This window comes from Schistocerca nitens, chromosome 11, assembly GCF_023898315.1.
Source record: "Schistocerca nitens isolate TAMUIC-IGC-003100 chromosome 11, iqSchNite1.1, whole genome shotgun sequence".
NCBI classification, from domain to species: Eukaryota; Metazoa; Arthropoda; class Insecta; order Orthoptera; family Acrididae; genus Schistocerca; species Schistocerca nitens.
The window spans coordinates 60,749,889-60,821,977 of NC_064624.1; the positions used below are offsets into that span (position 1 = coordinate 60,749,889).

General features: G+C 40.9%; 1 long non-coding RNA gene across 1 annotated transcript; it reads right to left on the reverse strand.

The window, feature by feature from the left end:
* Positions 1-14,126: 14,126 nt before the first annotated feature.
* On the reverse strand, positions 14,127-35,473 carry LOC126213316 (uncharacterized). The gene is made up of 3 exons (XR_007541138.1): positions 35,349-35,473; positions 33,329-33,415; positions 14,127-14,515 (listed from the first exon to the last, which is right to left on the reverse strand). It is a non-coding gene; the product is annotated as an uncharacterized LOC126213316 (long non-coding RNA).
* Positions 35,474-72,089: the final 36,616 nt, after the last annotated feature.

Below are 72,089 nucleotides of genomic sequence, written 5' to 3' on the forward strand. Positions count from 1 at the left end.
GAGTCCCTTCGGGAGAGGCGAAAGGAAGAACGCCACGGGCCTGGTGTCACCTTAATTGCACGAAGTTTATTAGACAGGGGAATAGCCTCCCAAGAACTGGCCCATGACTGTAGGAAGTGGGATTTGATGTGAAGCCGTAAATCTGCTGCAGTAGGGGTTACAGAAAACTGGGGGTACGTGACTGCTCTCCCAGCCAAATGATCAGCGAGCTCATTACCCAGGATACCCACATGGCCAGGGACCCAAAGGAAGTAAATGGAACAAGCAGCACGGTGAATATCAGCGTGAAGGTCATGGATGGCAGAGACCAAGGGATGGCGCGAAAAACACCGGTCAATAGCAAGAACGCCACTCATCGAGTCCATACATAACAAAACGCGGTTGTGTTGGGACTGTTTAATAAGGGTAAGGGCCTGGGAAATTGCAATCAATTCCGCAGTAAACACCCCACATGTAGGTGGCAGCAGATGATTTTCCGTTCCAACAGAGGATGTGAAGGCATACCCCATATGATCAGCAGATTTAGAGCCATCAGTGTAAAAACCAACAACATCCCGAAACTCCCATAAAATTTGGCGGAAAAAGGAACAGAACACCATGGAATCTTTCGGACCTCGGCGGAGATCGATCCGAATTCGAGGCCAAGGAACTAACCAGGGGGGGGGGGGTGAAGGGGAGGGAGCGAGGGAGACAGGACAAAGAAGTCAGCTGAAAATCATGGCAATGAGACTAGGCGGAACCCAACTGGTAAATCTGCCCGAGGATGGGAGTTGGGTGGGCGACATCCATGGTCTGGAAACAGGATAGAATAGGAAGGATGAGTGGGAAAGGAATGGATAGCGAGTGCATATGACACCAGAAGCTGGGACCGCCGAAAAGATGGGGGGGGGGGGGGGATCCCAGCTTCATCCAGGAGACTATCAACAGTGCTCGTAGGGAAGGCACCGGTGGCCAAATGGATACCACGATGGTGGACTGGATCCAGCACGTACAGTGTGGAAGGAGCAGCTGAACCATAAACTTGACAACCATAGTCCAAGCAAGACAAAACTAGAGCACAATAAAGATGGAGAAGGAGGGAACGGTCCACACCCCAAGAGGAGTGGGCAAGGAAGCGAAGGACATCGAGTTTACGGAAACACTACCTTCAGAAGGCTGATATGGGGCAGCCAAGTGAGCTTGTTGTCGAAAAGAAGACCCAGGAAACGAAACTGTGGGACCACAGGCAATCGTTGTGCATCGAGATAGAGCTCTGGGTCAGGGTGGATCGTAGTACGGCGACAGAAGTGGACTACCCGCGATTTTGAAGGAGAGAATTGAAACCCGTGTGAGAGGGTCCATGCAGAGGCACGCCGTATAGCTCCCTGGAGCTGCCGTTCTGTAGATTCCATCGAAGAGGAACCAACCCAAATGCAGAAATCATCCACATACAGGACAGGGGCAACCAAAGGACCGACAGAGGCCACAAGTCCATCGATAGCAATGAGGAAAAGGACACTAAAGGCAGAACCCTGTGGGATGCCCATCTCCTGGGTCCGTGGAGAACTAAAAACAGTACCAACTCGAACTCTGAATGACCAATGGAACAGGAACTGGCGCATAAAAATGGGGAGTGGGCCCCAAAGACCCCATTGATGAAGGGTAAGTAAGATGTGATGGCGCCAGGCCGTGTCATAGGCCTTGCAAAGGTCAAAAAACACTGCAACCAAATGGCGGCGCTGGGAAAAAGCCTGCCGAACTGCAGATTCCAAGCGAAGTAAATGAGCGATTGGAGACCGTCCCTCTCGAAAGCCACACTGGTAAGGCGACAATAGAGCCCGAGATTCGAGGACCCGACGGGCTACCATCCATTCAAGTAACTTACGACATTGGTCAAACTAATTGGCTGATAGCTGTCAACAGATAGGGGGTTCTTACCAGGCTTGAGGACAGGAACCACGATGCTATCCCTTCACTGAGAAGGGAAGTCACCCTGGAGCCAGATATGGTTAAACACCCGAAGATGATGTTGCTGTTTTAGAGCACTGAGATGTTGAAGCAGTTGGTTATGAATGGAATCTGGGCCAGGGGCTGTATCATGAGAAGAAGATAGAGCAGAAAGAAATTCTCATTCAGTAATAGGTTCGTTGTAAGATTCTAACTCACAAGGGGTAAAAACATGAGGTGGAAGCTACAGCCCGCTGTTTCTGGTGAAGGAAAACTGCTGGATAGGAGGCTGATGCTGATGCCACTGCAAAATGGGTCGCAAGATGTTCTGCAAGAACTAATGGGTCCGTACAAAGGCCACCTGCGAGGTGAAGGCCTGGGAGGGTGGAGTGCCGATGGCAACCTTGGAGAGAGGGAAGTGTAGCCCATAACCGTGACAGAGGGACAGTAGAACCAAAGGAAGAAACGAATCGTTCCCAACAAATCCGCTTGCTCTGTTTGTTTAAATAACGGGCTTTAGTGCAGAGGCGTTTAAAGGCAGCAAGGCTGGCTACGGATGGGTTCCTCTTAAAATGTTTCAAAGCTCGACAGCGATCACAGGTGGCAATGGCAACGGCCGTACTCCACCACGGGACTTGCCAGCGACGAAATGGTCCAGATGAGCTCGAGACAGCAAGGCTAGCGGCTCGAACAATCGCGTCAGACACGTCACGTAGGACGTCATCAATACAACCCGACAAAGAGGGAGAAAACACGACCTGTGCAGTGTATAGAGGCCAATCGGCGCGTTGGAAAGACCAACGAGGTAACCTGTCCATCGGGGAGCGGGAAGGGAGCGAGATAATCAACAGGAAATGGACACTATCACAAAGGTCGTTGTGTGGCAACCAGTGTAATGAAGGGAGGAGAGAGGGAGAAGAAAGAGAAAGATCAATGGCAGAAAAGGTACCATGACCGGCTCTGAAATGAGTAGGGGAGCCATCATTAAGAAGGCACAAGTCGTGGTCTGCAACAAACTAGCCTATGAGAAGACCTCGTCTAGATGGAAAGGCACTGCCCCATAAGGGATGATGAGCATTAAAACCCCAAGGAGGAGGAAGGGTGGAGGAAGTTGCTGAAGAAGGGCAGTTAAGGCAGCAGGTGTAAGAGTCCTGTCAGGAGGGAGATAAAGATTGCAAACCGTGACCTCAGAGTCTAGGTGGACTTTAACAACAACCGCTTCCAATGTAGTTTGAAGAGGAATATCGTGCTAGCAATGTCTGTACGGACCAACGTACAAACGCCACCAGAAGCCTGCAGGGGTCCGACCCGATTTCGACCTGGGGACCGACAGACCGCAGCTCTCGCGGTCGTCACGTGGCAGCAGACCTTTGGCCTGGAAGGTGCCGGGAAGGGGCATCCTGGGAGAGGCGCCCTTGACCGGCAGACGCCGAATAAGTGGGACACTTCTCCGGCTGGGGAGGGGAGCAGTGCCCAGAGGAGAAGGTGTGGGAGCCGCATGGGAGGGGGGGAGGTGAGGGGTCCGGAATGGGGGTAAGGAAGGGGGAGGAGAGGGGTGAAGATGTAACCAAAGCGTAACTAGATGTCATGGACACAGGGTGAAGACGTGTATACTTCTTATGGGCCTCTGTGTACGTAAAACGATCGAGGGACTTATATTCCCATATCTTCTTTTCCTTCTTATATACTGGGCAATCTGGTGAACGTGGAGAATGACTGCCATGACAATTTACACACACAGGAGGGGGAACACAGGGACTCTCCTCATGGAGTGGACGTCCACAGTCACCACAGAGAGGTGCCTGTGAACAGCAAGCACTTAAAACACCTCATAGGAGGTGGGATGTACAGATTCACATCACATCGTTAAACCATAATCTTAACTTTCTCAGGGAGGGTATCCCCTTCAAAGGCCAGGATAAAGGCCCCAGTATCAATGCAATTGTCTTTAGGACCCTTCTGAACACGCCGAACGAAGTGAACACCCCGCCATCCGAGACTGTCCCGAAGTTCCTCATCAGTTTGAAGGATGAGATCCCTGTGAAAAATCACACCTTCAACCATATTTAGAGACTGGTGGGGGTAATGGACACAGGAATTGTGCAAAGATGGGTACAGGCATTAAGGGCCACAGATTGGGCAGCTGAAGCAGTTTTGATCAGCAACGAACCCACCCGCATCTTGCTCAGGGAGTCCACTTCGCCAAACTTGTCTTCAATGTGTTCCACAAAGAATAAAAGTTTGGTATTGGTGAAAGTATCTCCATCAGTCCTGGTGCAAACTAGATAACGGGGGAAAGGTTTCGCCCCTAGCCGACGGGCCTGACCCTCTTCCGAGGGGGTAGCCATGGACGGGAAGGCCGAAGGGGCAAGAGAAGCAGCACTTTAATCAGTTCCATGCAGAGAGACAGCCGCAGAAGAATGGCCAGAGTTCTGGACCCGTATGCGTTTCATTTGCATAGCGTCCACCCTGATACCACCCACTCCGATCACGGGCTCTCCTCACGGGCACCACCCAGTCACAGCAAGGACCATCTGGCATGGCGGCCATTGCCGGGAGTTCCGATGCTCCAGGATGACAAGCAACCACTCCAAGGCATGAATGAGGTGGTCACAGCTCAGGTATTAGAAGTGTGATCCCTGCGTGATCAGGGGGCTCAACCAAAAGGGTACATAGCGACCCCACCACATGGGCTGGCTACCGTGCTGGCTATGCACCCTAGCATCAGACAAGGACGTGAAAGAAAAGGTGGAATTTACTAGGAGGGCACATGTCGGAGACACTAGGTAAGGTGCTCTTCCCCAAATGGCACACACTACGGAGGAGAAATTTTGTAATGGAGGTCAAACACCAGAGGGGGACCAGGGAATGCCAAAAGGAGGAGATGATTACACAACAAAGCCGAATTGTAAAACCAACAAAACCAGGAGGATAGCGGGGGCCAACATAAGCAAGGACACCAAGAGAGGGAGAGGAGAGGGTGAGGGGAAAGGAGTAAGAAGGGGAAAGGAGGGGAATGGGGAGGAAATGAAGGCCTGGAGAGAAAGAAGGCTGCAATAGCTCGGGGCCCTGTGCTAGCCATGCACATATCCACAAAGAAGTTGTGGACCCACTGGGGGGTTAGAAGCTGGGGTCCGTAACATTTCCCTGATGGATGCCTGAGAAGAGGATCACTTCTCAGGCGACAGAGGAGGAGGAGGAGGAGGGAGGAGGAGGAGGAGGAGGAAGGGTGGCCCCTGAGGCAGACGGGGCAGGGGCCACGAAGAAGGATTTGGAAGGGAGGGAGTTGGGAGGCGGAGGCATAGACCCTGGATGGGGTGAGGAGATGGAGTGGGGACAGGATAGGGGTGAGGATACTGCGGAAGGAGTGGACACGACCGAAGCAAACGATGTTGCCAACATCACGGGATGGAGGCGGTCATATTTCTTCCTTTCCTCAGAATAAGATAGATGGTCCCAGGTTTTCAATTCCTGTATCTTCTTCTCCTTCTAATAGACAGGGCAGTCAAAAGATCTAGGCGAGTGGAGGTCAGGACAAATGACGCACCGAGGTGATGGGGTGCATGTATGTCCCTCACAAAGATGACGTCCACAATCGCCACAAAGGGGTTCAGCTTCGCACCTTGACGACATATGCGCAAAGTGCAAACATCGAAAGCATTGCATAGGAGGTGGGATGTAAGGTCGCACATCGCACATGTAGCAAATCACCTTTACCTTCTCCGGGAGATCATCGCCCTCGAATGCGAGGATAAAGGCCCCAGTGTTGACGCTATGATCTTTGGGGCCGCGCTGGACTCGCCGGACAAAATGCATGCTACGGCGCACCAGGTTGGCCCTGAGCTCTTCAGATTGCAGCAGGAGGTACCAATGTAAAATAATCCCCTGCAACCTATTGAGCGCCAGATGTGGGACAATGGACACTGGGATGTCCCCTAGTCAGTCGCATGCCTGGAGCAACATCAACTGTGTAGCGGAGGTGGTCTTTATGAGAATGGACCCCGAACGCATTTTACTAAGAGCCTCGATTTCTCCTAAGATATCCTCGATATGCTGTACAAAGAACATGGGCTTGGAGGTGGCGAACGTCCCCCATTGGTCAGAGAACAGACTAAATAGTGGGGGAAGTATTTCGCCCCAAGCCGGCGGTCCTGTCCTTCCTCCCTGGGAGTGGTCAAAGGGGAAAGTCTCCGTCTTTGGTTCTGGTCCTTCTGGAGACAGAGACAGAACCTTTCTTCTTAGAAGGCGCAGCCGCAGAGCGACCTGATGCATGTTGACGCTTCATCTGCAAAACGTCCGCCCCGATACAACCCACTCTGACCAGGGGCTCTCCCCACAGGTGCAACCCAGCCTCAGCAAGGGCCACCTGGCAGGATGACCATTGCTGGGAGTCCTGATGCCCCAGGTACAGAGGCATCTACTCCTTGGCTTACGTGGAGAGGGTGCAGCTCAGGTATCGGCAGTACGATCCCTGTGTTGTCAGGGGGCTACAACCTAGAGGGTACATGACTACCCCACCACAAGGGGCTGGCTACCGTGCTGGATTTCGGGTGCCATGGAAAATCAATCATGATCGAAGGTGCAGATGGGGACACACTACGGACGTAACCTATGCCACCCATCAGGTGTTTAGGCCCAAATTGATTAACAGTGGGTGCAGTTAAAACACCGTTACGATGATGAGTGTCAAGGTCTCAGTGCACTGAGGACCGGTGATACACCACGTAAGGTGTCCTTCCCCAAAAGGCTCGTACTTCTGTAGAATTTTAAAAATGGAGGTCAAACCCCAATGAGGACCATCACATTGAAGGCCAAAACGGTTGAAACTCCTTTTAGTCGCCTCTTACGACAGGCAGGAATACCTCGGGCCTATTCTTACCGCGGACCCACAGGGGGATATTTGTTGGTGACAGCATGTGTTGGCTTAAGACTGAAAATAAGGGTTAAGAAAGCTGAATTTAATTCTTATACTGGTTAATGGCTGTAAAATTAATACAAAAAACAAATGATGCATAATGTCCCTAGTAAGTTGTTCCTTAAATTTATTGCAAATTAAACGCACCAGTGGCAAGCTGTACATATAACGTTCATGGTGCAACAAAAGTATCTTACTGATTTTCCTATCACGACATGCACTGAAGCTGCCATCCAGTGTGACAGTACAGGAAGTGTAGAGGAAAAGAGAAGGAAAATTCATTGTGTAGTAGGATCTAAACAACAAACCTCATCTGCTCTACGAAACGAGGAGTGATCTTTTAGAGAGATTTAAATTTGTCGATACATGTGGAACAAATGCCACCATGACAAATGGTTTTTGGGTGGGATACCCAGCACTTTAAATAACAGCAGCCTCATTCTGTTTTCCTATCCCCTTGTCAGACTGTCTGCTAGCTATGCAGTCCATTTCTCTTCAACATAAGCTGTTAACCTCTAGCAAAGTTGGTACTTTTTTGCATTGTTCATAAGCTCACAGAATTTCTGCCATACAACACATTCATCACATTTCCCAGGCATTTATATTTGCTGCTTTTCCACTGGCATAGATATTCCAATTCTACTCATCTCAGTATTACATACTTCTTGCTGCAACTTGCAAACAGAAAATTGGACATTTAATATTTGTTTTGTGTATTCTTTCATCCCTTGCCTCAGCAATGTCATTGCTTTCTCATCAACAAAAAAATTTAATTTTGTTAACAAGTTTCCACCAGCCCATAGCATTGAGCAGAACTTTAACTGGAACATGGCTGTGTCTAGTCATAAGAAATAGTTGATTCCTACTACTGCTTGGTATGTGTTTCACATTGCTGACTAATACATTATTTTTCAAGGTGGTAGTTGAAGTACTATGGCTACATGACACTGTAAGTAGACAGATATGTCATTCTGCCTGCAAAGGAGCTCATAGGTGGACTGCACACCTTGAGGAGAAGTTGAGGGGCAGAGAGAAAGGGCAATGACGAGACAGGCAGAGAAAGTGGGTGAGAAGATGGTAAAATGGTGGGTGAGTAGGAGACAGAAGAGTGACAGAGGGAGATGGAATGAATGTGGTAGGAGAAGATGGACTAACAGATTGGAATATATAACTACCCTGGCAATATCACAAACTCAGCTGGTTACTAATATACTGCTGATCCCTAGAAAATTCATGATCTATGATTATTTCAATTAGCCAGTGACTGTTCTCATTCTACATGCAATATTAGTGATGTGAATGCTGGAAATGTTATCCAGATCATCCCACGCCAAACTTAGTCTGGGATCCTCACTGATACAATCTCTGTGGCAAAATACTCCCAACAGACCTTCAAGAAAATAACGAAGAATATTCGAATTAATACAGCTTGTGCAAATCTGTCCATACAAAGACATAATTTGCTGATCAGCTTTTCTAACTCACATTCCCATGATTCCACCATGTGGTACATTTCACTGTGCTCTTTGCAGACACACTGACACCTCTCTCCTACACTGTATACTTCACAGCACAGCACTTACTGACCCTGACCATCATCTGGCGACCTAGAAATTTGCCTCGAGTTGCAATGTTGTGCTTCTCCCATCCACACACCATTTATCACTCGTCTTCAGCCTTCACCTGCCTATTGTTGCCCGCATTTATCCACTTATCTTGTTCTCACACTCACAGCTTTAGCTCAAATGAGTTTAGGCATTTGACACCCGTTACTGGACAATGTATTCTTTTGACTTCTCCTCCTCTCCGATCATCAACAGTGTCTTCCACTGGACCAAAGATAATGTCCAAGATTTTCAGCCTGCAAAATTTGTTTTGCATTGCCTGCCTGTGTCACAATCAAGGACCTGGTTCTAGAAAGCAACAGGGTAATTTAATTAAACTCTATACAGAATTACTTTAGGACTGGCAGCTAGATATGAAATAATGTGGACACATTCAAAGACTGCAGATCATACATTCAGTCTATCCCAAGGGATACACCTTCACCACACTGCCAATATACTATGCAAGTGTAGTACAGTTCAGTTTTAGGCAGCTTGCTGTCCTATGGAATCGCTCACTGCACTATGAGTTTCTGTTTGTGTTCATTTTGTACACTTATAGGATTGAAATTTTACCTGTCATTACTGTTATCAGTTCTGGAGTGTGCAGTGCTTAAGAATGTTAAAAGCAACTTCAGCAAATGTTATTCAGTGGATATATCGATATCACTCTTGTTCTAGGCAATGCTATATAAAACCAAAAGCAGTTGAGATAAATGGTTTGTGCATAATCTGCCTACATCCACATCTGTTGTTGATAGTGCTCCCAAATGTTCTGTTGTTGATGAGAACCTTATGCTAAAATAAAAGGAGGAAATTATTGGCTTTAGCATCTGTAAGAGGAAGTAAGTGAAACATTTAAAAATATGGAGCATATAAATCCAATACCTCTCCATAAACCACAGTTGCCCACATACAAAAACTGACAGGTTGACAAAAACATACAGGCATAAAATAATTAGGCTGACAAGTTCTCACTGGCACGTCAACCCAACAGAATTGATATGGACCTAAATTGACAATTATGTTGCAAAAAATTGACGAAACAAGTAAAAAAGGTACACTGTCCACAGTTGGGGAACTCAGTAATGAAGCTGTTAGGAAAATTACCAGGGAATGTGTGGTGTATTTACATGCAGAGCAGATTGTATTTTCATAAATTTTAATTGTTACTAAGAATGCTGTTACTGGAAACTACAGTCAAATGAAGTGCACCTCAGGAATTCAGCACTAATGACACTAACAAAATCTTCATTGTTTCCATCATAATAGTTGCAATTGGAAGGTAGTAATGATGTTATCACTAGCCTTCTTACTTTCATACTTAAATTTCCATACCTCTACCAAAATGGGTACCTTTCTTGCTACAAAGATTTATAATGTTTGATCAGAAAATGTAATGTCATGTTAACCGTAAATGTTGTGCTGTGTTTCTCTCAACAAAACACATGACTGATACCTTATCACTTGAGCAGAGCATCACACACAATGTTTAATTTAAATTAATCGTATGTTAGACATCTCTGACAGAGTTTAGAGCTGTTGAAAATAAGATTTATTCTAAATATTTTGTTAACACAATTTGGACATTTACACTTAGTAACAAAGTTTCCCTGTAAGTCAAATTTCCAGGAACATTGAACAATGCCTTTTCGAAAATATTCTGCATATAAAATTAAAAATTTATTGCCACAAACACATCTCAAATGAGAATGTAGTGAAACTCATCCAGAATCTATTGATCCCACTTCCACCTTTGTACACTGATTAGTATGCAAATTTGAGTGTGTTCAATGAAATGTCAGATCATGCGAACAGTCAGGGAAGAATGAAGCAACTTCATTTTGCATCTCCATGTGTTCCTGCTCTAGTGTCAATCCCAAAGTAATTGTGAGGAGATTATACATCACATGCCTCAGTTTTAATTTTACTGGAGATTGTGATTTTACACAATCATTTTCACAATTTCGAAGTTACTGATGTACTAATGCTATAGTGCTTTACATTCAGCTGTCGCTTGTACCCATGTATCAACAGTTCTCAATGGTGGCAAACATGAAATTCAGTATGAAGTGGCACACATTGCATTACTCCGAAAGGAAGAACCACCACATCTGTTTCCTTGGATAATGCCCTACAGACTAACTTTCATACATGCTACAGACAACCTTCTTAGCTCTGGAATTTGCCGTGACTGTGCCAAGCACAGATTCTCCCATTCAATATATCACAGTTATTTCTCAAGTATTATGTTGAATGCACTTGGACAACGAAAACGATGTTTTTCAACACACTCCCAGTGCTGTGCAATCATTGTCTGTGAGTACTGTGATCTTTAAGAAATTGATTCCTTATTCTCTCATAATCTCTCCCAAATGTGTCTCACAATAAATGTGTGATTATAGTCCATATCCCTGCCTATTAATATCTGATTCTTTGTACACCTACATCTACACTAGACTAGTGACCTAATGGTGCATGCCAGAGGGTACTTCTGATACCACTACATCCATTACTTCACCATTTCCTATTCTATTTGAAGGTGGTGTTTGGGGAGAACAATTGCCAGGAAGCATCTATATTAGCTCTAATGCCTCCTATTTTGTTAGCACAATTATTTTGCAAGATATACCCATCAAAAAAGCACTTCTTTATCTACTAGTTTAGAGTTGCCAATGCTCGATGATGTTCCACAATTGACTACATAACAAGATTAACTACACTCCATTTAAAGTTCCTATATGATATGTGTAATAGTAGCATTTTTCCCCAAGTGAGAAGGAAACACATCTGACTAGTTCACTACCTCATGTCTTAACACATATCCTATCACCCTGTCCCTTCTTTTCGTCAGCATTTTCCGTACATTTCTTTCCTCGACCGTTCTGCTGAGGACTACATATTCCCTGTAAGTTCACTTAATTTTCAGCAGCATTCTCTAATCCCACATCTGAAATGTGAGACTTCTGTTCTTTTTCATTTTCCAATCACGTCTACCCAGTAAAAATTCTAATACTCACCACAACTGATCTTAGTCCACAGAGCTGGATACCATTACAAAACATAGATTTCTATTAAGTATTACAAATTTTTATAAATAGCATTAAATTTAACTGTAGGCCTTCCCAGCATAAACTGTTGATGAAGGTATCTCGGGTCTCCAGTCGGGTGGTAGCATTGATATCTTGCAATGTTTTAGACAAAAAAGGAGATGAATGACACCAGAGCCATGGTCAATTTGACTGGAAAAGAACTGGCTGCTGCCACGATCGCAGTCCTCAAGTAAGGACTGAATTTTGCCCCCATCCCCAGAACAAACTCGAAATGAGACATTATCAGTGGCGTGGAAGAAGCAGTACAAAGGCTACCCACGGAGGAAGCAGAGGAAGTCACATGGGAAACTTCCAGAATTATCGACAGATTTCAATTGCCTAAAAATAACATCTGCAGAACAACGAGCAGCTCTTTGGTCCATTAGAGATGACCGTGAAATAACGATCCTACCAGCAGACAAAGGGAATGCTACAGTGCTATTAAGCACTGCCGAATACCAGCAGAAAACCTGCTGCAACAAGATGAGGCCTACAAGAGGCTGAAGACGGATCCAACCCCGACGATAAGTAGAAAGACGATAGCTCTGCTTAAGAAATCTTACTTACCTGAGCCAATGAAGAAACACCTGTACCCCGGAGCACCAGCAATACCAAGCCTCTATGGACTCCCTAAGACCCATAAGGAAGGGGTACCTCTGGACCAATTGTAGACTCCAACTCTCACTGTTACGGACTTGCTAAACTCCTAGAAACACTGCTCAAACCCCTTGTGGGGGACTGCAGCCACCATGTGAGAAACTCAGCCAAATTCGTAAAAATACTCAGGGACATGTGACTACAAATGGAGGACCTAGTCGTGAGCTTCAACGTGACGTCGCTTTTCACAAAAAAGCCCCTTCAACACTCCTTGGCAGTTTTAGCCCAGCACTTTGACCCACAAACAGTCAGGCTCTTCAAACAACTACCTACTTTCAGTGCCATGGGGAATTCTTCGAACAGATCGATGGTGTGGCCATGGGCTCCCCACAGGCTCCTGTGATTGCAAACCTCTATATGAAACATGTCGAGGTGGTGGCCCTTCAAACTGCCAGACAGAAACCAAAGCACTTCTTCAGCTATGTCGATGACACTTCTGTCATATGCGGACATGGCAAACGAGTGCTAGCATCCGAACACCAAATTTACAATGGAAATGGAGGATAATGGCTGGCTCCCCATCCTTGATATTTTAATTAAGAGGAAGGCAGATGGTTCACTAGGCCATGCAGTACATAGGAAGAAGACACACAGACCTATCTATACCTTCGTGCAACAAGCTGCCACCATCCAGCACAAAGACAAACAGTACCGACCATCTTGGTACATAGGGTGCATGCCATCTGTGACAAAGAGAGCCTACCATCCGAGCATTAACACCTGAGGGAAGTCTTTCGCCAAAATGGCTACAGTCAAACACAGATCAACAGAGCACTTCAAAGGAAGAAGGAAGCAGTGAGAACCCCAGAAAAAGATGATGAAGAAGAATGAGACCGTCTCGCATTCCTTCCGTACACGGTTCCGCTCCCGGTCAAAATAGCATGACATTTGGGCAAATACAATATCAAAAGCATTCTCCGACCACCATCAAAGACCAGGGAGCTCCTAGGTTCTACCAAAGATCCGCTGAACCTTAACACACCAGGAGTATATATAGCATACCATGCAAATGCGGAAAACAATATAATGGGCAAACACAGCACTGTATATCTAAATGCTATGGAGATCATATCGGATGTGTGCGACCAGGCCACACAGAAAAATCAGCCACAGCAGAACACACCTTTAACTTCGAAAACATGAAAGTGCTGTGCTGAACATCTGGCTTCTGGGAAAGCATTATCAAACAATCCTTAGAAATAAGGATTCACGACAATCTGGTCAACAGATATGATGGATAGCAAATCAGCGCACCATGGAACCCTGCGATAGCGGCAATCCATTAGGAGCATGACCATCAACGCCCTCCGCTGAGGACACAGACATAATGATTACACCGATAACCGAATGTGGCCACCATCCCAACCACTGCAGCCACCCAAGGTCTAGTGGAGGGGGGTGCTGGCACATATAAATAGCCCACTCCCCACGAATCTCGACACTACGCCAGAAGATGGGTAACATGACTTCCTGAAACATCGCATGATATCAATGCTACCATGTGGCTGGAGATCTGACAAACCTTCGTCAGCATTAAATTTAGTACACTATGGTGATAGTTAATCAAACTAATATGGAATTTCACAGACTATCAGCATAATGTACTAAATTTAATGCTGTTTACAAAAATTCTTGCTATCACATTTTCTCTTTGCAAGCAGTTTGGTATAAGCAATGTTCCATTACACTGTAAATTTATGCCATACATACTGGATAAACCCATTGTCTTTACACAGAGCAAACACAATTCCAGTAATGCAGTTTGTTTTTCATTAAATACTTCAGCGAAAAGAAATAGTATGACAAACACAATACTTATCTGATAACATACTGCTTGCAGTTGATTGCTTAACCTCTTACATCTTACATCTTTTCTATTATAGAACTCTGACAGAGAGAAATAAATTGATAGCTGCTGCAAGGAAGTCATCTTTGATACATTTGTTCCAAGAACAAATTTGAGGCATTCATTATTTACATGTACAATAAAATTACCGTGGGTTACAGTTAATAAACTTATGTTTCCTACAAGTTTCATTCAAATACCATTACAAACAACCGAACAATATACCTACAGTCAATTGAAATGCTATAAACATTCTGGAGGAGTGCTAATATCCTAGGTTTTAATGTATCATCATTTATGATCACTGAAATATACTGCACCCAATGCATTTCATGATATTCATACAGTACTTCATCCACAATACATCACTGATGTGAAAACTTACATCACGCTCAATGCCATCCTCCTGTTTCAGTTCTAAGTCTTGCTTTATATAGAGACTAGGCATTCCAATCTTTAGCGGACCTTCAAGAAACTGAAAAAAGAAAGAATGGCATATTCAAAGCTTCTGTCCCTTGCACTTGATTGGTGGTTACACATCTTGTGGGGCTAAATACCTATTGGTCACATGTATTCACTTACTGGCATTAGGTAACAAGAAACTGTGTCATGTTAAATTAGATTCACTTTCATTCCAATTGATCCATACATTTGAAATCAAGACTCTGTTTAATTTGGAGATATCCACATCAGACATCAACCGAACAACAAATTATTTCATCCTTGCCAAGCAGCTACTCCTATTACACACACACACACACACACACACAAACACACACACACACACACACACAATATTATTTTTCTCAACTAAAATTTTGCTCATTTTGCAAGGGAGACATGTTATTGTGGGTAGTTGGCTCAAAGAAAATTTCACAAATGCAATAACATTTCATTCCATGGAAAAAATTACACACGCCATGTAAAATATCATGGTAATTTTCTCCTTTTCACCAGTACCACTGTCATCCCATTTCATTCATTATTTAAACATTTAAAAAGTGTGCCACCATTGTAATTTGATTTGAGGCAACTCTGCCAGGGATGGTCCCAGTCACCAGCATTGACGCAAGGCACTGAGCATGTCAGGATTTGCATAAGCAGGTAGACATTTCTGGGTATCATTAAGTAAATCATACTATGTGACAAATCTTAGAATTTCTACTGTTTTACTGCAACATTTATTCATTATTGTGAGGAACTGAATAAATTTATCTGCACAGAAATGCACTGTATTTGCTTATGAATGGAAGATGTTGATTACTCACAGTATTTATGTAGGTGCCAACATGAATTATTATTATTATTATGATATTTGCAATTGCATTACTTGAGAAACTCCAGTAACATTACTAAACTGAACTGTGTGCTGTATGAATGAAGCCAAATAGAGAACCTTTTGCATTTGAAGTGTGCAGGAGTAGGAAAAACCGGTCAATTGCCTGCAAAATACGTGGTGAAGTGTGATGTGGTCAATGGCTTCAAGCTTGTAATACAATTCTATTGAGCTCTCCACTCTTTTCATAAGTCCAAGTTCAACTGCAAGCTCTCTTATTACATGTAAAATACTGTTCAGATGCTAAATCCTTTATAAAGTAAAACATACTATTTTACAAAAGTTAGTTTTATGTAACCTACACTTTTTGCTATAGTATTTGATTAGCTTTAAATTCCATTCATCTACCCTGCTATTTAACTTATTTTTACTGTGTAATGCAAATATTCACTTTTTGTTTCCTTTTTAGATATTGGACCTGATATTACTAATATTTATTGGAAGTCAGAACTATGACTTGTTCAAATGGAATTCACATTGAATCACTTGACACATCACAATAGCATTTCTTGATTTTTATTTTGGAATTTAAGTTATTTCAATCAATATATTATAAATAGAATCTGCAAGAAAATAGAACTGGCCATTTATGAGAAACTCCAAATATCATTTGAGCATTTGAATGTATCCATTACAATCGGCTGACAGCAGAACTTTCAATTACATGAAACGTAATTTGGTTCATATGACATTATAATTATGACATAAGGGTCTTTAGACACCATGGAATAATGTCACAAACCACCACAATAAGGAAAATACTGTTGACAGTAGTGTGGGGTGAGTCATGGCACCATGTAGATGACTGCATCAAGTACATGTCTTGACAGCTACAAGTTTGAAGAAGGTACTTTGGTTTTGCCCAGTGTGAATGTGGAAACACTGATGCAGCAAGCTAGTTAAAATACTTCTCACTACTATTTTGCACATGGAAGCCACATAAGTTCTTTGCAAAGTTCTTTTTATTTATAAAGTTAAAAAACACCTCAGACAGGAAATGAAGTTATGCATCTGCAACCCTGGAGGAAAATATGACCATCCAAGTTAAGCTGGTACAACTTTTTCATGGGCCATCCCCTCTCCAACCCCTAAGTGTATATTGGTAACACCTGTTGCAGGCTGTAATGGGAAGTTATGATGGCTGAAAAGCCGATTTATGTAGCCAATGACATATTTTTAATTCAATGGAGAGACAAACAGAGTGTTTAATCTAAGAACTACCTTGACATATCAGATGTTAGAGTGGGATGAAAGTAAATGTTTAGGGAAAAAGGCTGTTTGCAGTGGCCAAACAAAAAAAAGTAACAATGTAAAACTGGGTTTTCATGAATTATTTTTGCACTCTTCTTTCAGATATTGATTTGTATCCAGCAGGACTGTGGACAAAAACAGGAAATAAGGGGAAAGTGTTAGTTTTGAGGCTAACCTAAACCTCAGGGAAGGCTATATATCAAGTCTGCCACAACATAGATCCATCTCGGAGAGAAAGCTGTTAATAGTATTTGAAGAGAGGCAGTGAAACACTGCTCTACACCCCAATACAAGAACCTCTTGTAAGCAGCAGAAGAACACGAAGATACGACTATGCAGACAATACCACTCACCAAAACCAGGATTGTATATCAGATAAAATTAATAAAATTTCAAAATCAAAGTTCCACATGTGTTCTGTATACACACATATATGATTATATTTCATTAACAGAATTGTCAACATGTATCAAAAGCATGCTGTGGAGTAAAGGCCATCCACAAAATGATTAGTTTGTATGTTAATGGCAGGACAGATGGTTAACAGCTGTGCATTGTCTATGATGTAATATCTTCCCATTGGCTGCCAACAAACTGGTCCTGAGACATGACAGAAATATCTACTTTCTACCATAAACTAGTGCAGTACGTGGAGCACTGTTTGTGAAGTTTAGCTAATAAACCTGTCCACAGGAGTAGTTGAATTGAGGAACTATGTTATTAATGGTGGCACATAAAAGCTATTTCAAGGTAACGTATGTCCATCTAAAGTACCTGCACTTATCAGGTCTCCATGGCAAGGACTAAGGGATGACAGAAGCCCCTGGTTCCAGTCAAGATGCCACAGGCTCATAAGCTTTCCAGTGTTCTTGACTTTGCTGGTTTGTCTTCAGTCAAAAGGAAAGGGAGGGTACTGGCTCCATGATGTGCAGAGTACTGTTGATTGGACACCCAAACCAATGCAACTCGCTTATTTGGGCCTGAAGAATGCCTCACTGCAGCATCCTACCAAGCAGTAAGGGGTTGCTCTTCACTGTGAAATTCAGTGTCAGAACAGTGAGACTCAGACACACAGCAGCCTTGTGTAGTGATACACACCACTATGAAGAAATGTGGTGACACATACCACTGTGGAGAAGTTGATGCATATCCCTACATCATCTTTCCAACAAATGATACTAGGAACTCGAGTTATTTATGTAACAAGATTAGAAAAATAAAATAATGTTTTGAGTATAAAAGTACAGGGAATAAGATGCATGTCAACATCTTGTGTTCGCCGAAGTTCCATCTAAGATGTGGTATTCCAATGGTGAGTTTGAGTAATGTATAGTGCAATGACTGGAATTTCTGATTCACCTGTTACGGAAACTTTTTGTTTATAAATGCCCAAAAATGATTCAGCATTTTTCTGCCATCATCAGTGAGTACTTTTATTCAGCTACATGTTTCAAGATCTCATAACAATTTATGTCTTTTCACTATTACCCAATTTTTGTATATTTCTAATTTATATATGATCCTCTATATCTTTCTACGTACTGATAGATTATCATCTGCAACTAAATTATGTTCCTGTGAGTAAGGTTGGCTAATCACCAAATCCCTACCTATGAAGCAATTTTGTTGCACCACAAAATCTTATGTCCACTTCGTAGAACTCCACTCAAGCTGTAATTCTTTTCTTTACTGAGAACAATGTTTATATTCCTGTGTCAATCACTATTTATGATCACTTGGGTTTGACATTAAGTTGGAACTTCTCTCTTTCCTCTGCCTGTGCCACAGTGAAGGCTCCAATAAGAATATTTTTTGATTTTATGACGATCTCAGCTCCCTATTTTCTGACCTGTGTTATTCAGTGGAAGATGATAGGGTACCTCTGCAAAGCCCATGAGGGCATTATGGTCAAGAAGGAACTAAGCAAGTATCAGGTTATATGCAGAACGCATTTTTTAGATTATAAAACCACCTGTAAAGACAATAAGCAGGTAAATGCAGATCTAAGTGTGGGTCACCTAATTTTAGTACTCAGGAAAATACATCTCAAATGTCACAAAAACTAATGCAAACCCAATGTAAAAGTGAAGCTTTCAACAACTTGGAGGTAGTTCAGTGACTGGATTGAAGAGTTCCTAGATAGCAGAACGCATCACGTCATTCTCAACGGAGAGAAGTCTTCCGAAGTAAGAGCGATTTCAGGTGTGCCACAGGGGAGTGTTTTAGGACTGTTGCTATTCACAATATACATAAATGACCTTGTGGGAAACATGGGAAGATCACTGAGGCTTTTTGCGGATGATGCTGTAGTATATCGAGAGGTTGTAACAATGGAAAATTGTACTGAAATGCAAGAGGATCTGCAACGAATTGATGCATGGTGCAGGGAATGGCAACTGAATCTCAATGTAGACAAGTGAAATGTGCTGCGAATACATAGAAGATCCTTTATCATTTAGCTACAATATAGCAGGTCAGCAACTGGAAGCAGTTAATTACATAAATTATCTGGTAGTAGGCATTAGGAGTGATTCAAAATGGAATGACCAGATAAAATTGATCGTCGGTAAAGCAGATGCCAGACAGATTCATTGGAAGAATCCTAAGGAAATGCAGTCCGAAAACAAAGTAAGTAGGTTACAACACACTTGTTCGCCCACTGCTTGAATACTGCTCACCGGCGTGGGATCCGTACTAGATAGGGTTGATAGAAGAGATAGAGAAGTTCCAACGGAGAGCAGCACGCTTCATTACAGGATCATTTAGTAATCACGCAAGCGTTACGGAGATGATAGATAAACTTCAGTGGAGGACTCTGAAAGATAGATGCTCGGTATGGGCTTTTGTTGATGTTTCAAGAACATATCTTCAGGAGGAGTCAAACAATAAGTTGCTTCCTCCTACGTATATCTCGTGAAGAGACCATGAGGATAATATTAGAGAGATTAGAGCCCACACCGAGGCATACCGACAATCTTTCTTTCCACGAACAATACGAGACTGGAATAGAAGGGAGAACTGATAGTGGTATTCAAAGTACCCTCCGCCACACACCATCAGGTGGATTACGGAGTATGGATGTAGAAGTAGTTATTAACACCTTAGTGCTCTATTAAGCATTGTCTTACTGGATGTGGTATGCCACTGGCTTCCTCCAACTTCTGAACTCACTGACATAATAAGTTACATGAAGACCTAGAGCTTCACATTGGAATGGAAACTGTCATTTTCCACATAGAAAAAGTGACAGATGATGCTTGGGACTGAACCCAAAACACCTGAATTTGTAGCCTCACACCCATTCAAGAAGCAATCCTCTTACTCTTAGAAAAGTGTGTAAGCACTCAAGACCAGATCGAGAGTTTCATTAACTAACAGTGGCATTATACACACAATACTGGAAGGAAAACTAGAAATGATTAGCTACAAAATCTGATATTCCATACTGAGGACCGATTAGAAAGATGCACCACAGAACACAGGCAGTAATACATTTATTATCTTGAAAAATCAGTACTGTACAATGAGATAAATCTGCATTTATCTCATTGCATGTTACTGAAATTTGAAACCTGCATGCAGATAAGTATCAAATGAGAGGAAAAAATAATTTTAAAGTGTCAAATGTGATGTGGAAAAAAAACCATTTCGAGTTCCAACATCCACCCATCATAGTAGATTAATGTTTAAGATATACTCTGGTAAATATTGTATACAAATCGAATTTCTCCATCATACTGCAGAGACAGGATATATATATATACTTGTCAACTACATAACTGAACATGCATGCCTTCAGATGGGGAGAAAGATGAGAGGAAAATTACATCAATAACGTACAACACGACATGAGGTTGAGCAAATATAAGCAACATGAGCCATGCCATTTTATCAGGAGCTGTCCATCCATTTCCTTGAAGAGATTTCGAGAATCCATGGAAAACATAGATCTAAATTTCCAGAGGACAATCTGAACTCATTCATCTCAAAATCACATCCTGTGACATTAGCACAGCTGTGAACAAAAATTCCTGTGAAAATCTACAAAACATGTTTTCCAAAAATTTGCTTGTGTAACTGTTTAGAAAACACACACAACAGGAAAATATTTATCCTGTTAGCAATAAACATGCCCAAAATAATAAATTCTCTAAATACAGAGATTGGAACATGAGCACTGGACTACTGAAGCATCACAGATTGCTACTGTTAAAAACAAATTCTGAAAGATAGGAACATACTTCTGCCTAACAAACCTGGTAAGGTGATCAAACATGATGTAACAGCCAATACACCCAGCATGGGGAATGTTGTGGAATACAGTGAGGACCTGCAAATGTTAACATTACATAGTTACATGACAGGAGAGATCTGTACAGCAAATACAAATGAAGATAAATCCCCTGAATCCCCATGGCCAACCAGAAGTTGAACATATGAGAACCACCAAGACAGCTTATATAAGAAGCCTTCCATTAATTTATAAGTAACATCATATCTTGCAAAACATGAAACAAAAAACGAAGACCCCAGAACTTCTGAACAAAAACGTTAGAAAAAGGATCAAAGACATCTCTACAGTTGATAGTTGACAATGATGCAGATTGTAGAAGAACAGAAGACAGTAACACAAAAGTCAATTACAATGCTTTGCCTTACAAAGTTTCTCCACTAAAGAGCATAAAAATGCATTTCACATTTTTGGCTGCAGCATGGATACTAAAATGACAGATACATAATTGACTAAGGTGGGGACAGGAGGGAGAAGGAAAAACTAAACTTTTTCTACACAGTAGACCACTAGACCTGAAGTGGCAGCCATCAGATTAAATAAAACAAGTGGATCTTGCAGAACAACCTCTGGCAATTGAAGTGTTAACTTTATGGAACAGTGGATTTTCATGAGAAAATAAAAATGCACAGGTCATTGCAGTTTGTAAGAAGAGGCACAGGAAACATGTTTGGAGCGAAAGACCTGAACAGCAGATAATTTTGATCTCCTATATGATTTTGGAAAGAAAACAGTTCCTCTGCAAGAGTAAAAATGGATCCTACAGTCATTGATAATAAAAATCAATTGCTCTATTCACTCACAATTCTGCTGCAATGCCGTCAGCCAACACAATTTTGAATACCAGATGATTTAAGCTGATCAGAAACATTCACAATTTGATCCAATGACTGCCTAATATTAGAGAATCATCTATGTAACAGCAGATGTAAAAATTAATTTTGGCTGCACTGATGAGTTAAACCTGGATTTCTTGCATTTTATGGGCTATCACCTTAACCATTATGGGCACACCCCTGCAAGAATAAGAACTTGACTGAAAAGGGTATCTTTCAGATCATCCTCTTTAATTTCCTTCAGATTTAGAGTATTTGGAGTTGTGCTGGAACATCAATTCCCTAAACCAGCACTATGCAGTTACCAAACAACTACAAAAATTTGACATTGAAGATCAGAAGATTTCTGAGTGCTGTCAACTACAAAATATTTCCTAATTATTAACACAACTGCTGGTAACTGAGACTATAGCACAAAAGTACCTTAATGAAAAAGCTGCTGGTTCGAATCTTCTAGTAAGAACTACTAATTTTTAGAAACTTCCATGTCTACTAACAACTCGCAAATTTAACAAATACTGAATTGTAACAGCTTAGTAAAAATTACATTTTTTTTTCAACATTCGACGTATTAAAACAAAAATTTTGATACATTTCTGCGAGATTTCTATATTTTCAATTTGATGCTCTCCATTTTTGTACCAAATTGTAATTTTTCAACAATACTTGCATTTTATGTAACTTATAATTAAAAATAACTTTTTAATAAAGTATGGTTCAGCATGAATTAAAATTACCATTTGTTTTACATATGGAATGTAAATAAAACAAGAACTGGTAGCAATCAGTGTTATCTGAACCACCAATTTTATGATTATTATATTGTTATCCTATGCACTCATCTACAGACAACTGTATAATAAATTTTTTATACTTACCAGCACTCACAAATCACCCAACTGCCAAATGCATTTCTTGTTTCTACTTCTATGGAGAACTGTGTCATACTGCTTTACAAAATTATTGGCTGGTTGCTGACCTTCAAATCCTGAACCTAAGATGAAAATCTATGAGGACACACAAGTGACATCCCCTTGGCAGCCCTGGAGGGATGCTTGGTTAGGGTAATTGTTAAAGTAACTGATCCTGAAGCCAGGAGTTACAGCCTCAAATCTGAGACATAGCAACAGTTTTCATCTGTTTGTTTGTATGTGTACCAATACAGTATCACAGAATTGTTATTTATGTTCAAACAGATAACTAAGTAATTCTACAAATATACATGCTAAAACTATTTCTTCTGCTCCAAGACAGCACTTTAAACAATAGTGCACAGCCCCCACACCAAATGAACCACAGACCCTGCCAAGGTAGGGTTGCTGGCATGTGAGCGATACTGAAAACAGTAAGTGCAAACACAAATACATATTATCTGAGGAGAAATCAAGCTAACACATGGTTCCTCAAGAGAGGCAAAAGCCTTTTCAGCAGTTGCAGGAGCAATGATCTGTATGATCAACTGACCTGGCCTTGTAGCATTAACCAACTTCCTGTGCCAATACTGCAAGTGGATGAAAGCAAAGAGAAACTGCAGCTGTGTTTGTTTTTTTCTTCCCAAGAGCATGCAGCTCTACTGTACAAAATTATCTTAGGCAAAATACTCTGGAGGTAAAATAATCCCCCATCCAGATCTCCAAGCAGAGGCTACACAGGGGGATGTTATCAGGAAAAGCAGGACAGGCACTCTATATGTCTGAGTGTGGAGTATTACATACCTTAGTAGGATAAGTATATATCACTATGGGGTAAGATAGTTACTGCCTACAGGAAAATTAGAGAGACCTTTAGAGAAAAGAGAAGCACTTGGATGAATATCAAGAGCTCAGACAGAAAACCAGTTCTAAGCAAAGAAGATTTGACAAAGCCATGAAAGACCCGAGTCGAAACAAGGCCCTGCAAGTATACAACATTCCATTAGAACTACTGATAGCCTTCGAAGAGCCAGACCTGACAGAACTCTACCATGTGGTGAGTAGGATGTAGGAGATAGGTGAAATACCCTCAGACCTCAAAAATAATATAATAATTCCAATCCCAAAGAAAGAAGGTGTTGACAGACGTAAAAATTACCAAACTAGACATGAAAATTACCAAACTATCAGTTTGGTAAGTCATGGCTGCAAAATACTAACACGAATACATTACAGATGAATGGAAAAACTGGTAGAAGCTGACCTTGGGAAAAAACCAATTTGGATTCCATAAAAATGTTTGAAAACTTAAGGCAATACTGACCCTACAACTTGTCTTAGAATACAGATTAAGGAAAGGCAAACATATTTCTAGCATTTGTAGGCTTAGGGAAACCTTTTTATAATGTTGACTTTAATACTCTCTCTCAAATTATGAAGGTTGCAGAGGTCAAACCCAGGGAACAAAAGGCTATTTACAATTTGTACAGTAACCTGATGGCAGTTATAAGAGTCAAGGGGCATGAAAGGGAAGAGTGGTTGGGAAGGGAGTGAGACAGGGTTGTAGCCTATCCCTGATGGTATTGTATCTGTATACTGAGCAAGCAGTTCAGAAAACAAAAGAAAAATTTGAAGCAGAAATTAAAATCCATGGAGAAGAAATAAAAACTTTGAGGTTCTCCGATGACATTGTAATTGTGTCAGAGACAGTGTCTTGAAAGGAGAATAAAAGTTGAACATCAACAAAAGCAAAATGAGGATAATGAAATGTAGTTGAGTTAAATCAGTGATGCTGAGGGATTTAGATTAGAAAATGAGACACAAAGTAGTACATGAGTTTTCCTATTTGGGGAGCAAAATAACTTATAATGGTCAAAGTAGACAGGATTATAAAATATAGGGTGGCAATGGCAAGTAAAGCTTTTCTCGAGAACACAAATTTGTTAACATCAAGTATAGATTTAAGTGTCAGGAAGTCTTTTCCAAAAGTATTTGTATGGAGTGAAGTCTTGTATGGAAGTGGACGACACAGACAACTAACAGTTTAACAAGAATAGCATAGAAGCAAACATCAAACAATGGAAAACCCAGGATGGAATGTAACAATACCAGAGAAGGAAAGATGCTACTCACCATATAGCGGAGATGCTGAGTCGCAATAGGCACAATAAAAAAGATTCACACAATTAAGGCTTTCGGCCATTAAGGCCTTTGTCAGCAGTAGACACGTGCACCCTCGCATGATCGCAGTCTCAGAGAGCTGAGACCACAGTTTGGCAGTGTGGTCTTAGCTCTCTGCATGTGTGTGTGTGTGTGTGTGTGTGTGTGTGTGTGAGAGAGAGAGAGAGAGAGAGAGAGAGAGAGAGAGAGAAGCTTTTGAAATGTGGTGCTAAAGAAGAATGCTGAAGATTAGATGGGTAGATCATGTAACTAATGAGGAGGTACTGAATAGAATCGGGGAGATGATGAATTTGTGGCACAACTTGACTAGAAGAAGGGATCGGTTGGTAGGACATGTTCTGAGGCATCAATGGATCCCCAATTTAGTATACGAGGGCAGTGTTGAGGGTAAAAGTCAAAGAGGGAGACCAAGAGACGAATACACTAAGCAGATTCAGAAGGATGTAGACTGCAGTACATACTTTGAGATGAAGAAACTTGCACAGGATAGGGTAGTATGGAGAGTGGCACAAAACCAGTTGGGCGCTGATGACCACACTGTTTAGCGCCCGAAAACCTCAAACCCCCTCCCCCCCCCCCCCCCCCACACACACACACACACACACACACACACACACACACACACACGAAACCAGTCTCTGGACTGAACACAACAACAACAGCCTAGGAAGGTTAGAGACTTTAAATAGCAAAAATGGATAGTTTGTATTCAGTTGTAGTACGAACCGAAGTGCAATGGCAGAAAGGACAGGAGTTCTGGTCAGATCAGTACTAGATTATCAACAAAAAATCATATAGGGATCATGCAGGGAAGGCCCTAGTAGTGAGCAAGAAAATAGGAACATGAGTACGCTATTATCAACAGCAATGTCACTGAATTACCATAGCTGAAATAGGCATGAAGAAAATACAACAATGGTAGAAATGGCAACCAGACCAGCAGAATAATGGAATAGGAAAAAGTTTGATGAGTAATTATTCAATATCTAAGGAAGATGAAAACCAATTCTAGAAGGTAATGAAATTCAGTAGTAGGAACAGGATGCAAAATAGTTAAGAGAACCTCCAATGGCACAAATGACAAAGGGGGAAGCCGCCTGGTACAATTTTGCACATTGCATGAATTAGTCACTCCAAACACTTTTTTCAAGTATCGTGAAAGAAGCTTGTGTATGTGGAATAACATGGAGAAACCAAAAGGTTTCCGACAGATTATGTAATGTCAAAAACAAAGATTTCAAAACAGGATTCTAAACTACAAAACATTTCCAGTGATAGATGTGGACTCTGGCTAGAGTTGTTTTTATTAACTGCAGAGTAATTTGGAAGAAATGGTAAAAGTAGAATTTAAGTACATGGCATTTGGATAAACTTGAATGAACCAAAACTCATTGATGGTTTTAAAATGAGCATTAGGCAAAAAGTGATAGAGGGTAAGTATACACTAGGTAATGAATAGGCAGCTTTGAGATGAAACAGCGAAGGCAGGAGGAAACATAGGTAAAAAGTAAGGCCTAGTACGAATACCTTCACAACTCATGAGATACTGAATTTAATTGATGCGAAGAGCAAATACAAACATGTAGCTATTTAAGCAGACAAAAGGGAATACAAACATTACTGGAATGATGTTGACAGAAGATGCAATATGGCTAAACAAGAATGGTTGTAGGGCAAAGGGGAACAAACTTGCTCCAAAATGGGAAAAGGAAGTAGTTGCAGACAAGACTGGAGATATCATAACATGACCAGAATTTGATACAGCACTGAAGGAGCGAAGTAGTACCAAGGCCATTGCAGTTGGTGACATTCCCTCAGAATTATTGGGATACATGGGAAAGCCATCCATGACAAAATTATTCAACTTTTGTGCAACATATGAGATAGTTGACGTACAGTCATACATCAACCAGAATGCAATAATTCAAATTTGAAGAAAGGCAGGTGCTAACAGGTGTGAATACTATCAGATTAATATAACATGCTTGCAAGAATGGAAAAGCTTTTAGAGGGTTAACCTTACATAAGATCACTTTGGGTACCAGAAACATTTAACAAGGCAATACTGATACTATGGCTTACCTTACAAGATGAGTTCAATGAAAACAAAATTGTGTTTACAGCTTTTGCAGATTTACTGAAATGCTTTTGAGAATGTGGAGTTGACTGCACCCTTTGGACTTTGCGCAGCAGCAGAATAAATAGACAGGAAGCAAAAGTTTGCTTGCAACTTTCACAGAAACCAGGCACCAGTTGTAAGACTTCAAAGACATGGAAGGGAAGCATTGAGTAGGAAATGAGACAGGCTTGTAGCCTACATCTGATATGCACTCTGTACGACGAAGACACGAAGGAAATCTGGAAAAAAGTAAAGCAAACTGTGTGTTTACCAATGACTAATTCTATCAAACAAAACAGGCATCTTGAAACTGTCAATGAAGGGATGTGTGGAAGGTAAAACTCTGAAGAGTAAAATTGGATATCATCACTAAAGGAGATTGTATGACAAACATCAATAAAAGCAATGGAATCTAGCTGAAATAAATCAGGCAATGTTGAGTTTCGACTACAAAATGAGACACTAAAAGTAGTAGACAACTTTTGCTATTTGGGCATCAAAGTAACTGATGATGGCCAAAGTACGAAAGAAATAAAGTGAAGACTAGCAATATCAATGAACATGTGCTTAATAAAGAGGACTGTTCACATATAATATAAATTTAAGTGTTAGGAAGTCTTTTCTGAAGATATTTGCAGTGCAGCCCTGTATGGAAGTCAAACATAAATGATAGGCAATTCAGACAAGATGAGAATGGAAGCATCTGAAATGTGATACAGTAGAAGGCTGAAGATTTGATGGGTAAACGAAACAAAAAATGAGGAAGGAACATTGGGACCAATTTCACTAACACAAGGAACCTGTTAATAGCACAAATTCTGAGGCATCTAGGGATAGTCAGTTTGGTAATGGAGGGGTATGTGAGGGTAAAAAGTGTAGAGGGAGACTATGGCATGAAGACAAGAAGCAAGTTTGAATGGATGTAGGAGGTGACAGTCATCAGAGATTAAGAGGTTAGTGGAGGGTATTCTAGCATGGGCAAGTGCACCAAGCCAATCTACATTATATTCACCAAAATTGAGTCATAACATAACACTGCTTAATTTCATACAGTCACACAAATTCTAGAATTACCTGTTGGTTCACTTGCTCATCCATTTAAAAATCTGCCAGGAGTTCTTTTAAGAAGACAATTTTAGATATATTACAAAAATTATCACATATTTTAAGTGTATGACACTTCCAAAGAATAAATGACCCATTCTTTTCAGAGTGGCCTTCTCAGTGACAGTCAGTAAGGTGCATTTCAATTGTAGTGATCTAAAAATTACATAAATGATCAGTGACAAGAAATTTGAAAATTTATTAACATCTTGCACTTCATTTTCCTATGCTGCTACTTTGAATCATATTTCCTACTCCCATAATCTTTATTTACTTATCGGTAACTATTTTATACGAAATGCGCTTCATCATATAAAAAAACAGTAGAGTAGTGAAATCAGTGGGTACAACCAAAATCTTTAATATTGAAATCAACAATACCCACACCATACAACTAATTGTAAAAAATGGTTCAAATGGCTCTGAGCACTATGGGACTTAACATCTATGGTCATCAGTCCCCTAGAACTTAGAACTACTTAAACCGAACTAATCTAAGGACATCACACACATCCATGGCCGAGGCAGGATTCGAACCTGCGACCGTAGCAGTCACGCGGCTCCGGACTGAGCGCCTAGAACCGCTAGACCACCGCGGCCGGCTCAACTAATTGTAACATGGATTTTCTATTAGCCAATCACACAGTTTTATTTTGAAATTTTAAAATGATGTGGATGAAGCAGGGGGGGAATAATAAATAAAACTTTTGAGGTCATTCACTTTGTGAGAGTTTCCTGTTCTTGCTAGCCCATGCCTTGGGATGTGGACGTTTGCATTACTTACAGTATCTTGTTTGTAAACTGCGTTCTGGCAACACATTCCTTACCATTCTTCCTGATGCCAACAGTAGAGTCATAGACATATCAAAAACTACTAGTATTCTAAGCCTGGTAAACAAATACAGGCAGCACTATACGTTCTGCCTAGCATATTCCATGGATTTTTTTTTTTTATGTCACTGATATCAGTGGAATAAACATTTATCTGACAAAGGAACCAAAATATGACATACAGAGTGTGTTACAACCAAACACTACTCTCAGTTTACACATAAGGTAGAACAATCTTGAGGCCTTTTCTTCCAGATTTGGTTGTTGTGTTTTTCCCAGTTAACTTTCCCATCAACATGAAATTTGGCACGTTTACTTTCTATACTGACTCACAGAAATGTACAATGAAAGAGTGTTAAAAATTGAGATTCTGGACAAAGCTCTTCTTCTGAAATAGAAACACACACACACACACACACACACACACACACACACACACACACACACACACACACACAGCCACTGTCTCCAAGAACTGAGACATGACCATCTGCTTTTGGCATGAGCAACAATCTGTTAGGGTGGGTTGTGAGGTATGAGGCGGCACAGGGCAAGAAGAGAGGGATAGCAATGTAAAGGTGGGAGGAGGGGTGGGGGGAAGATAATGTGTTCTCTGTGACACCACGCAAGGATGTGGCAGAGACAGTATGGGTTCCTAATGGCAGTTTTGGGAAGCTGTACTGTGGGAGGGGAAGGGGAGGAGAGAAACAGAGAAAGGGAAAATAATACGTGCACTGTGCACTGGGAGAGTGAGTGAGTGAGTGAGTGAGTGAGTGAGTGAGTGTGTGTGTGTGTGTGTGTGTGTGTGTGTTTTGGTTTTTAATTGTATTTTCGTGTTAGTGGTCATGTTTACATAGGCGCCACATTGGAGTCTTAGTGTATGGTTGCTTCTGCCATATTTGTGACGTCATGGAACAAAGTAGATGGGTGGAATTGGACACTTCTGTATTTGTGACTGACAAGACAAGGCATGGGAGATCTGTTTCTGGGGAAACGCTCGAAAGGAAATTTTAGACTGTGCAGGCCTCAGTGTGACCATTAGTATATTCCTTGCAACCACATTGTTTCCCAATATTCTTAGCTGGTGGAGTCTCCTTACATTTCCTTTCCCCATAACACACTGTATCAGAATAAAATCTACCTTGCACTCCTTCAAATTCTTTCATCACCACCACTACTAGCACCACTAGTGGTATCAACTGCAGTAGTAGAAGTACTACCAGTGTTAACTTTTAGTTCATAGTATTATTCACTGACATTGCTAATTGAAACACCTAAATCATTGTAAAACTATTTGTCATATTAAAACTTAGTTTCGGGAAAATATGATACAAAAAGGGTACAGTATTTGTGAAACCATGGTCCAGTTTAATAGAGGGCCTGATGGGCCTAATCAGATCTTGTTCAATAAACAAACCAATAAGATCATAAAAATGTCATCAACGAATCTTGATCTGGTGAAGGGTTTGTGATTCTGGGTGGATAGAAAGGAATCCTCTAGGTGGCATATGAATGAACTGGCAGAACAGGGTGCCATACAAATGCCCTTTGATGTGCTGTAGATTTGTTTGTAGCCAGTGCCTTCAATGGAGAATTGTGGGTTAGAATCTAGTTGGTCATGGCGACCAGGAAGGGGCTGTAGGTTAGGAGAGAGTCAGACACTGGGAAAGGTACTGTTCAGTAACAGAAAGCCATGGGTGTTGGGGATGTCATCATAGAGGGTGATAGCACTGACAATGATGAGCAGGGTGCCAAATGGTAAAGGAGCAGGAACTGTGGAGCTCAGTGAAGGAAATGATTGGTGTCTTTTGTGGCAGGGTAGATTGAAGATGAGCAAAGATTCCATCTTTGGGAGCACATTAAAATAACACACACACACATAACAAGCTTTTCTAAATTGTGCAAATGGAAACTCTTCGTACAACATATCAGTCATCCCCATAAGCCTCAACATTGACTAGTCTGTATGCTCCACCCCACCTATTCCCTACCCTGCTCTCATTCTAGCACTGCACACGCCTATCCCACAACTCCAACCCCCCCCCACACACACACACAGCCTCCCAACACTGCACCTAGCAGCCCTATTCTGTCCCCCCCCCCCCATGTCCTTGACAGACAAATACCACAGGCAGCACAGCATCACCTCCACCCCTACCCTGCTATCCCTCACTTCCCACCCCACAGCACCTCTTTACCTCTCACTCCAACAGATTTCTACTCACATTAGATGTGTTCATGGCCTAGTGTTGTTCCGTATTTCATATGAATTACTTTGTCCAAAAGCTTAAATATTTAGCAGTCAATTCATTCTACCTACCTGCAACCTAAGGTCTCCTCAATGTGTTGAGTTGGAACACATGCTTTGTATATCATTACTCTATCCTGACATTTCCAAAGTTTGATTTTAATTTCTCTGTTCTTTGGAAAACACAACTAAGGCAACTGAGTTTTGTTTGTCACCATTGGACCAGTTCAGATACAACCTCACATGAAAAGCTTGAACAGTAATTGCTCAGTTACACAGCTTTGAGCTAATGGAAAAACAGATACATTTACAATACAGATGTAACACATGATATGAAGGTGCAATATAGTCCTCACTTCCGTAGGTGTTCCAAAAAGAAGAGATAAGAGGATTGGTACAGCAAAGGCATGTGTGCTGTATCTACAACTACTTGCCTTTACCAACTGCTGACATTTTGATATCAATGCACGAACTACAATACCACTAGAAGAATGAACACCCTGAATATGAGCACGACACTACATACACCAAGTTCATAGAATGAAAGGTAAGTCAGAAATTCAAAGCACAAAGGTTTTGTTCTTTTTTTTTTGGGGGGGGGGGAGGAAGGTCCTACTTGATGCAGACTTTGGCAGCTGACACTAACAAAAACCTGACAATGCTACTTTTACAACATGACATTGTCTAGTGCGAGTGTACATTTGTGTTTTCACTGCTTCTAGAGAAACTCTCAAGATGAACGATTCAGAGCAAATGACATCTTTACAGTCTCACAGGAGTGTTTTGATCTAGCTACATAAAACAAATTACAGTGCTTTGATGAAGAAAGAAATGAAGGATATATTTTCAAAACAAGCTCAATGAGGAGTGAGTTTTCCATAAAATGTTGATGGCCACACACTGGAAAATTCAAAATCCTTCTAATCCCAGAAAAACTGAATCAAGGAGTAAGCTCTAACAGTAACTTCAGCACGTTTTAATTTGCCTGAAGCTGACAGTGACATTCTGCTATAATTACTTCTTTTATGATCAACAACCCTGTAAGCGTATGTTGTATGTTACAGACATGTCATACTTGAGCTCGCACAGTTTAACTCTGAGATTATATTAACATTTAAGTAATTTATTTGATACTAAATATTTACAGTGGTAATGTGAAGATCTACTGGTTAAAGAGCACTGCAAACCTTCCAACATTCTGCAGTTAAAACTGTAACACTCCTTTTTTCCTTTTAGTATTAGCATTACCACCATTTCCTTTTTAGGGTTGTACATTACACTACCAACTGCTCTTTCATTTAATAGTATTTAAGCTCCTCAAAGGATTTCATCAACAACTCTTGGTCCCCTACCACTTCCCGATATTTAATAGATTCTGAATACCCACTGACAAAACAAAAACAGATCAAGTACGGTAATATTGCTAACAATAACTTTGAGGATATAAAACCAATTAGATGAACAATAGCAAAAATTTTACACCAGGATAAAAATATTTTAGGTCATGAGTTTAGATTTCTCCATCAGGGACCATGACGAATAGACTGCCAAATATTGTCTTTGCAATAAATCCACATATATATATATCCCTCTTGTCTGAGAAAGCGACTTGGTGAACTTAAAAATTGACCACAAATATAGCATATGATCAATTTGTCCAGCGAACCATGCAACTGATCTACAGTAGTAGCTAAATCATCAGCACTCTAGCAAGTGGAGTCCACTCATATATTACTTTATCATATCCATTAATAATACCTCTTTCTAAAAAAGGAACAAATCTAGACATTAACAACACACCGAACTAAATCTCAAAGCAGGAAATTAATTTGTACCAAGTGATTGCTAACGTCACAACTCAAGAACATTTGACAATTTCCTAGTAGACAGTAAACATGTGATCATTGACCACTGGGATGCCAACATCACACTAACAATAAGCTGCAGAAAATTTGAAACATATTAAATATTAGAGAGCAGCATCATATACTACAAGACACCATCCATTGCAAATATGTTGCACAGCCAACAGCCACAACTTCATTTGGTCAAGAAGCAAAACCAACAGCCAATACCAAATTTTTCATCTGACAAACAGGACATGTAATCTGCTTGTTTACACAACACATTGCACAAAGAAATTAATGAAACAATGGTAAAAAATACAAGAAGCTATTTACCAAGGATTCTGGTTCAGCATATATTTCATTCTCCTCTTTTTTCACCCAACTAGTTCCCTTGCAGTCCATGATTGCCCTCCTAAGCCACTGAAAAACAAGAAAGCAAAAGTGATATGTTTACAGTGTCATTATTCGACATAGTGCACAGGCAGTATTTTCTGGCTGCAGCAAATGAGTTGATGCATATGAAAAATTTAAAAATGGCTGAGGGACAAAGAACCTGACAAAATGAACTAATTTACAACTTGCTGGTTATGAGGACTCTGAAGCCTCAGTATCATTAATGGAAAACAAAACTCAATTTGAGAGAAAACAAAAACCCCCACACAATGGAAACAAATGACTTTCAGATACTGCTGTTACTTAGTAGTATTTGCTTGTGGTAATCAGTCTTTTTCTGAATATGGTAGCTGACTTTCTTTTTCCACGTAAATTTCTAACTGTCATGTGAAGCAACTAAGATAAAGTGAGTTCACCAGACAAATCTATTCACTGTAGACAATTTTATGTATGAAGAATAAAAGATTAAAATGAGTCTCGGGCTATATTGAAACCTATCAATGTATCCTGCAAATTCCTTAATATATAGAGGAATGTAAGAGGTTTATAATTATGTTCTTAGCAACGTATGCAAGAACAGAAAAGAATTATTTCTCAATCATACTGGCTGCATTTTCAATCAATCTATAAACCCATATTTGCTCATGGTATTCAGAAAAGCAGAACATGAAAATCCACCCATACAGACAGAACTTTCTTTTTTTCAGTCAGTTTAGTATGTATTTTTAACAACTGTTTCCTTATACAGTCATCTATATTCAACATTATCAACTCAATATAGAGCAATGCTGCAATCGTTACCCAGTCCCTAAAAAACACACACTGCTGCCTGCACGTTGCATAGAAAAATAAATGATTCTTGACTGTCAAGATTTAACAACGAGTAAATTCCTCTAACAAGACTTAGTGAAATTACTTTCTCATAAGCGTCCCATGACAATGGTCTGTGTTTCGGGATGCTTTTGTCAGTGACAATTACACATACCCAGTAGGCCTTACAGAGTCAATTACATTTCCCATATCCTTCCATAGATTGAAACGTGCACATTACTACAAACAGCAGTTAACACTATTTACTAAACTATGGAGCACATAGGCACATTGAAAATCCATGGAAACGCAACACAATGAATTCCCTCTACAGCATTATCTTTCATACCAACATAAGAATCCCTGATACTCTGTATTAACGTGTGCTAACGAATCTGATGTATCGGCAGTACAACTGTTTGCGCTACAACCCGGGCGAACTACAGATCAGATTACAGTAAACTCTTACTGTCCCCATTCCTTCCTTCACAAATATTGTTACCGAACTTCGCATGCACAACGCAAGTAAATATAACAATATGAATGCAGCGTGAGTGTGAACTTCATGAGGGCCTTTTTTCGTCCATAACAAAGTATTTCACATTGACCTTCACTTTCTCTAACCACCACAGCATATAGACACTTTTCCGGTAATTACAGACAACACATCAAAATATCTGGCGGTTCTTTTGCTAAATCACGGGAAACATTTAGCAATTTTATCGGACAGAACGAAAACAGCAAGCATATTACATACCCACGCGTCGATCTGGTATTCTTCGTAATTGCCGAACAGCACAGGTACGTAATGTGCGCTAATACGTTTGTCTAAACACTAGTCACCTCCTGCTCGCAATGCGGAAACACAAGCTCACTGAAAATAACAAGTGTTTGGTTCTGATACACATAACCTGAAATAATTAGTTACGAAATTCTAAGGCTATCTCAAACCATAACCACAAGTGCCACGGATGATACAAGAATTAAATGTGGAACAAACGTATCGTTCAAATGTGCCCAATAAATGAAATTAAACTAATATAATAATTGTACGAACAGTTACTATAGCATCATTACAAGGCATTGGCAAACTACTTCATTCGAGGCAGTTAGCTGTAATGACAATACAAATTAAGTATTGACTTAGTACCACACTCAATATCTGTCTTTCCGTGATTTCCTGTCTCCACCATCAAATCACTTACACATTACACAGAAAACACAACACAATACCGTACGAACGCATGACACGAACTACACAGCGTCTGCTGCTCTGGTCAAAGTCAATAAATGCGGAAGAAAGAACCTACCACGGAGGTCGTTCTAATATTCTTGGAATCAGAGCTGCATATCTGCTAGGAAAAAAATTAAAGTCGTTTGTTGGTTAATTTGGGGGAGGGGACCAAACAGTGAGGTCATCGGTCCCGTTGCTGAATGAAGTCGGCCGTGCCTTTTCAAAAGAACTGTCCTGGCATTTGCGTGAAGCGATTTAGGGAAGTCACTGAAAACCCAATCAGGAAACCTGGACTCGGGTTTGAACCGTGGTCCTCCGGAATGCGAGTTCATTGTGCTATAACTGCGCCACCTCGCTGTTTCACGAAAGTCGTATGGGAAACTATGTGTTTTTTATTAATTTTTTCATAGTTGCAAGTATGGTTTCGAAATCTACAAATAATTCTACAGTATTTATGGATCCTATGGTCACATAAATAAAAAAAAACATTATTCACCCAATCGGCTATATAACAAAGCTTCAACTAAAACAATATTGCAAAAAATATATACTGTATATCTAAATTTTAAAAATAATACTACTAATGGAAACAGAGACTCTCAAGGCTTGAAGTGTAATGTGGAATGTATGATATGTCAGCTTAATACTGTCTTAAGGAACTATCTACCAGATTTTAAACAAATTTAAATAAAGCAATGCTTTATACAATTTTAGCATTCAGAGAATCCCTCATCCCTAACTTCAGAGCGTATCAACATGAACAAAAGTGCATGTCTCAGAGTTTTCTTAAGTTAATAGTGCTGTACGTGAAATACTTTGTAGTAAATCTTCGTTCATGATTTAAGCCGAGTGCACATGTGCAACTAATATGACACCCCAGATGATGGAATACTGAAGTGACACCACAGTTAAATGTGTAAAGACACAGTTTTCGGTTACATGACAAAAATTAAGCAACATTTATCTTGCGACATAAAGTTCAACTCCATTCTACTTTGCGACTCCACTTACCAATCCCACCAGTGAATTGCGTCATTTGGCTGCGTCCTTTTGACGGAATTTCAAAGCACCATCGCTGTAATTTGGTTTCCATTTCATAAATTTGTCTTGTGTGTGATGCGTGTTCTGGAGTACCAAAAACGTTTAAATACCTGTTGTTAGCAACATTATTACAGATCCTTAGCTGTAGGGAACGTTCTTTTTCTGGAAGTACAAGAGCCATCACCAAAAATACAGAACTTTAGACATAAAGGTTGCTTAAATTATAGATGGCTGAGCCTGAAAATAATGACAGTGAGATATCTGGGGAAAATTTAAGAGTATATCAAAAGAATAGGCTAATGAGAAATTCGTTGCAATAGACAAAAAACTCAAAGCCACCATGATGGCTACTGAAGCTGCATGTGAGAATGTTTTGCTTGAACGAAAATTTCCAAATCATACTGTACTCATTGGGAGAACTTTAGTAATTCAACAATCAATTGGGAAAATTACAGTTTTGTTAGTGATGGGTGTGGTAAGACACCCTGTGAGACATTACTAAATGGCTTCTCTGAAAACTACCTAGAACAGACAGTTAGGAATGTCTCTCATGATGAAAATATATTGTTTCTAATGGCAACAACAAACAGACCTGATCTCTTTGAGGATGTCCACATCAGTGAACATGATATGGTTGTGACAGCAATTACTTTTTTTATTTATTGTTATTTTTTAATTTATCTGTTGTTCCAGTGATCCATGTTGTGACACTATCACAGGACATGGAATGTGTCAATTTTATAAGCTTTTGGCCAGAATTTATGGTAATACACAAAACAAAACAAAAACAGTAAACAGTAACTTAGGTCCCACTACAGAAAATACATTTTAGAGATAGACAGAGATTACAAAACAAAAACAGTAAACAGTAACTTAAGTCCCACTACAAAAAAATACATTTTAGAGACAGATAAAGATTACAAAATAATAAGTGTTACAGAGAAATAGATATTACAAAATATATGATTGCAATTAAAATATTCGGTATTACAAATACAAATTTGGGCATTCATTTGCAATTTACAATACAAGAAATGTTAAACACTGTAGTTCAAGGACTCTTCTATTGTATAAAATAATCCTTGCAATACGAAATGCCTTAAGGTTTTTTGAACAAGAGATCATCATCTACCAAACACTTAATTCTTCAAGGGAGGTCATTAAAAAGCTTACAGCAACTGAAATGGACTCCTTTCAGCACCATACTTAGATTTAGCTGTTCATAGTGGATATCAAGTTTCCTTCTAGTATTGTGACTGTGATATGCACTATTCAGCTTAACAGAGTACTAACAGAGTACAAAGAATAACTGAAACAAGCATATCTTTCGCTCTCCTTCGCTCTTTCCTGATGAGGCAACCGTTGGTTGCGAAAGCTAGCATTTTGTGTGTATGTTTGTGTTTGTTTGTGTGTCTATCGACCTGCCAGCGCTTTCATTCGGTAAGTCACCTCATCCTTGTTTATATATATATATATATATATATATATATATATATATATGTGTGTGTGTGTGTGTGTGTGTGTGTGTGTGTGTTCAGTAAACTAGATAAAAAATCAATAGTGTCATATCTCAATGAGGAACTGAAAGTTTAAGCACAGGGCAGCAGCATGTAGAGGAACACTGGCCCAAGTTTAAAAGAATAGTTGAGCATGCACTGGATATATATGTACCCAATAGAACAGTTCATAATACGAGGCACTCTCTACAGTATACAGTTACTGTAAAGAAACTGCTAAACAAACAGAGACTACTGCGTAATAGATGTAAAACAAAGCATAGAGCTGTAGCTAGAGAATTGCTGAATAAAACGCAGTTTTCTGTCAAGAGATCAATTTGTGAGGCTTTCAATGGCTGCCGTAGCAGAGCATTGTCAAGTGTTCTGTCAGCTGACCACGTCAAATATCGATGCTGTGACTCTGAAGAGGAGCTGTGAAGGAATAAACATAGCTGAACCCAGACCAGGCAGACCTCACGTACTGATGGGCAGGAATTGCCGGGCATTGTTGTCAAATAATATTACACAAAACCCAAAGCAATTCTGGTGGTATGTAAAGGCTGTTAGTGGCACAAAAGTTAGTGTCCAGTCGCTAGCGAATGAAACAGGAACTGAAACAGAGAGTAGCAAAGCAAATTCTGAAATGTTTAACTTTGTTTTCAGATTTTCCATTGCAAAGAAAAACCCAGGAGAAATGCCCCAATTTACTCCTCATAACACTGGAAAGATGAGGGAATAAGTACTAGTGTCAGTGGTGCTAATAAACAACTGAAATGGTTATACTTTAATAAAGCTCGAGGGCCCAACGGAATCCCTGCCTGATTCTATACCGAATTTACAGCCGAGTTAGCCCCATTTCTAACTAAAATCTGTTGCAGATGCCTCAAACAAAACATGGTGCTTAGTAGTTGGAAGAAAGCTCAGGACACACCCATCTATAAGAGAATGGTAGAAGTGAACCACAAAATTACAGTCTCCAGTATCCTTGACATGGATTTGTTGTAGTATCTTAGAACATATTCTGAGCTCAAATAGGATGAGGTATCTCGAACAGAATTACCTCCTCCATGCCAGCCAGCAACGATTCCGAAAATATCAGTCATGTGAAACCCAACTCATTCTTTTCTCACATGACATACTAAAATCTTTGAATCAAGGCAGTCAGGTAGATGCAGTATTTATTGATTTTCAAAAAGCATCTGACTCAGTACCGCACCTGTGCTTGTTATCAAAAGTACGTTTGTATGGGGTATTAACTGAATTTTGCAACTGGATTGAGGAATTTTTGGTAGGGAGCGTGCAGCATGTTATTTGGATAGAGAGTCGTCGTTATGTGTAGTAATAACTTCACATGTGCCCCAGGGAAGTGTGTTAGGATCTTGCTGTTCATAGCGTATATCAATGACCTTACAGACAATATTAACAGTAAATTCAGACTTTTTGCAGATGATGCAGTTATCCATAATGAAGTACTGCCTGAAAGAAGCTGTGTAAATTTTCAGTCAGACCGTCATAAGATTCCAAAGGCATGTAATAACTGACGACTTGCTTTAAATGATCAGAAACATAAAACTGTGCACTTCAACATGAAAAAGCGTAATATCCTATGACTATAATACCAATGAGTCACAGTTAGAATAGGCAAACCATAAAAATACCTGGGTGTAACACTTTGTAGCGATATGAGATGGCTTAGTCGTTGGGAAACCAGAGGGTAGACTACAGTGTATTGGTAGAATACTGGGGAAGTGCTACCAGTCTACAAAGGAAATTGCTTACAAATCAGTCATGTGATTGGTTCTAGCATATTGGCAAGTGTGTGGTACCCATACCAGATAGGACTAACAAGGGATATTGAAAGTACACAGAAAACGTCAGCACAAATGGTCACAGGTTTGTTTGATCTTTGTGAGAGTTTCACAGAAATACTGAAGAAGCTGAACTGCACAATTTGGAGATAGACATAAACTATCCTGAGAAAGGCTACTAACAAAGTGTCATGAACTGACTTTGAATGATGACTCTGCAAATATATTACAACTCCTTATGCATAGCTCACATAGGTATACTGAGGGCAAGATTACAATAATTACAGCACATGCAGAGGCGTTCAAACAGTCATGCTTCCCATGTTCCATGGGAATGAAATGGGAAGAAACACTAATAACTGGTATTTGGACATACCCTGTGCCATTGACTTCAGGCTGCCTTACAGAGCATAGATGTAGATGTAGGTACACAGGAACTGTCTGCAGTTGTCATTTAGTTGTGCCAAAAGTAAAATAAGAATTAATCACTGTGTCTAAATCAATGAACATAACAAATTGTTAAAATCTTAGAAGAGTGGCGTGTGTAAAGATTTTCTGAAAATGTTTGGCACTACATGAAAATAATTATACTTTAGAAACCTGTTATTTTATTTTATATGTGTTTACAAAAGCTGCTCACTGAGATTGACAATGGCTGGGAGAATGATGTATTCACCATATGCCCCTCCATTTCCGCATCTGATGATGCCTAAGGACTGAGGATGACACGGCGGCCAGTCAGTACTATTGAACCTTCAAGGCCTGTTTGGATGGTGTTTGTTTGTTCTTTGTGTTAGAAAAACAATCTGTATTTTCTTTAAAATATGTTGTGATAATTTGCGAAAGTTGGGTAGAAATCCTGTTGTTACTCTGCTTAGCCGGTGTGACAGCAAGAAGATATGAAGTGTGGTATCATTCTGTAGGTTGGGTACAAGGTGAGTACGCAGCAATTCTTACAACATGATCTGTGTGTTTTTAGTTAAATTATTTCAATAGAAGCATATATCAATTTCCTACTTTCGAAGCTGTTCGGTTAATATATGTGGAGGAAATGTATCGTATCCGTGCTATCTGGTACATGGGTAGGTTCTGGTTGTGTGTAAGCATGTGTAATTGAGTAATTAGTGGAAGGCGATTTGTAGTTACACTGCAGCTCAATGAATTCTACAAATGTTGAAAATCAATGCTATATTGGAAAATGTATTCAGTACTGGCGACATACATTTGAGCATATAACCAGTGAATTTCAGAAAGGAAGTATCAAAGGTTACTGATGGCAAACTGCCTATTGGCTTCTGTCTCGGGTTCTTCGGCCGACTTTCATCTAATGATTTTTCTGACGTTTTCAACAAGTGGCCACGAAAGCTTTAACAATTTTGTGTTACTGATGGCAATATACTTTCAACTTGACTCTAGCTTTTAATACAGCAACATGGATATTCAATGTTCGATTATATTATAGTGCACTTAAACAAAGCATAACTCCAAAATTTATCATAGAGTAACATTAATGTTTTGTCATTTTTAACTGACATTGGGTGCAAGGATGAAAAAATATTAGCTCTCAAATGTGTCTTCTGGTAATAGTAAACAGCATCCAACAGAACATGCCAGAATTCAAAAATTTGTATTTGGGGACATGATATAAATATTGGGGAGATGACAGGTAAATGCCACATGTGAAATATCGAAGTGTCATTTGCAGTTTCACTCGAACTTATAATGCATCTTTAATATGAGTATCTGATTCTTAAATGGTGTCCAATATGCAGCTATACAACTATGCAACATTTGTTCTTGTTATTCGAAATTGGTTCACAGACAGAAATTTTATTATGATTGCTACATCTGAAAACTGCAACCTTCATCTCATATAAGTACCCTAAAACTGTATTTTTGAGGACACTGTAGATGCACTATAACGCTGACATGCCAGTATCTATCACCTGCAGCTTCAGGAAAACTGGGTTTGCATCCAAAATTTGTGTTCCTCATCTTTAAATGGAGCTTGATACGTGATTCAAGAAGTACTCAAAATTTGTTTTTGTAGTTCAGAAATTATTTATAAAACAGTTTTCATGTTTGAATGGTAATACTTTTAAAGGTGAATTTGTAATTTCCATTTAATTCATGTCTGAAATCCGTTTTGGTATCCTTTGCATATTATTTCATGTGTAATTAATTCTTGACTCAATCAATTCGAATGCCACGCTCTGTACTACTACATAATACCTGCCTAAATAATTTCAGTTGACACTGATGCTATATAGAAAACCGTGTAACCATGAAGAAATTGTAGCACCCAGATTACTGTGGCATTACTCAAGTGAAGCCACTTTTAACTATGTCATAAAAGACAAAGTCGTTTTAACTATTTGTCACTACTTTCCTTCACCCACACTAATTAGTGTCAGAAGTAAATTGAGCAATTGCCACTATGGTTTCAGTGATTCTGAAGCTAGTATGCAGTATTGGTGGCTTTGATATTTATACCAGTGTATTAGGATAATATGCTGATTCAGTTTTACACCATACCAAAGATCTCTACAAAAAGTGTCGGTTTTAGTACTGTTTGTTGTGCTACAGCCACAGGAAGTTGTGTGTCTGCCAGTCCAACATGCACTTATAAAGACTGATTTCTAAACATTATGTTGCAACTGTATAGTTGCAAATAAGTTATATTATAGCCTACTTAAAGAAAGTACTAGTTAATTTTATGTGCATTTAGAAAAATATCCTACATATTCTTTGAAATGCAGAGAGATACTTGTGAAAGTTTGATCACAATAATAATGTTACCATACTTAAGTAAAAAAAGAAAAAGAGATGTGGAGCATGATTTCATTATTGGTGAGTACCAAGTAACTTTGAGAACATCATGGGTGCTTTTATTCCAAACAGCATGTGCCCTGACTGTGACTATATGGTGTGTATTTTAACAGCAATATAATATTAACTTTCTACATTTGGGGTTGCTAGCAATGAAACGTTTGGCCACTGCAGTTGTGGGCATGTCATTGTTAATTTACACTGTTTATGATGTTCCATTATATGATGCACAGTTAAGATTTCTGTCTGAGTAGGTAAGTATTATTGTATAATTAATGGAATGTGATTTGTAGTTGCACATTAGCGCACTCATTTCTACAAATGGTGAAACTAAACACAGAACTGGCAGTATATTCGGATTTTAGGTTTGGCTGCTTCAATGCTCTCAATCCTTCCAATGGCCAGTGGCGCTCGATATTCCAAATATTGCTTTTCATAGCTCTTACATGCGCCATTCTCGAAACTGATTGCTTCCCATTGAGGGAAGTCTGTGTCAACTCAGTGTCGAACTATAGCTATAATGTTGAGAGAAAAGTTGTAATTACCATGTTCAAGTAAGTAGGTGTGAAATGGCTAGTTCTTCATATACATTCCTTTCTGAGGTAGAGATTGTAGAGCTTTTACAGAAATCTTAAAGTTAAAACTAGAACAACAACGATTTCCATGATAATAGTCTATATAATGACAGTGATTCATCTGTGAACAATTCGAGTAAAATGATAATGGAAACAGACAACCCTGAAGAGATTCAAAAAATATCACACAATGAAAAGTTTTGGGTTGTAATGCTTATGTAAATATGCTTGCAAGAAATTGCACTTCTTGTTTTAATGTATATCCTAATTGTTGGTCAGTGACCTTATTGTTTCCACAAAGAGTGAAATTCTCTGTGGCACACTCGCCACCAGGTGATGGCGATTTAAATATGAGTGTACACAGATGCCCTATGTTTCCATTCCAGAGTACAAAGCGTTAGACACTGACCTAGTGGATTTGAGGAAGGAAGTAAGGAGGTTTCTGGTGACAGTATAACTTAAGATGGTGGTGGTGGTGGTGGAGGAGGTGGTTAGTGTTTAACGTCCCGTCGACAACGAGGTCATTAGAGACGGAGCACAAGCTCGGGTTAGGGAAGGATTGTGAAGGAAATCGGCCGTGCCCTTTCAAAGGAACCATCCTGGCCTTTGCCTGAAACGATTTAGGGAAATCACGGAAAACCTAAATCAGGATGGCTGGAGACGGGATTGAACCGTCGTCCTCCCGAATGCGAGTCCAGTGTGCTAACCACTGCACCACCTCACTCGGTTATAACTTCAGATCAAGTATACTTTTTAATAAAGGAAATGAACGATATTAGAGAGATTAAGTGTAGTTTTTGACAATGCAAATGAATTGTATTAAAGTGTCTTTAAGTGCACCTGCACAAAGCATAATTCCAAATTCGTTATAGAGTAACTTTAATATTTGCTCTTATTTAACTGCTGTGGGGTGCAGGAGTGACTTGCAACCAATGTGATGCCACAGCAAGTGGAATAACAGAAACTGTTTGCAGTTTCATCTGTTGGTAATTATTATTATTCTTGGACTGATTTAATTTTGCTTGAGGAAGTGATTAACAGCATTCAAAATACAATTACTTCATGTAAACCTTTTCTTAAAAATTATTACAAGTAATGTACGTATTTACATTGAAAAGTCACATGGAACTGCGATCCTCAGGAAAAAAATAAGAAGACAAATGAAGCTTAAATGTCCTCTTTTAAAAAAGTGCTAACAATGACAGAAAACGTTAGAATGTTGAAAGAAAATAATTGTGTTGAAAAAATGTGTAAAGTGCATTAGATGAATATTTAACTGCCCATTTTCACATTTTTACTTCAAATTAGTTTAGAAATAAAGTCAGGGAAGGAATCCAGAACGTAAAGTCACACTCAGTTTGTGCTTTGTTCCTCTCTGAGTCCGTGTCTTTTGTTAACTTGTGCATTTACTGTAACTGGTAGAAGAAAGTCTATGGCAAAAGTTCATCAATCACTTTTTATTCTAATTTGGTAATGTCAATTAAGAAGACTCCACTTTCAAATGTTTCCTTATATTGAAAAGGTACTACAGCCAGTTATCGATTTCTACGTAAATACATATCAAGCAGATGTACAAAATTTTTTGTTTTGTTTGTTCACAAAATTTGTTTTCTGATGGCACTTTTGTGATACTTCACCCCATATTTCCAGGAACCTGCTCATTATACATCTGTTCCCTAAGCTTAAACTGGCACATAAATTCTATGAAGTTTCTTATAATGAGAAATGAGAATCATAGGTCTCTACGTACTTTCAAGAAATAGTCTATAGGCAAGACTTCGATCTAAACTGTTTTTTATTTACCAGTTTCAATAGCTAAGTTTGTCACCTTCAGATCATTAAAAACTTGTTTGGGTCTACATCATGTTCCATTGTGCATTCATCACTCATGTGATATTCACATTTGAGTGGAGATCGGATTGCACATTCCACACAGGCTTGACAAAAAGTTCATTGCAGATAGATTTACCACAAGTAAAAACATACACAGCTAAAATGCACCTTGTGGAACTTGTCTACACAGCACTCTTTGGCTGCTAATCAGTTGTTAAAATCCATAACGTTTAGCAAAAGTGCACATTTATGCCACTGTTTACATTTTCGTAAACAGTGAAGGACATGTTGGAACCTTTTGACTCGAAATTCATAGATCTGTTTAGCATCTCTGGCTGCTTGTGGTAAACATGTCACAACAAGTTCACTTGGTCTCTGCCACATGCCACTCAGGGCAACACATCTTTCTCCGCAAATGCACTTTAGAAAAATGAAAGAATAAAAATGTGTTAGTCTCTTCATATTAGCTTGAGCTGCTGAAAGTAATTAGCAGTGCCCTAAGGTTGTCTAGTTCTCGAGTACATCATTTACTGGTGTCATGCTGCTCGTGACTAGTACTCAAGTGAAATTTTTCAGTGTCAGATATACACATCATCTGCTATGTATTTACTGGTGGTGGTGGTGGTTAGTGTTTAACGTCCCGTCGACAACGAGGTCATTAGAGACGGAGCGCAAGCTCGGGTTAGGGAAGGATTGGGAAGGAAATCGGCCGTGCCCTTTCAAAGGAACCATCCCGGCATTTGCCTGAAACGATTTAGGGAAATCACGGAAATCCTAAATCAGGATGGCTGGAGACGGGATTGAACCGTCGTCCTCCCGAATGCGAGTCCAGTGTGCTAACCACCGCCGGCCGCGGTGGCCGTGCGGTTCTGGCACTGCAGTCCGGAACCGCGGGACTGCTACGGTGGCAGGTTCGAATCCTGCCTCGGGCATGGGTGTGTGTGGTGTCCTTAGGTTAGTTAGGTTTAAGTAGTTCTAAGTTCTAGGGGACTTATGATCTAAGATGTTGAGTCCCATAGTGCTCAGAGCCATTTGAACCATTTTTTTGCTAACCACTGCGCCACCTCGCTCGGTATGTATTTACTATCAGATAGGAATACAGAGAAATTTTTATCACTGTGCAGCACATAAGCCCAATCCTTTTTTTAGATTGGTTTCTCACGTTCTTTCATGTCAGTCTTTGGAAGAGTTCAGTGCATTTCTCATCCTTCTGAAGAACTGGAAACTGAATTTTCTATTTTATGCCATAATGTTATGTTCTTTATGCTTCTAAATCTGTCCAAGGCCGTTTTTCTGTCCAAGGCAGTTTTACATTGTCGGAGACCATATTAGTCCTTCCTTTCAACTCTTCCAAATTAAGTGGCAATGGAAGCAGGAATGTGGTGATCTTTGACTTAACCCCATAAGAAGAAATCGAATTAAGCTAAGAGAGGTGACCCTGGGGGCCACTGGAGAAGAGGGTCACGATGGGAACCATGTGCATTTCGACACTGAGGCAGTTCGGCATCGAGATAACCATAAATGTCCGAAAGAAGGTTAGGTGGACATTGTCTAGTTGCAAAATGAACGCTTCACTTGCTTGTTGTATTTATGGCATAAGCCACAGCTGCAGTGTGTATAGGTACACGAAACCAGTCACAGTTTTCTCCGGGAAGAAAAGTAGTCTGTAAACTTTTGAAGAGGACATGGCTCAAAAGACGTTAATGTTAGGTGAACCACGAAATTCTTCTATAATGTCGTTTGGATGATTCACCTTTCGAGACACACAAAATGTGGCTTCATCACTGTAAACCAACATTATCAAAAACTGTCTTCCACTTGTAGTCGCTTGAAGTCTTCGCTTGTAGGTGGTATGGTTTTAAGCCTGTATTACATGATGTACCTAATGTGTAGTACTAAGCCTATGCAGCAGAGCCCCAAGTCTACATGTTTGGAACTGCACATTGGTTAACGTCCCTTAATTACATGATGCAGACAGAATAGTCCTAATGTAAGTCCAGGCACTCACACTAGATGGTAATTATGTGCAAATCTTGAGGTGAGCTGTCTGATTTCTTGTAAAGGTGTTCATTCAAATTAAAAATGTCTGAGAACTCGAAGTTTCTATTTATTAAGTAATTGTTTCCATGTCTTGTTATTATTAGTTATTAAGTAATTGTTGTTCTCTTATGAACTATCATGGAACTATATTATTTCTGTTCTGAATTATGAGGCTAACTGTTTGTTTTAAGTTATGATATATGACATCACAAGAATATGTTTGTCTGAACTGCTCTGTTACAGCGTTATGCACATGGAGGATGCAGCTGTTTTTCGAGCTACTGGACAGGCAGTGTTGGTCACTCTTAGGATTAGGGGAGTATAATGAAGAGCACAAGCCAGATATTGTTGGGTTCAAACCAGGCTGGGAAAAAAGGAGGAAGGTGATGGCATGTATTCCTATTGATGAAGGAACTGACGCACATCTGCAGGAATTCTGGAACTTCGTGAGAATGGGGTGGCTTATTTCGACAAGCGGCTGTCGATGAAGGAAGTAATTCACTCAACTGATACAGTAATGTTAGAGACACTTTCATCTAGACAGAAGTAAGACTTAAACCAGTAAATCATTTTTTACTCATTTTGTAATTGAGCACTGTCACCTACTCTTGGCAGTTTCTCCTTCCTGGCATGTTGACATATACCAAAAGATGAAATCAAATCAAACGTGACCTTTCAGCAATTATGGCACTACATATAGAAATCTAAAGTACAGATGTAATGTTATACACGTAATTACTCAGAACTAAACGTTTGCCGACGACTTTAATATGATACAGTGGGTTGTGATGACCATACAGACACGATTCTTCACCAAACACATGATTTATACCGCCAAATGCTTGTTTATTTCTTTCTATCTGTAGGATACGAAAGAATCAGTACTAAGACTGATTTCCTGTAACAATTTGTCTAAAAGAAAGTTTGTTGGCAAAATATCACTTTTGTTTCATTATTACATTTATGAAAATTTAATCACTGAAAACTGTGGTAAATTTACACTATGGAAACCTGAAGTTTAAGTGCGTTTAAAATAAGTGGCGACTCTCGACACTTCACTACAGAGCGAGTGGAGGGAAGTGCAGTTTACGAGTATGTGCTGGGCGGGTTTGCAGGTGACCACAGTGTAATGCCAGTACAGACCTACTCGGCGCAGAACCAGTCAGGCTCGCTTAACTGCCGCTCAAGCCGGCCAATCTGCGATCTTTCTGAAACGATTTTAAAGAAACTATTCGGTAGTAAATGCTCATTCTCGCGCATCTTATAGCTTAATCCGCCAGCTTCATGATGGACCATCTAGCATTTCATTAATGCTTATATTTATTGTGATATTTCGCTAGTAGGTAAACTATTCAAGAAATTCTTAGTTTGCAGTGAAAAATAGGTACCGCTATGAATCTGTGTTTGGTTCATGTCAGATTACATGTTGCTGTGTATTAAATGTAGATAATATATTGACTCATTCTTTAAACTGGGAAGTATGTCGCTGTCTGTTTCCAATCTCGAGATAATAAAATGTATGTAAAGCGCTCCATCACGAACTCGTGTGTCAGTGAAAAACTAGAACGACATATTAAAAATTTCCTCGTACGTCATTAATGGTCTGAGATATCGAAACAAGATTTTGTCAAATGATAGCACGAGAGTGTTTTGGCATATGATTAATATGTAAAATTCAATGTCTGCCTCGATATTCAAGCGACTCCAGGCTTTTTGAATGAAATAATGTAATTATTGAGAACCATAGATGTTTTGTGAAATGAGAACTGCTGTAGGATTTGTAACAGTACATTTAAAGAATTTATTACTCGGTCACAATGCATCCCACTCAGAATTTCACTACTAGCAAAATGACGGAGCATTAAATTTTGCATCGAATTATTACGTAAATGCCAATATCGGTGTAGCCATCTGGCTGCAGTAAGTTGTCAAAGTTCGTTCATTTTTAGCAACTTGTCCAAAAAATCGTCTTCAACTCATGTAAATCAAAAATGCCTACTCCAAATGTAAAACGTAATCAAAGTTGTAGAACATGAAGTTTCATGTTACGAAAGCATATAGTTTTTCAGTTTTAGACACTATAAATTGTTCATACTATTGAAACCAAAGGTATCTATTTTTTTTTTACAAGCAAAGTTATTCAATAAAATGAATTTCCAGTGGGAAGACGGCTCTCTAATGAGCACATATGTGTTTCTATGTACATCTTTTCATGTTTCTTCATTATTGTGTATTTTTATTCATTTTTATGCATCGCTTTATTGATGATAGTGGGTTGCTAAAATGAAAACCAAGTACATAGTAATGGCCAGTATGAGTTTAAGTACGAATAATACACAAGTATGTACAAGTTGCAACGTAACCTTCCAATACTGGTGGTTGTATAAGTCCACCTAAGTAGGTACATTACCGTCGCTTTTGACATGTCCAACCGCTCCTGCAAGCTACCGTCTGTAGTAAATGGTTTCTTAAATTCGTGTGGTCCACGAAATTACTGGCCTCTCCGAGTTATTGCTGGGTATTAATAATTTCTAGCGGAAGGTTTAAACGAAGCAGTAGAAATGTGAACGCAATGGATAACGCATTTTTTGAACCACTACAGAAGGCACCTATACAGGGCTTAATAGGCATTATATAGCTTTTATTTGCTTTCATGACCCAGAATTCGACTGTGGTACTGACTGCCACCTATTATTTATGATGGAAAGAGTAAATGATCAGTCGAGTGTAGAGATTAATTGATATTTATTCAGTACCGATGGTATTTCAACAACTAGTCGTGTTTCTCTTGCAATGTACATCATCATAACCGGCCTCTAGCTAACATGGTTCAGTTTCGCCACGTAATTACGGAATGGGACAGAGGAGTGTAGACCTGCCTCCAATGTATTTCTATACAACCGCACAATTATACCTATAACCTCGGTTATTACATTCAGTTACTATAGATTACTCAGAGCAAGTTCCGCAAAGACAATACAAGCAAAACTAGGTCAGGGTGGAAGAGTATTTCACAAATCTTTATCAAATCAGTGGGCATTAAAATCCGACACTCTTCCTAGTGGCACATGTATTTTACTTAATGCACAACATCGCCAACAAATCAACTCGTTATGGGGGTGCAGAAGAAACATCACTTCATTGTTGTTCAACCCACATGGTTCAGTAGCCAACAGAAACCCAGAAAAATATGGAACCACACGATTTTTCCTTCCCTATTTTACACTCGCTCACTATCGTATGATTATTCATCGTGTACAATATATTTTCAGACCGAAACTACGATTTATCAATGCGGCGATTGCTCCAACCGACCACGTGGGGTGAAAGCAAGTTCATAAAGAAAACATATGGAAAATAAATAAAAATCCCCAAAATATTACTGTAAATGGAAGAGAAGATTAAAATACATTGAATGAGTGAATTTTCGTTAAGCACAGAGCAATAACGTGACAGTGAGATTAAGGCACATGGTGCGTTGCCTGAACTAGGCACTAACGAAGGTCTACTGAAATTCGAGTAAATTAAGAAAATCCATTCCCTTATGGGGTTCGGTGGTAATTTCGCACCTGATTTCAACATCTGGACTTCATTACAGAGCAGATTTCAATCTAATACCTATGTTAACATTACCAAAACGAGAGCTGCGTCTCCATGTCTGTCCAGCACCACGACCCAGGAACAAGTGCTCTTCCAACCGAATTCGCCTAACCGTTCCGCTTACAAACGTGGTGGGGGTGGCGCGCCAACCTGACAGAGCCAATACGCGCGCCTACGTGTCATTTTTGCCCTGACCTGCAAACTTGGTCTCTGCTAAACTTGTTCACATTTGGGGGTTGGTACTACCCTACCCCGGAACGACCATTCATGCAGTGTTACAATCTGTGCCTAAAGCTTTCTGCTAGTTCACACACTCACTCATTTATACCGTCCAGGCCGCACAAAGGAAAGGAAAATTGGAAACGTGGTACATAACAGAAAAAAATTCAATAAATAACCCTGTTTAGTCCATTCTCTCCTTTTGGACACTAGCTGAGGTATTACCTGCAAGAGATGAAACTCTTGCTAATAATTTATGCGTGATAGCAAGAAGAAAATGGACTTGGGGCTGTCTTTCCGATGGAACGACAGTCCAGAACATTTTTCAATTGATGCCACGCAGAGGAGACTCTAATCTCCACGCTGCACCAATCCGTTTTATATATATATATATATTTAACATGCTATGCTAGGCACTGTTCAAAGTACAACATTGTCAGTTAGACTGCCAAGACTACACAAAATGATATCATTGACACAGTGACAATTGCAACAAATATTCTCAGCATTGTGAATGTTCTATAAGTGACATCATCTCAGGTAATTAATCTCAATTATAAAATACAGATGGGTACATATTATGCAAACACAATGAATTATTGCAACAAATATTCAGAGCATCCTTGAAAGTTTTAGTAATGATATCACCTTAAGTAATTAATCACAATTGTACAATACAGATGGGTACACATTATGGAAACACACTTAATTGTTTTAATACCTTGTGAACTGGAACACTCATAACAAGGGGGGGGGGGCAGTTAATGGTTCTCAACAGGCATCACAGAAGTTCTGTTCTAAATATTAAAATGAGTAAATATTCACGTAATTACAGACACAAATAAATACACATAAAGGAAACACTCTTAGTTATGTCAAGACAGTGTGAGATGAAACATTTATAGCAAGGGTGGCAGTTACTGTTTAACAACACATCAAAAATGAATAAACAATCACTTAATAAAAATATGTCGCCTTCAGGGGCTACAAAACATTTTCTATTATTCGTCTTATCAGAAACTCTAATAAAAACTCTAATTTCAGTTTCATTAGTTATTGAGTCTGCTAGCCTATAACTAAGCCTTTAATAAAGTATCCCCATTATTGATTGCAATAAAGCTACGTGGGCCATGAAAGCAATGTTATGAACAATTATATAGGCACAAATAGCTCACAAAACAATATCCCTTTACACATGTCTTAGGACCAGTTAAAATCAAGTATCTTATCTCTGCTACACCAAGGCTTATGGCCGCCTTGTTATGACACACACTTAATTTTTGCCAGACAGGATTGAGAGAAACATTGTCGACCTAGGTTCTGATTAACTAATTAGACGTACATTTTGCTTTGGGGCAGAAAATTTACCCCATCTTACATCCCCAGTTTCAGGCTGGTAGATGACAGACTAACGACATGCACCTTACTATACTTCTAACTTTAGAGATAATACTTTATGTTAAAGCCAATGGTCCTCTCCTTTTCCTCTCTGCTCAGAATCCGCTACGAAGTCATCAAAGAAGGATACACTAATGACACGACTAACGTATGACAAGTAACACTTTACACATCTTACTCAAGATATTCACATGAATAATATACAAGATTCTCTCTTGAGTTTAGAGTGGTATGATACAGAAACACTTGAAAGAAGGGGCTAGCTGTCTGGTTAAGTCGGTTATCAGTGACACTTCCTACACTTAAGCAGTCACACGGCACTGTTAAGTCACACGCACACAATCTAGGGTTATCTTCGGGGAGGGATTTCTTCCAAAGTAACTTTTGGAGGGGGGTAGCCTATTACACTCTGCCGACTCTCATTCCTCACACGCTGTCTCCTTAAGTTTTATTGGTCCCAGCGCAATTGTCTTCTGCGAAATTCTGGCGGCAAGCTAGTCGTCCGTTGGCAGTGAACACACTGTTAAAGTGGTTGCCTTTGTTGTCCTGCAAGCACCATGATTAGTGGAATGGGCTGCACTAAAGGTACAGCAGTTCCCATAAGCCCACTTAAATCACCTGTCATACACTCGTTCTGAACGTTTGTGTCCCTTTATGGCTTGAAGTTTTCCTACTGTCCTCATTCAACCGCTAAATTATTGCGTGGCAGGTTTACTAGCGTTTATTGTCTTAACTTTCGGTGGCGAACAGTTCGTAGCTCTCTCAACAGGTACTGCTGGTAGTGTCTACACCTCAACGTCATGGATCACTGAAAATGCAAGTGAAGTTCATCATGACACACTTTTCTTAATTAAATATCGGTGGATCCAAGTCCTCTTTACGTCAAAACCTATCATGGATCACGAAAAGTGCTAGTGAAGTTCATCGTCATACCATCTACTTAGTTAAATATCGGCGAGGTTATGTCCTCTTTGAGTCCGAAACCTATCATGGATCAGGAAAACTGCTCGTGTAGTTCATCATGATCTAATTAAATATCGGCGAGTTTATGCCCTATCTCTAAGTCCGAAATCCGCGGTCTTTATATTGCCAGTCTTTCACGGGTTCTCCCTAATTTCCGTGTCCATAGTCACTACAGGGGTTACCTATGAGACTAGGAGCCTTCAGTCTGTACCCCATCATCTCTTAGTTCTGGAAACAAACCAAACAGCAACCTACGTCTCCACCTGACAAGTTCGGTAACACTAATGGCTTCTGCTAAAATCATTACGACCGCCGCCTCTTGCGTCCCGTCGTAACGGCATGCGAGTCGCCGCCTGACAAGATGCGCCAGAGCGATAACATCAGGGCCTCTTTTGTAGTTAAAGGCTTAGCCGCTCCGCCTGGCCGTGAGTCCCCGCAGGGAGCCGCCCGAGGCCGTCAGCGCGTGTCAGCAGCTGAGAGTGTTGCGTCACCACAGGCCGCCGTGGACGACGAGCCGCGCCCCAGCTCTGCCGCATGGGGTGGGGAAGGGGTGCAAGGCTCCATTCATACCGCCTGGCCCGTGCGTGCGCGCCCTTCCGCGCTCGGCTGCAGCACCGGGGCACGTTCTCCCGTGTCCTTGCCACCTGGACTCGGTAAGCCGCCCTTTTCTCGCCATCGCCTTGCAACATTCTGACAGAACAATCGTCATTCTCTTAAATTTTAGTGGTCATCATCTCCTCACTTGAGTACACCAAGTACATTTCTCAATTAACCTACAGTACACAAATCTTAATTATGTACAGGTTTCACCAGGGCTTTACAATGGATGACAAATAGTTACTAATACAAAATAATTCTTAACCTCTACATACTACATTTTGTTTATACACAGGCCTCTCTGAAATCTTACGCTAATCTGTTTGGCAATTTACAGTACCTGAGTTCAAATATAAGTTTCTTGATTCCTGAATAAAAATTACAACAGAGGAAAAAATGCGTCTCCAAAAGGCGTTACTGTGTGGAAGACGTTTTATAAAAATTGCTAGCCTATTTTTTGGCTACAGGTGATTTACTTCTCTCTGACAACTGTTAAATTCTTATGGTTACTTCCTTAGATACCAATCATATTTGAGTACCCACAAAGGAGCAACCCTTCTGTCTCGATTGTGGAGTAGGGCAGGTATCTTGGGTTTTGGGGATTGTTATGTAAACTGTTGTGACTTGGCAAGACAGCCAAGTCACTATGAGAGGAAGCCGAAAGGCATGCGTTTAAGCTCACGCAGGCTGCCGTGAGGTCTGTAACAGTTAAAGGATTTGAGTCTAGCAAATAAAGTACGTAGCTGTTGGAATATTTAACTTTAATCCATAATTGGTGAACATCGGTCTGACGGTACATGCATCACAAGATAAATAGCAATTGATAATGGCGCCTTGCTAGGTCGTAGCAAATGACGTAGCTGAAGTCTATGCTAACTATCGTCTCGGCAAATGAGAGCGTAATTTTTCAGTGAACCATCGCTAGCAAAGTCGGCTGTACAACTGGGGCGAGTGCTAGGAAGTCTCTCTAGACCTGCCGTGTGGCGGCGCTCGGTCTGCAATCACTGACAGTGGCGACACGCGGGTCCGACGTATACTAACGGACCGCGACCGATTTAAAGGCTACCACCTAGCAAGTGTGGTGTCTGGCGGTGACACCACATAAACCACTACACCACGATCTACCTCTCTATCTTCCTTCCTTCTTGCATGCTCGCATTTCCAAACTACTCGAGTATTACTCCAGACATTCATACGTCACAACAACGTTTTAGATATTCCTTTCACCATCAAAATTTTCTAATCTACTATTATGAGAGATCGTTAGCGGTACTGACAGATAGCTAGAAGCATTATCCCAACGTTTTTTTTGTTCTTTTAACACACAGGCAAAGCCAACACAGGCGACGTAACTGCTCATCCATTAGGTATGACCAGTTTAGCACACCATCAAACACTGAGTAGTTAGTTACACATCACAAGAAAAAACACAGAATAAAGGTTCATTGGAACGATACCACCTGGAGATATTACCTCTCGTTACAGTTTCATACTTTACCCGACTCAGATGTTTCCTCTCCGTTTTGTCAAGTTCAGTCCGCCAAGAACAAGTTACGGCTGTTTTTTACTTGGAAAAGACTCACAGAACATTACACCAACAACTTTGGGTCATCACATCAGTCCTCTTTACTCGCAATTTCATCTGAGGCCATTCTTATCAGCATGTCGTCCCTTTTAGTGCTGTTCATTCCCTGGGAACAAACATTCAAGCACAGAAACCGCATACCACATACTAATAGTTATAAATCTACGGGCACACTTTACATCTTATATCTAGTCATCATCTTACGTCAAGGAGATGTCATTCATGACTGCAACCTGTACTCCCTCCTGTTACCTCTCTGGGGCTTCCTCTTCATTCAGTCCTGCCTTCATTCCTCTGGATGGTTTACCTCCAGGAACCTTAACTTGCCTCCGTCTGATTATCCTTGCTATGGTCTGTCACATACTCCTTACCAAGTTCAGCTCGCTCTCGGGGTCTCCCAAAGCCATCACCGCATAAGTCAGTAAAACTTTATAGTGCTGCGTCTCTGCACAACACTAAAACACAAATACCACAACCACACAAAAATTCGGTGCCTTTTGCAACCGACAACTGGTCCCGTCGCTACCTCGGCGCGAGCCATTACTACCTCATAAGCGCATCTATGGCGCGTTTCCCCATCAATATACTTTGCAAAGGTCTACCTTTCCCAGCGTAACCACTTCTCGTTTCCCTTACGAGTGATCCTAGCTTCTCCAGAGCAAATCACCACCATAGCGTACGAATATCTTCCTTTTTATTATTACCGGAAAACTGAGGTCTCCAACTCTGGTTGCGCCTTCGCTCGACATTCTCGTCGCGGTTTCCTTCAAACCTAACGGCGTTTTGCTGCTCAGTTATATTTCTTTCAGTAGCCAACTCTTGCAGCAGGTTCTGAAAGCCACTAACTTCGTCCATGCCTCTTCCCGCAATTGTAATTTCTTTACGCAGTTTGCTCGGGACTTTAGTAAGACAGATTCTATTGAGTTCCTTAGGATCATACGGTGCATCAAGGAACTGATTGCTCTTGACCATGTCTTTGTAGTACTCTACCAGGTGTCTGAACGTACTGTCAACGTAGTTCTCTCGCGTTAAGTTGCCCAATTTCACCCGCTCTTGCATGCTCCGAGACCAGAACTCGCTGAAGAAAGCCGCCTTAAAGTCCTCGTACGTTCGACAGTCCTTAAGCATTAATTGTAATCGGGGTAGCCGCTTCACCTCTCAGGTGGCTGCACGCGAATTTTATTCTTAGCACATCTCCCCGGGAGCGAGGCAGCGAGTGTTCAAATTGATTGAGCCACATCGAGGGCGCTACGTCGTGGGTCGGGTCGGGGAAAGGAAAATAAAATTGCACTGAGACCAAGTGTCTCCTGCATTCTTCCTCATCAGTATCAAAATTCATGCCATGACCAGTCGTCCGAGAAGGCGGCTCCGGATTACGCCTTAAATTACCGAGTCTCTCTTCAAAATCACGGTATTCCTCTTCGTCTCTACGTCTACGCTCACTGCTGGAACTTTCTGCTCCCCTAGTCGCATTAGCCGCATTACTAATGGAGTTACTGCCATTGGCGCTTTCCTGCAGCTTATTATGCAGGTCAGCTATCATGTCCCTATTGCGTGTGTTAATATCCACCTGCAACCTTTTAAACTGCAGAAGTGACTGAATTTCTGCGGATTCCGCAACAGGAACCGGCTGTGTCCTATCCGAGTCCGTTCCATTATTCAGCGCGATCTTCTCTACCGCACTCGTCAGGACGCCTACCTGATTGATGACTTTATCAATCTCGTCTGCTTGCGCCGTTAGCTGCTCACCCTGAGCGGCCATCTGTTCGCTCATACGAGCAACCACTTCCCTCTGTTCCGTGCAGACGCTCTCTAATACTTCTCTAACTTGCGACTCAGAAGGAAGCACTCTTCCTCGCAGGAACAGATCACTTTCAAGTACTGTGACACGATTTTCGAGTCTGCTTGTGGCCTCGCTGACTTCGGTTTGCACAGACTGTATCTGCTTTAGCATGAGTTAGCCAGTGCCTGGTTTCCAGCAGTGGCTGTTTCGACTCGGATTTCTAACGCTTCTAGGCGTTCCTGTTGGTGCCCTAGCTTGCGTTCTTGTTCGTCGAAACGGGTATTAATTGCGCCTATCTGTTCATCAAAATTTCTTGTTAGTTCTTCGCGTAGTGCCTTATTTGAGTTATTAATTTGTAAGGTCAAATTATCTTCTAATGCCTTGTTTGAGTCTAGTAATGCCTTGTTTGAGTCTTCTTGCTGGTTCATGAACTGCAAGATACTTGCTTAACAGTGCGTTCTCTTGGCCCATATTTCTCGCGCTAGCCTGTGCCGTGAAAGTTGGCACGGCAGCACGTTCCTGGGTCGCAACATCCCACGTGCTGGCGGCTTCCAAGGTCGCCTACACACTACCTGCCTCGGGCCCGAGTCCCGTTACGAACGCACTAGGCTCCATTGTTTGCCCGTGGCCAGCGGTCAGCTCACCCTCGAAGTTCATCGCCCCGGTTTGGTATTCTGAGCCAGCAAGCAATCCCTGCGCGCTGCACACACTACCGTTTTTGTCGTGCAATGTATCCATCTCTGCTATGCTTTTCGCGTGCGCTCTAGCAATAATCTGACTCATTAACTATGTTTACGGTTTTAATCAGTGTCCCCTACTCACTACACAACGTACAATAAAATAACCCGGAAATATCTAATTAACCGATCTCATGTACCAAAACATCCGTAAATTCAACAGTAGGACAAGAAACAACAAAATCAGCTGAATACAACATAGATAAAAGCAACTCCGTATTGAGCACAAGCAGAATTGTGCTCCACTATACAAGAAAAACAAATTATTATTTCATTCAGTTTTGTTAATTTAATGCAACCTAATAACTGATCAGAAGGACCTGTGACTCGAAATCCTGGCAGGGTCGCCACGTGCAACGTAACCTTCCAGTACTGGTGGTGCTATAAGTCACCTAAATAAGTAGATTACCGTCACTTTGACATGTCCTGCAAGCTACCGTCTGCAGTAAATGGTTTCTTAAATTCGTGTGGTCCACGAAATTACTGGCCCCAGCGAGTTATTGCTGGGTATTAATAATTTCTAGCGGAAGGTTTTAACGAACCAGTAGAAATTTGAACGCAATGGATAACGCATTTTTTGAACCACTACAGAAGGCACCTATACAGGGCTTAATAGGCATTATATAGCTTTTATTTGCTTTCATGACCCAGAATTCGACTGTGGTACTGACTGCCACCTATTCTTTATGATGGAAGGAGTAAATAATCAGTCGAGGGTAGAGATTAGTTGATATTTATTCAGTAGCGATGGTATTTCAACAACTAGCCGTGTTTCTCTTGCAATGTACATCATTATAGCCGGTCTCTGGCTAACATGGTTCAGTTTCGCCACGTAATTATGGAATGGTACAGAGGAGCGTAGACCTGGCTTCAATGTAATTCTATACAACCGCACAGTTATACCTATACCCTCGGTTATTACATTCAGTTACTATAGATTACTCAGAACAAGTTCTACAAAGACAATACAAGCAAAACTAGGTCAGGGTGGAAGAGTATTTCGCAAATCTTTATCAAATCAGTGGGTATTAAAATCCGATACTTTTCCTAGTGGCACGAGTATTGTACTTAACGCACAACATCGACAACAAATCAGATCGTCATGGGGGTGCAGAAGAAACATCACTTCCATGCTGTTCAACCCACATGGCCAAGTTTCAGTAGCCAACAGAAACCCAGAAAAATATGGACACACACGATTATTCCCTTCCTATTTTACACTCGCTCAATATCGTACGATTATTCATCGTGTACAACATATTTTCAGACCGAAACTACAATTTATCAATGCGGGGGTTGCTCCAACCGACCACGTGGCGTGAAAGCAAGTTCACAAAAAAAACATATGGAAAATAAATTTAAAAAGGCCAAAATATTACTGTAAATGGAAGAGCAGATTAAAATACATTGAATGAGTGAATTTCCGTTAATCCCAGAGCAATAATGTGACCGTGAGCTTAAGGCACATGAAACTACAATTTATCACTGCGGCGGTTGCTCCAACCAACCACATGGCGCGAAAGCAAGTTCACAAAGAAAGCATATGGAAAATAAATAAAAATCCCCAAAATATTACTGTAAATGGAAGAGCAGATTAAAATACATTGAATGAGGGAATTTTCGATAAGCACAGAGCAATAACGTGACAGTGAGCTTAAGGCACATAGTGCGTTGCCTGAACAAGGCACTAACGCAAGGTAATTTCGCACCTGATTTCAACATCTGGACTTTATTACAGAGCAGATTTCGGACAATCTAATACCTATGTTAACATTACCAAGACGTGAGCTGCGTCTCCATATCTGTCCAGCACCACGACCCAGGAACAAGTGCTCTTCCAACCGAATTCGCCTAACCGTTCCGCTCACAAACGTGGTGGGGGTGGTGCGCCAACCTGACAGAGCCAATACGCGCGCCTGCGTGTCATCTTTGCCCTGACCTGCAAACTTGGTCTCTGCTAAATTTGTTCACGCTTTGGATGGTTAGTACTACCCTACCCCAGAACGACCATTCATGCACTGTTACAATCTGTGCCTACAGCTTTCTGCTAGTTCACCCACTCACTCATTTATACCATCCAGGCCGCACAAGGGAAAGGAAAATGGGAAACGTGGTACACAACAGAAAAATTTCAATAAATAACCCTGTTTAGTCCATTCTCTCCTTTTGGACACCAGCTGAGGTATTACCTGCAAGAGAAGAAACTCTTGCTAATAATTTCGCGTGCTAGCAATTTAATAAAACATTGGAACGGTACAACAAGCTCCGTTTCAACATTATCGTGTTGGAATTTGAATTTGGCGCAATTTTCTAGTGGAGGTAGTCCTGTAATAATAAATAATAATAATAATAAATGATAGTAAATGATAATGAATGGTAATAAATGACAGTGAATGATAATGAATGTTAATAAATGATAATGAATAATAATGAATAGTAGTAAACAAAAGTAAGGTTTTGCAGCCATTATCATGTTGGAATTTGAATTTGGAGGGAATTTTCTAGTGGAGACAGGTCAATAATAATAAATAATAATAAATGATAATAAATGATAATAAATGACAATGAATGATAATAAATGATAATGAATGATAATCAATAATAATGAATAATAATAAAGACAAGTACGGTTTTGTGTGCATTTTCCTGTTGGAATTTGAATTTGGGGCCTATTTTTTCTGGGGGCTTAGGTTAGTGGACGTAGCACAATTGGTCTAGTTAAATGACAATAAATGATAATTAATGTTAATAAATAATAATCAATAATAATCAATAATAGTAATAAAGACAAGTACGGTTTTGCATGCATTATCCTGTTGGAATTCAAACTTGCCGCCATTTTTTCTTCTGGAGGCTCAGGTTAGTGGACATAGCACAATTGGTCTATTTTCCCGCCAAAATTCAAAATTCCCGCCATTTTTTCTGGAGATTAGGTTAGTGGACATAGCACAATTGGCCTATTTTCCCACCAAAATCCGCCATCTTGGATGACGTCATGGTCTGTTGCCAAGTCTACATGCCGCCATCTTGGATGACGTCAGCGCTGCCATCTTGAATAAATTTGGCAACAATGGAGAGTGGGCTGCAACGAACCTTGCCCTAGTAGTAATGATGATGATGATGATGATGATGATGATGATGAGATCCCACATAAGGGGATGTACAAAAGTATTATCCACGTGCGTTAAAGCGTTGGCAGCTGCTTTATTGAGCGACCGAAATTACGCTCGTTGTGGGAAGAGTGAGGCGATCGCTGGTGTAAGAACAAGACTTTAGGCGTTTAGGGATGGCCAGAATACATCTGATCGAGTAAGGCCCCATCCGTACCGCTGTGCCCAGAGTCACGGGACGCCGTGTTGCCGGCCACTGCTGGTGTGCGGCAGCCTCCGCCGCCGAGTGAGTGGGTGGCTGTGGTCGTGGCTTCCGGTTTACTGAACAGTTTCTCACACACCGCGTGGACTCGAAGAATACAGACGTGCAATACGAATAACGTTTGTTTCATTTACAGACTTTTAACAACTTCCATGCAAAAAAATCGGAGGCATTACTTTACAGCACGCCCCTGTAGATGAATCTGAGTCAGAGAGACAAAAATACGGAGACATTAAGTCCTCTGCTATCCTCTTACATACCTACGGCACAAGAATAATACTCCTGGCCAGAGGCTAACTTTATGACATATATTTACAGTTTTAACTACACTGCCTCACGTCTCAACGTAGGTCAACTACAAGAATTTAATAAGGTACCCGCTGAAAGTTTCCATGTTCATACTGAGGCACCAGTGTGGACAATAAAACAAACACAACGTTTACATGATCCGCAAAACGAGCAAGGTGAAAACTTTTATAAACTTGTTAGAGGCGCATGGATTTTTTTATATTGGTGTTACTTTTACACCCTTGGTCTCTGAATGACATTTACCCTGGTTGAATCGAACTTTGTAGTAATGTCATAATAATTTTTTTGAGAGTAGGACAAAAGTGGAATCTTACGGAGGTGGAGCATACGGCACAGGAGGGGTGTCCAAAACTCAAAAATACATCAGTCTATGCGTTCGAAGCCGCCTTATTAACCCCCACAGCACCACCGCACCCTGATTACGAGCGTTCTGTAAATAAATGAACTGGTCGCTGGTGGAAGATTATTCGACGCAAGGTTTCCGAGTCCACGAATCGCTGCAAAACCTCCGACTGAGGAGAGGCACATAAACACTCCTGTACGTTCAGCTGTCATCTGCGACGTCACCAGCCACCAGATGCGTACGAGAGCCTCTGCCACTGAGTGAGGCGTTGGCTGTGATCGCGGCAGGTTAGAAATCAGCCAGCGGTGGACGACTCAGGACTGCTACGTGTCAGATGGATTTCTGTGGTGCAGCAAAAATATAATTTCAGTATCTTCCAATTAAATAAAAATTAAGTGCAATATTTTCAGTTAAATGCAATAAATACGAGAGTTGGAACTTAAATTGAGGCAACTATTTATTCACAACCGATACAAAAGAGTTACATGTTTTCACCTATTACTGTCCTCCAAAATAGTCACCAGCCTTGTGTAGAACCCGTTGCCAGCAATGTGCAAGGCGTAGCAGAGCCTGTTCTGTTGATGGTACAAATGGAGCGGACTGAAGATATGGTGATTCTCGTGTTCGACTCTGAGGGTGTTATCCTAACGCAATACGTTTCTCCTCAGCAGACCGTCAATGCACGGTATTATTGTTCGTTTTTGGAGCATCACCTCCGACCAGCTTTGCGAAAAAAGCGGCGATACTTTCTGCGCAACCCACACATCATTTAGCACGACAATGCGGGGGCGCATACAATGCAAGCTGTGGCTGCTCTGTTCGGTCCATGAGACTGGGAAGTACTGTACCATCCACTGTACTCCCCAGACTTACGTCATTGTGACTTTGATTTGATTCCGAAGATGGAGGAACCACTTCGTGACATTCGCTTAAAAACTGTTCCAGAAATTCGACAGGCAGTAGACCGCTCCACTCGCACCATCAAGAGAAGAGACTCTGCTGACGGTAAGCTACGCTGGCAACAGGTTCTACACAACGCTGGTGACTACTTTGAAGGACAATAACAGGTGCAAACATGTAACTCTTTTGTATCGGTTGTGAATAACCAGTTGCCACTATTTAACCTCCAACACTCGTAACTTCTCGCCCGTTGCAGTAGTCATACATCTTCACACCGCATCATATAAATTTGTCCACATTAACCAATATTTTTGGAAGCAAGAGGGAACGTGAAAATGTGAGCATTTCTTAACGCGGTTGAGCGTCTCCGTCCAAGCAAATATCGATTGTGGACCTGGAAGTCTTTCATCGGTAACCGCATTTCCAGAATCGATATAACAGTGTCGACATGGCCAACCAGTAGCTGTTTTGTGAGATAGATCTATGGAATCCGCCTTTGATGACCCGTAGTAGGACGCACTAAACAAATCGTACTGTGCCTCATTCACAGAAACGATTTCTGGATTACATACACTTAGGTACGTGAGTGTCTTCCTGAGAAGTTAAGGATTCAAATGGTAACAAATAATTCTAGGATAAGAGACGTGTTTGGCTCTTTCTGGGACATGGTTTTGAAATAATTGCAGATACCTCTATCTGTTACGGCTTTGTGCTATCGACTATCAAACGCGATAGAGGATCGACATTATACTTGACAAGAGTTTATAATAATGATAACTTTTCTTGTTTCGCAATGTCAACAAGACGAGTTTGGGTCTGTTGCTACATACGACAGGACTGTTGAAGAGATCACCGCACCATTTCCGTACAGGAAATTTAAATGTCACAGCAGTTCAAAAAAATCGCTCTGAGCACTATGGGACTTAACATCTGAGGTCATCAGTCCCCTAGAACTTAGAACTACTTAAACCTAACTAACCGAAGGACATCACACACATCCATGCTCGAGGCAGGATTCGTAACAGTCGCGGGGTTCTGGACTGAAGCGCCTAGAACCGCACGGCCACCGTGGCCGGCTGTCACAGCAGTGTAAACATGTCGTCTACAGGGTTCGCGTGATCCTTTTGCTGAATCAGAAGGCAGAGCGACTGATAATTGCATAGTTGGCAGCTGTAACCAGGAGAGTTAAAACCGATCGGGCCGCGCGGGATTAGCCGAGCGGTCTTAGGTTAAGTAGTGTGTAAGCTGAGGGACTGATGACCTTAGCAGTTAAGTCCGATAAGTTTTCACACACATTTGAACATTTTTTAACAAAACCGATCGGAAACATTTCCACCGTTTGCTTTTTCAAGATGTATCGGGCCTACATTAAAACAAAAATGAGACACACTGGCAAGTAAAATTTAAAAAAAAAGTTTTTCCATAAACGCATGGAACTTTCAGAGTAGTCATTGTATTACTTTAAGGAGCAGAATGTCAGGGCAGACTCACTCGATTACAGGGGTAGCATATGCGCCAGTGCAGGATCGTTAATAATGAATGAGTCGCGAGTGTCGATGTTATGACGTCATAATAGTGTATCAGCAAGAGACGTCCCCCGAGACCAGAATATACGTAACGGAACTGAAGCGAAGGGAACAGTTAATCCTGGGAGGCGCGCCATATTTCCAACATTTTCCGTCGTTTTCTACTTGGCTTATCTAAGTATAATATTTCAAACTAGTGTTTACATTACTGTTATCAACGCAAAACCGAGGGATACAGATATTTTTTTATATCAAAAAGAGGCTTTACATTTTCTGTCATCTGAGGACCATATTTCGCAACAATAAATTCAACCTGGACAGCAGCAATTGTCTTAACGTCGAGTGACCATAGAGCAATTGGCAGAATTCATTTGGTATCCATGTGGGGAAACAGAGTCGCAGACATCGACACCTTATGTGGTAGCAAGGCACCACTGATAGGGTCCCGGAAAAAAAGGCGAAGATCATTTTTGAAATTATCTTGATTTGTTACTCAAGTTTGGGGGCAAGAATACGGATAATGTCTGACGCAAGAAAGCCATCGCGAACAACCCCGTTCCCGGTTGTAACGGAACTTTCGGCCTACAGCTGTTTTCGCGGCAATTTATAAACACCGCGTCATTTTAATTGCCGGTCTATTTGATGCTGACGAATTACAGAGCAGTGAACTGCAAAAAAACCTGATGGTGATGAGATGGAGACCATTTCTTAGCTATAGTTTATTCGGAAGAACGTAACATGTCTTATTGTCTTTTCTGTGGATTAAGGGAGGCAACACTATGCACTTTCAGTCTGTTCCCCTAAGCGATGAACATCTACATCTACATCCATACTCCGCAAGCCACCTGACGGTGTGTGGCGGAGGGTACCTTGAGTACCTCTATCGGTTCTTCCTTCTATTCCAGTCTCGTATTGTTCATGGAAAGGAGGATTGTCGGTATGCCTCTGTGTGGGCTCTAATCTCTCTGATTTTAACCTCATGGTCTCTTCGCGAGATATACGTAGGAGGGAGCAATATACTGCTTGACTATTCGGTGAAGGTATGTTCTCGAAACTTCAACAAAAGCCCGTACCGAGCTACTGAGCGTCTCTCCTGCAGAGTCTTCCACTGGAGTTTATCTATCATCTCCGTAACACTTTCGCGATTTCTAAATGATCCTGTAACGAAGCGCGCTGCTCCCCGTTGGATCTTCTCTATCTCTTCTATGAACTCTATCTGGTACGGATCCCACACTGCTGAGCAGTATTCAAGCAGCGGGCGAGCAAGCGTACTGTAACCTACTTCCTTTGTTTTCGGATTGCATTTCCTTAGGATTCTTCCAATGAATCTCAGTCTGGCATCTGCTTTACCGACGATAAACTTTATACGATCATTCCATTTTAAATCAGTCCTAATGCGTACTCCCAGATAATTTATGGCATTAACTGCTTCCAGTTGCTACAGCACATTACACTTGTCTACATTGAGATTCAATTGCCATTCCCTGCACCATGAGTCAATTCGCTGCAGATCCTCCTGCATTTCAGTACAATTTTCCATTGTTACAACCTCTCGATGTACCACAGCATCATCTGCAAAAAGCCTCAGTGAACTTCTGATGTCATCCACAAGGTCATTTATGTATATTGTGAATAGCAACGGTCCTACGACACTCCCCTGCGGCACACCTGAAATCACTCTTACTTCGGAAGACTTCTCTCCATTGAGAATGACATGCTGCGTTCTGTTAGCTAGGAACTCTTCAATCCAATCACACAATTGGTCTGATATTCCATATGCTCTTACTTTGTTCATTAAACGACTGTGGGGAACTGTATAGAACGCCTTGCGGAAGTCAAGAAACACGGTATCTACCTGTGAACCCGTGTATATGGCCCTCTGAGTCTCGTGGACGAATAGCGCGAGCTGGGTTTCACACGACCGTCTTTTTCGAAACCCATGCTGATTCCTACAGAGTAGATTTCTAGTCTCCAGAAAAGTCATTATATTTGAACATAATACGTGTTCCAAAATTCTACAACTGATCGACGTTAGAGATATAGTCTATAGTTCTGCACATCTGTTCGACGTCCCTTCTTGAAAAAGGGGATGACCTGTGCCCTTTTCCAATCCTTTGGAACGCTACGCTCTTCTAGAGACCTACGGTACACCGCTGCAAGAAGGGGGCCAAGTTCCAGCGTGTACTCTGTATAAAATCGAACTGGTATCCCATCAGGTCCAGCGGCCTTTCCTCTTTTGAGCGATTTTAATTGTTTCTCTATCCCTCTGTCGTCTATTTCGATATCTACCATTTTGTCATCTGTGCGACAATCTAGAGAAGGAACTACAGTGCAGTCTTCCTCTGCGAAACAGCTTTGGAAAAAGACATTTAGTATTTCGGCCTTTAGTTTGTCATCCTCTGTTTCAGTACCATTTTGGTCGCAAAGTGTCTGGACATTTTGTTTCGATCCACCTACCGCTTGGACATAAGACCAAAATTTCTTAGGATTTTCTGCCAAGTCAGTACCTAGAACTTTACTTTCAAATTCATTGAACGCCTCTCGCATAGCCCTCCTCACACTACATTTCGCTTCGCGTAATTTTTGTTTGTCTGCAAGGCTTTGGCTATGTTTTGTGTTTGCTGTGAAGTTCCCTTTGCTTCTGCAGCAGTTTTATAACTCGGTTGTTGTACCACGGTGGCTCTTTTCCATCTCTTACGATGTTGCTTGGCACAAACTCATCTAACGCGTATTGTACGATGGTTTTGAACTTTGTCCACTGATCCTCAACACTATCGTACTTGAGACAAAACGTTTCTGTTGAGCCGTCAGGTACTCTGAAATCTGCTTTTTGTCACTTTTGCTAAACAGGAAAATCTTCCTACCTTTTTTTAATATTTCTATTTACGGCTGAAATCATCGATGCAGTAACCGCTTTATGATGAATGAAAGTGAAAGGTAGAACATTTGACGAGTTGGTGGAATCACTTCATCGCCTCGCAAGTAAGGGCGACCCGGTTTGATAGCGTCTCTGGTTTGGAAAGAGAGATTCAGCCGTGGGCAAAAGTCTGCGGCCATTACCAACTAGAGGCGCGCCCTTACTTCCCAGATACAGCAATACACACAGCGAGAGCTGAATAACGTACACAAGAATAAACGTGACGAAGTTACTACAATGATTCTATCATTTTTTTCCTGGTCTCAATGTATATCTACGGCACAACAGTAACGTAATTTCGATGACGTTGTGGTCTACGTGGAGAAAAGGTTGAACATAATCTGTCAGAACAAATGGGTGCTCAGTTCCTTACGATGTTATAACAACGTAGCGTCATTTGTTACCAATACTGTCTCCAAACCAGCAGCTGCAAGATTCGATATTCACATCGAAGCATCGGTCTGAACGAAACAAAAGTAGAATGCGTCGTTCACAGAAATATTCTGAGTACCGGAGAGGCTTTCCTACGTAAAGTCAGTCTACTAGAGAGAAATTAAAGATGACAGTAGTACAGAGTACCTTTAGCTTAGCAACTTGCCCTAATTGTGAATTGGTTTCCAAAGATTAGGTACATAGACGATTCGCTCAAACTTCTAATACAGATTTCTGCTATGGACTATTCAGACACGTCGGAGAGCGGACGCCAAATTTCGCACGAGCAGCTACTAGTGACAAATCGCTTCTCTGTCATTATCAAGGCAACTATGATACCAGTTTGATACTTGTCCGGAATGTGTAAAAAATCACAGCACTACTTCTTACAGGATGATGGAACTACAACGTTAAAGTCTCCACTTTCATGGCTTAATAGGACGCGAAACACAACAGTTCCACCACCCGAATATCAGTGTCAGCGAAGTTCATTCTCATAAAAGCACTGTACGTGCCGGTCACAACAAAATCTTGTTAGCGGCACTTTCACAGTCCGGTTTATTTGCCCCTAAAGCTCGCTAGTGGTGAAATAACGTACCCCAGTGGTAAAGCGAATTGTCATTCTCATTGTTCGGTATCAGTGTCTATACAATTTCGGGTTCCTTTAATAAAAACATAGTATCATTTTCCCGCGCACGCTTCAAAAGCGCATCGTCCACCATACCTTCTACTACAAATCCTCTGTTCGACTATCGATATCACTATCGCTATTCCCTGACTACAGATATTTTATCATCATCATAAATCACATAAATCTTTATAAATGTTCTTGACTGCATTTTTCATTATTAATAATGTACAAAAAAGAAATTTACAAACTTTTCCACAGTCACAAAGCAAGAAACATATTTATTCATTGGCAAACTAAATAATCACAATTACGTCTTCACATCTAAAACCCAAAGTAGTACGTTCCATCATCATAATTACATATGCTGATAGGAACAAAAGAAAATAATAAAAAACGAAAGAAAATCATGGCAAAAATTTTATATGCGTAATTAGCAATGCGTTCACAAAGGGAACCAAACTAAGTCACATGTGCGTTCAGAGTGTAACAAACAGTGCTTTTGTTTGTAGGGAACCGAAGTCCTATGCACACCACTCCCCTCGCCCCCCGAACATTTAAAGACTCTTTAACAAAACGTATTGGTACATTTCTGTCTAGTCGAGCAAATACAGCTTCACTTCATCGATCACCTGGCGTCAACACACTGTTCACAACAGATGGAGAAGATTTCGAGTCACCTCCCATTTAAATCGACCAGCTGAATCAGTTTCCCTTTGTCGGCAAATTGGAATTAAGCAGCAGAATCGAAACATTACGCCACTAAAACTTTGTACATAGTTTGTGCTTTATTTGGTGAAATTGTACACATGTTGGCTGTACAGTTAAAGTGGATACTTGTAATTGCTGCTTTTGTCTGATGTGATAATAATGCCTCTCACTTTTCTTGAGTGCGTGATTTTTGTTTAGTTTCAATTCCAAATTCGTGTGTCTTTGGTGATTTGATTTTGAATTCCTAAATAAAGTTTGTAGATTTAAAGAAGGCAAAGAAAATATTGGACTGTACTGGTAATCTTTACACCTGAACAGAAATAATTTGACAGTACATACTCCAGCGTTTTTATTTTCTGTTCTTATAAGCATGTTGACTGGTGTTTGGCGGTGATTTAGGTTGCTGTTTTGTATGTCTCATTGGTTTTGATGGTTGAAAAGTATAACTAACGACCGTAAATCCACCCAGACATCGAAAACTGTGAAAGTTAATGATTCGAAAATTAAACTGTGGCTGGGGAACGCCAACTATGTCATGTGGAAAGGTAAACACGAATTATAAATGTACATGAATATTTCTAGTTAAATATTTATTTCTGATCTCATAATACAAAAGGCTCTCTCTCTCTCTCTCTCTCATTGCTTATCATGAACGCTCTTCCAAAGCAAAGAGCCTCCACACCTCCACTCAGCTGCATTGGTCAGTGATCTACCCCCACAGAGCAACCCCTTTTCCACATTAGATTGGAACACTGGAGGGTGTGGTGTGAAGTTGCCTTTGGGAGGCATGAAGGTTGTTAATTGGCGTCAGTGACTGTTCGACATATGTTGCATATATGTGGTATCGGGAAAATCGTGATGGAAGGCCGTACAGGCGACCACAGAGGGAGGGGAGTAGGCTGGCACTGGTGTTTGCACTCTTGGCAATAGAGTCTTCTGTAGCTGGCGATTGTTAGGGGTGTGTAACCTGGGTCAGTCAGCTCCTTGGTGTGGTAACTGGCAGAGTGGTTGTTCACCTCCCAGGAAAGTTGTGAAGACACCACCACAAAATCCTCTGTTGTCGGTAGGCAGAAGATCCTAATGAGGGAAGTGGCAATCACCTTGCTAGTGATGTCTGATGTTGCGTGAGTTATTTCCCACTGGTTTGAGCGGGACTACATCTGGTAGAAAGTCTCGTATGTCGACTGTGAGTATTTCTCCATCAGTGTGTCGTGATCCAGGCCTATGAGTGGTGAACAGACTGCTGTTGTCCATGCCAGTTTCAGTCTGTTAAAGAGGACCATTGTAGCGTTGCTGTTGACATCAGTATCGAAAGTGAGGCTGCCGCATTTTATCACTCAGGTTGGTCCATTGTAGAGAGGCTACAAGGCTGCTGCATGGTGTCATCACAGACCATCATGTATGTGCAGACCACGAGTCTCTCATGCATGAACGGTTTTACAGGCGAGTGTGCTGATTACTCAGCCGGCAGTGCGAGCATCTTGCCATAAAAAATTCTCCATGAGTGAGGCTTGTAAGTGATCTTTAAATGCCTTGTGGATGCTTAGCAGCACCCAAAGAAGGAACTCACTCCAATCCCTCTGTGGCACATGAGAGTCTTCATCATATGGTGCCATTGTTCCATGAGACCATTATTCTGGGGACAGTAAGCTACTGTGTGATGCCAGGAGAAGCCTCAGATGCTGCAGAGGGTGATGAATAGCACTAATTCGAATTAGCGCCCCTGATGTGTGGTGATGGTATCTGGTAAGCAAAGCATGGTATCCAAGTTGGTATGAAAGCCTTGCCCATGGATTCCATGGTGACATCTGGACCATGGATTTACTTTTCTTAAAGAATTTACTTTATTTACTAGCGATTCATCAAGAACATTAACACATTTAATCACACTATGTGAGCGTTGAAGTAGTTGCCGGTGGGTAACTGATGAAAACAAATTTCTTTCAACAAAAGGAAATTTTATTCCTAAAAACAGTTTCATTAAAAAAAAAACAGATTTAAAAATTATAATCAGAAAGCACCCTTTAAATATCAAGTTACAATTTATTCAGAGGCAGAAATAACAATTTATTTTTTGACAGTATGAGCTTTCGGCCGTAGTCATGACCGCTCACAACAACCTCTGAAAGACTACAGTGGTCCAAATCTACAGCACACCAGATTACTTTAAACTAAAAGTTTTAACAACTCACACAAACACGTAAACTATGCACCCCGTAGGAGGGATGGAAATGGTACAAAACACTCACATTAAAAAAAATTACTCGCCACCGAAAGTGCAACTTGTTTTTAAAAGAAAACTCTTACGATGGAAGGGTGACAACTTTACATACTAAAATGACCATTTAAATAAAAAACCCATGAAATGCAGTCTTACATAAAATGTAGAAACATGCACTACATTACACATATACCGCCTCTCAAGATGATAGGCAAGATAAAAACATATTTCAGGAATTCCGCCTTTGCACCTTAAGCAATAAAGTCGTTAGCACCGAATCCGACAAACATGACAGAGGCAGCTATTAACGTATGGCAGATTGACAGGGGGATTACTGAACATCCCGAACCGCAGATTGCTCTAACCCGCCCCTATTCCACAAGCGAAAAACGGACCACCCAATTCATAAATAACCACCTTCCCGCAGGTGGGCAAACGGAGAAGAATGGTGTGACGAGCCCAAAACAAAGCAGCTGGTGACCTCACCAAGAAAACAAGTAGAATATAACAAGTAAATGAAACAACATATATCCAATCACTACGATTTCTGACGAAGGCCTGACGCATCACCCCCAACGCTCTTCCGAACCGTCCGCTGCCAGCCGCTTCAACGGACGCAGGAAGGCGCGCCGATCTCCCGTCTCACGGCGTCGCAGCTCTCACTGGCGAGACCGGTGTCGTGGGTTGACTCCTGTTGCTCTCATGTCGACCGCGAAGCCACTACCCCTCGCTATACGGCGCGGCCCACTGGACTCACGTGGGGACCTCACATGCGCCGACGCTCAAGGTGGACA